Source organism: Ceratotherium simum, chromosome X (genome assembly GCF_057802395.1).
Source record: "Ceratotherium simum simum isolate JZ-2026a chromosome X, ASM5780239v1, whole genome shotgun sequence".
Classification (NCBI taxonomy): Eukaryota; Metazoa; Chordata; class Mammalia; order Perissodactyla; family Rhinocerotidae; genus Ceratotherium; species Ceratotherium simum.
This window is the reverse complement of record NC_141940.1, coordinates 86358538-86430118: the sequence shown is the minus strand read 5'-3', so window position 1 is coordinate 86430118 and position 71581 is coordinate 86358538. Positions and strand designations below refer to the sequence as shown.

At 46.0% G+C, this 71581-nt stretch overlaps 2 protein-coding genes and 1 non-coding gene across 7 annotated transcripts; all 3 read left to right on the top strand.

Moving 5' to 3' along the window:
- Positions 1 to 19075: 19075 nt before the first annotated feature.
- Positions 19076 to 27335, top strand: MAGED2 (MAGE family member D2). Of its 5 annotated transcripts, none has more exons than XM_087427175.1 (13): positions 19076 to 19163; positions 20672 to 20745; positions 21141 to 21614; positions 22252 to 22560; positions 22681 to 22744; positions 23004 to 23083; positions 23610 to 23704; positions 24411 to 24490; positions 24584 to 24740; positions 24912 to 24974; positions 26114 to 26228; positions 26599 to 27005; positions 27201 to 27335. In XM_087427175.1, exons 2-12 carry the CDS (start codon positions 20701 to 20703, stop codon positions 26995 to 26997), a joined length of 1881 nt encoding a protein of 626 aa, XP_087283301.1. In that variant the 5' UTR covers positions 19076 to 19163; positions 20672 to 20700; the 3' UTR covers positions 26998 to 27005; positions 27201 to 27335. The 5 variants fall into 5 exon arrangements, with proteins under 5 accessions (XP_087283301.1, XP_014652917.1, XP_087283304.1 ...); XM_014797431.2 differs by lacking the exon at positions 19076 to 19163 and adding an exon at positions 19707 to 19786 and having other exon boundaries at positions 24584 to 24626; XM_087427178.1 differs by lacking the exon at positions 19076 to 19163 and adding an exon at positions 19707 to 19786 and having other exon boundaries at positions 24584 to 24704.
- LOC147911922 (small nucleolar RNA SNORA11) lies at positions 25802 to 25939 on the top strand. Its single transcript, XR_015550789.1, has one exon. It is a non-coding gene; the product is annotated as a small nucleolar RNA SNORA11 (small nucleolar RNA).
- Positions 27336 to 35118: 7783 nt separating the features above from the next.
- Positions 35119 to 64302, top strand: ITIH6 (inter-alpha-trypsin inhibitor heavy chain family member 6). The gene is given in 17 exon segments (XM_087426435.1): positions 35119 to 35197; positions 38500 to 38669; positions 43396 to 43484; positions 43486 to 43510; positions 55173 to 55344; positions 56098 to 56794; positions 56796 to 57049; positions 57052 to 57767; positions 57769 to 57852; positions 57855 to 57925; positions 57927 to 58153; positions 60249 to 60341; positions 61411 to 61446; positions 61631 to 61744; positions 62731 to 63108; positions 64030 to 64064; positions 64066 to 64302. Coding segments are annotated over 17 exon segments (3477 nt in total).
- Positions 64303 to 71581: the final 7279 nt, after the last annotated feature.

Genomic DNA, 71581 nt, shown 5'->3' with positions numbered 1-71581 from the left:
CCCCTGCTGCCACCTGCTGGCAGGGTACCCTCAGCTCCTATTCTGAGAGCGTGAATTATTTTTATTCCTCCTACACAACAGACTGTGCCATACCTCTCTGCCTCTGCACATGTTGTTCCCCCTCTCTCTGCATGCATTTCCCTTCACCCTATTGGCCCAGGGAGAGGCAGAGTCTAATCATTTTTCCCATGCTAATTTAAAGGCCAGCTCCTTTAGGCAGGCTTTCCTGAACCTCCTCAGTGGTATCCTCACATAACCCATTACAGATTTATACACAGCACTTAGAACATTTTATGACTGCTATGGCTCTATGTATCTGACTCCTTCAGGACTGGCACATGCCGGAGGGAAATTAGGGGCTGTGCTCAACTCATTTCTGAGTTCTCAGAGTCAACGAGGACAGGACTGGGCTAGCGTTACTCTGCTCAGTGGAGATGTATCCACGTACGAATGAATGAATGAATAAGTGCACGAGGAGAGGTGCAACCAAAGCGCTGTATTAGCTCAGAGCAGAGAGAAGAATTCTGAGTTGGGTGAGATCACCAGGGAGGTGGCATTTGAACAAGGTCTTTAAGGACGAGGAGGACACTGACCAGTGGAGAAAGGAGGGAGAAGACATTCCCAGGACAGCAGAGAGTATGAACGAATGCTCAGACACGGATGAGTGGCAGGTTTAGGTGTTTTGGGAGAAAGGTGTGTGTTGTGGTATGTTGTGGTGTAGGGCAGCCGGAGGGTGTTTTGTGTGGCTCGAGGTGGTGAGAGGTGTGGCGGGAAAGGCAGACTGGGACCAGACATCTCAGGCTGCTGTGCAATCACTGCCGTCAAGCCAAGGGTCTTGGACCAGTGCTCTACCTGGCCCCCCCGCCCCCGGTACCGCATGGGACCCCTCCAAGTTCTTCATGAGTGTGTGAGCTCAGAACTTAAGGGCTCCCTGTTTAGGCAGATGGTTCAATGAGGCAAAAAGAATTTTTAAAACTTAGAGACAGCAAGAAATTCCAAGAGAACGTGAGAGTACAGAGCTGCTGAAAGTGTGAGGGCCCATGAGTGTGAGGGGCCAATTACTGGTCAATGGTTCACTTTCCAAAAGGACTGGTTAAGAGTGGGCTATGACTGGATTCAATTAGGAATGGATTCATTTGGAGCCTGATTCAATTTATAGAGTTCCAGGTCTCCAACCCTTTGAGGGAGCACATGTGCCTCCAAAGGTGTGAAGTCACATCATCCTGTCCATGTTCACTAGTTATCACTGATCCCTAGGGAGAACCAAATGAGCAACTTGTGGAGGCCAGGTTATTGCCCAGGCCTGTCTGACTCCAGAGTCCATGCTCTTTCCATTCCCCTAGCCCCCTCACCGGCACATCTCCAATGATGTCCTCCATGACTACATCATACTGGACCATGAAATCGGCCATGATGCCTGAGCTGGAGAAGGCAGACTGGTCTTGCAGTGTCGGGCAGAAAGTGATTTGGACACAGCTCTCTCCTCTCTCAATCCTGGTGGATGGGGGCAAGTCAGCCTCACCTGTATGGGTGGGGAGGGTTGAGGTGGGGTGGCATGGAGGGTTCACCAGGCAGAAAGCCAGGTAAAGGGACCTCAAAAGGGGCAATATCTGGGGAGGGTGAGAAGTAACCCCCGCACCATCTGCTGCTCCTCCTGCCCACGATGCCCTTCCACTTGCCCAAATGCCGTGCTCCTCTTGAAATCCTACAGCCAGCTCCTCCTGCTCTGCCTCTTCCAGCAAGCCCAGCCTGACAGACCCAGCCGTCCCCTCAGCTCCCAGGCTCTGGCAGTCTGACCCTCACTCACAACCTCACCCTGGCTCACTTGCCATCCATCCTGGGGCCCAGTCTCCGGAGTAGTGTCACGTCCCCAGGTAGACCAGGAGCCTGGGTCTCCCCCCAGAGAGGCCATGTGGTATGTGTTGTGGAGAGATCCAGACATGCAGACAGGGCCTAGGTCTCCTCCCATGCCCCCTTACTGCTGTGGGAAATTGCAGTCTAGCAAGGTTCCTCTCTGGGATAGAATTTCATGTCTTCTCTTCCCCATCTGCCTTCTGATTCTCAGAATCACGTGTGGGAATAAGCCTTTTAGCGCCTCACAAAATCACAGATGAATTTCTAGTCCCGGATGTTTGCTGGGCTGGCCACAAGATCAACTCCTCTGGAATTTCAGTCCAAGACAAATGTCCATTTAGACATGTCTCTGTGCCTCCTTTTTTCAAGAAAATGGAAACTTGGGAACTCTGCTCCCCCTCCCCTTCCTGCTACAGCTGTCAGGAAGCTTAGGGGCAAACTGAGCCCCCATACTCTCTGAGGCGCCTGCTTACATACATTCCCTTGGCTTCCTTCCTTTCAGAGGTCTTTGTTCTGTTTTATCCCCACAGGATTGGCTGTACCCTCTGTTTTAACCTTTAATGAGAAGGGGGAGGGAGCTGCCATTTATAGCTTAGTGCTAAAGAATGCAGGCTCCAAGGACTCAGATGCTGCCTGAGGGCCCCTGGACAAGTTAGTCACACTCTCTAAGCCTCAGTCTCCTCATCTGCAGCACAGAGATGATAATAGCTCCTATTTCATAGACAGCACTTGTGGGGATTAAAGGAGACCATTCATGTAAAGCATTTGGAACCATACTTGGATCTTAGTAAGTGCTCGATAATGCTAATGATTACAGTTATCATCAAATCTTCATTACTCTGTACCAGTGATTTGCAGGGAGGAATTTTCTCAAATTCTCACAGTGGTCCTCAGCCATAGATGGCATCTCCCCATCGTACAGATGGGAAAAGTGAAGCAGAGCAACTGAGTGATTTGCCTGTGTTCCCACCTTAGGGGAAGGTCAAAGCTGGGATTTGAACCCAGGTCTGTGTGCCTGTTTCTCTCCTCTACGTGCACCACATGTAGGGGTCAGCAGGGTCAAATTAGGCAGAATCTGAAAAGCTAAACTGTTTGGCGTGGGTGGCCACATGACGTGAGTGATTTCTCTGTGCCTGTCCACTCATCTCTCAGAGGAGGTGGCTAGGCCAGCTCAGTGGTTCTCCAACCTGGCTGAACATCAAGTTCACCTGCAAATTTGTCAGAAACAGATTCTTGGGCCCCTCCCCAAGGTACTGAACCAGACTCCAGAAGGGTCGGGTCCAGGAATCTATATTTCTAACAGCTCACATAGTGATTCTGATGTAGCCAGCCTGGCCTTTAAACACCTCTAGAAGAAATTTGAAGCATGGCTGGCAGTCAGGACATCTCTCTGGCCCGCAGGGTCTGAGATGGTATCCTCCAGGGCTGCCTGCACTTCACACTGTCCTCCCATTGCCCTTCCGTTCTCAGTGGTGATTCCAGAGGAAAGCAAGATTTGGCCATTGCAGCTTCTCCAACCCTCAACATTGTTAACACATGATTTCATGGAGCTTCTCCAGCAACTCCTCCCCACGTCTTTGCTTTTTCAAGAGGGGAATCACGACTCTGGGGAGTTACTGAACCACTGGTTTCATACAGTTTGCAAAGATCAGAACAAGTTTGCAACCCAAATATCTTCAACTCCAAACATGCCCTCTTTTCATTGTTTGAATGGGGAAGGATCTTGGCAGTGAGCACAGGTCAGAAGTAGTACTAGAGGGAAGCCTAGGGAAAATCGGTAGGTTTCCATTCAGGGAAGCCCGGTTTCATCGTTCACCCATAGTGCTGCCCACATACTTGTACGGACGTTGGTACGCAGGCGGCTGGTTCTCACAGGTGGTATGTGAACATAGCCAATGCCCGTCCTTTATGACACTGTGACCTCTACACTCTGCCTTGTCTCCAACTGGCCAGGCCTCAGGCTCCCCACCAGCTGATACGAGCCCTGGTGCCACTGCAGCAGCTCCTCATAGGCCAGGGAAAATGTCACCTCTGTGCCTGCTGCCAGGCTGGTGGAGATGCGGAACTTCTCCGATTTCTGGTCCCCGGGCATGAAAGGGAGGAGTGTGGGAAGGGGATAGGATCTTATGAAGGGAAGGGGAGCTGATAGGTGACCTAGTTCTGCCCACTCCTACCCTGGCCCCAGCAGACCTGACCACGCTTCTAGTTCAACTAAGTCTCTCACCCACAGTTAGTCATCCACTCATCCACTAATTAATCTGTCTCTCTTCCTCTTTCACCCTCCTAAATATTCTGCCTGAGAAACTCTATTACAGGCAGCTTACTCATAAGCAATCTCTGTTGGTGAAAATCTGAATCTAGAATAGAACAATAAGAGGCTAATGATTTGTTTTACAAAAAGAGTTTTCAATTTACACATAATGCCTCTTCCCCTTCAAATAACCCCTCACACCCACCCCTACCCCATGCTTTAGACTAAACTTGTTTATATGGCATTAATCCTTCAGTATGCGGTAGCCAAACCTAAAGTTTATGTGTTTAATGAAACTCTTGGAAGCTGGGAGAAAACACTGAAGGAAGACAATACATTTCTGCCAGCAGAATGGAACTCAGGTAGGAAACAAGATTTGATTTAGAAAAATCTCCCTTGAACATAACCTTACCGGAAGGTACCAATTCTTAAATAAGCTACATCCTGCTAGGAGAAGGAAAGTGTAAATGGGGAAGTAAACTCCCATTTGTTGAACACCTACTCTCTAACAGGGTTTGATATTCATTAACTCACATCATCTTCATGTAACCCTATGAAGTAGAGATCATTGTCCTCACTTTACAGAGGTAGGGACTGAGGCCCAGAGAGAACAATGTGTAAGCCACTGATCACACAGCTAAAATGAACTTGTCATGTTTCAAACTGGATGGAGCCTTACCTGATGCCTACATGAGCAGCTGTCTTTCCCTGCTGATGGGCTTCCTCATAGATTTTCTTTGCTTGGTGCTTCTCTTTGACTTCTGCAATGTAGACTTTATTGTTGATGGTCCTAATGGAACAGGAAAAAGGAAAGACACAGACAGCGAAAGAAAAAATATAATCAGAGACATAGAGAGAAAGAGACATACAAAGAAGACAGAGGAAGAGGATAGGGGATGGGGAGAAAGAGCAAAATGGTATCATAAAGCCAGAGTGAAAGAAGGAACAACAGAAGAGAGGAGAGGTGAGGGAGATAAAACCAGGTGAAACAGTTATCATTATCTCCATTTGTCAGATGGGGAGACAGAGACCACATAATTGGCATATGGTGGACCTGGTGTTAGGAATCCATGTTTCCCAAGTGTTGAATGAATTCCATGTTTTATAATATAAAATAACTTTAGGTGGAACACAACTGAACATTTTTATTATAACTGTTACATATTTACTGTAATGTGTATTAAAAATATAACTAGCACATTGAACCCATTAGCTCACAGATATTGTTGCTTAGGATAAGACTAACTTAGGTAATCTTAAAAAGCGTATCTATCTAAAGAAACTATATTAAGTAAATAATATGGTGAGTGGTACAGGCAATAAAATTGTGAAAATGGAATGCAAAAGGCATCTGGTCCTGACTAGGAGAGGGCCTTGACCTCAGAGAGCTCAGAGACTGATGGGATGCTAACTCAGACTTGCTAACTCCCATTTTCCCATTGCTCTAAGGAAGGTAATAAAGTGTAAAGGAGTTCAAAGAAGGGAGGGAGCACTTTTGCCCAAGTCTTCAGGAAAGGGTCCTAGAAGAGGCAGCTTTGGTGCTGGGCCTGAAAGCCAGGGAGGATTTGGATAGATGATCCTTACTGGTCAGATGATCTTCACTCTCCTTCCCTTCCTGACTTGCAAATTTGAGGCACTCCGAGGCTCTGTTCTCGACCTCCCTTTCTCCTCCTCTCTGCAGTCACTCCCTAGGTGAGGTCATCTAGCCACATGGATTTAAATATCATTTATATACATATCATTATATACATATGAGGCCCAAATCTGTATCTCCAGTGTGAACCTGTCCCTTGAACTCCAGGCCTATATATCCAATTGCTTACTTGACATTTCCACTAGAATACCCACTAGGGCATCTAAAGCTTAACTTACCCAAAAGTGAGTTCCTGGTAGCTCCCCAATCTGCTCCTTCCCCTGTCTTCCTTATCTCAGAGTAAAAGCCAAAGTCCTCACCAGGGCCCCCATGGCCCTATACAATCTGGCTCACTGTCACCTCTTTAACCCCATCTCCTACTCTTCCCCCATTCATTCTGCTCCAGCCACACTAACTTCCTTGCTGTTTCTTGAATTTGTTCAGCACACTTCTGTCTCAGAGCCTTTGCAATTACTGCTTCCTTTGCCTGGAACACTCTTCCTTCAGATCTTTGCAAGTCTTATACCCTCTCTTCTTTCAGGTCTTTGTTCAAATGTCATTTCCTCAGAGAGACATCCTTGATCACTCTAAATAGCAGCTGCCCACTCGCTTTCTATCTCCCTTGCTCTACTTTCTATTTTTTTGTGGTACTTCTTATCCACAAACTGACATATACTTCCTTGTTTGTTTTTTCTTTGTCTGTCTTCTCCAATGGACTGTGAGCTCCTTGAGGGCAGGGATTTTGTCTGTCTTATTTGCTGCTGTATCTCCAGTGCCTGGAATATGGCCTGGAACACAGCAGGCACTCAAGAATTATTTGTGGAATGGGCGTTCCAGACACACAGCAGGAAAACACAGAATGTGTTTCTGGAAACAGCGAGTAGTTAGTTAGATTGAGCTGGAGCAGAAGGGCAGGGAAAGGAGGTATGGAGACAAGTTTGGAGTGGTTGGGTAGGCCTAGAGAATAAAGGGCCTTGAACACCGGACTCAATGAGCTCATATAGTAGTGAAGACTTTTGCTATGGAGAATGGGGAGTCATGGATAAATCTTGAAAAGTGCAGGGATGGGTCAGAGCTGGCCTTTGAGGGGTGATAATTCAGTGTCTTAGGGGACAGTAGTGCAACTCTGTAAGAGGCAGAAACAGCAGTCTTTATTTTACAAATTGAGAAACTGAGGCACAGATATGGGGGGAAGGGAGTTACTGGGCCAAAGCAGCCGCTTCCAGGAACACTTGAGGAGGACATGCAGCCTGTAGAAGAGACCACTCAGGTGGAAGTGTTTCTAGGCAGCTGAAACAGGCTATTGCTGTGGCTGGGCTAGTGTGGGGGTGGGCTGAGCTGGCACTGCCCCAAGGTCTCTTAGGGGGTGTGGGGGTGTAGGGTGGAGCTGGTCTGGCATCAGCACACTGGGGCCTCTGTGTGTGTGCTGCCTCCAGCCAGCATACTTTCCACAGAGTCTGCCCAAGAACATTTCCTCCAGCCTGCTTTGCTTAATTTTTTTTAAAAATTTCTTTTGGTGTTCTTTCTATTGAAGCAAAAATCCAAATTCTGCCTGACTGCTTGGCCCTTGCATCATTTGACCAACAACCTCTCTGGTTAGCCCCTATACTCCAAACTGATGCCTGCTTTTTTTGCCTTTGGTGCCCCTGGGTTCCCCACATGTAGTGGTCCTGGTCCCTTCAAAACTTACCCATATGGAAATCCTGCTTCCAGGAAGCCCTCCTTGACTACCCCAGCACCTCTGCCCTGAACTCCTTGGCCAGGGGCACGCCTGTCACCTCCTCCAACCTTTCCTCTTTCCAGGGGAGTGCCATCTTCCCATCAAGGCCAGAAGATTCCTGATGACAAAGCCCACACCCCAGGGCTGCTCTTCCAAGGCTTAGAGGTTCTTTACAGCACAAAACTCCACTCCAGTGAGGGGGTCTGATCAAGAGCTGAAACTGCCTGTGCCAGCCTCACTCATCTGCTAAATCTGAGTTTCTCTCCCTTAAGCTAGGGATGTTTTTCTAACTCTGACTAAGGTGTTACATGGTCTAATGAGGCCCCCTGCTAAGCTTCCCCTTGTCTTCTCCTCCTCCTATGTTCACCATCTCAAAGAAGGCCTGTCAGGGGCCGCCTGGTGGCATAGTGGTTAAGTTCATGTGCACCGCTTTGGCGGCCGGGGGTTCACAAGTTCGAATCTGGGTGCAGACATATGAACTGCTCATCAAGCCATGCTGTGGTGGCGTCCCACATACAGAATAAAGGAAGATGGGCACAGATGTTAGCTCAGCAACAATCTTCCTCAGCAAAAAGAGGATGATTGGCAATAGATGTTAGCTAAGGGCCAGTCTTCCTCACCAAAAAAAAGAAGAAGGCCTGTCATCTACCAGGTCAGACAAGCCTTGATGGCACCCTCCACATTTACTTACTCCCCACGCCCCTCCTTATGGTCTCTCAAATCCCCCACCAGTGCACTGCTCCAGCCCTCAGCATCCCTCATGTGGACACTGCCCCAGGTTCCTTACTGCTCTTTCTGCTTCCTGGCTGGCCCTTTCAGCCCACCTCCACTTCACTATGTCACTCCTTGCTTAAAACCTTGCCATGTCTCCTCATTATGGGCCACAGTTATTTCTAAAGTAAAGTGCACATGCTCCAGGGGGTGCTGGAGACAAATCCTGAGGGAGTCTGAAAAGAATATTAGCACTCTACTTACAGGGTGTTTTTCCTTATCCTTTATTTATATTTTTGCATATGCTTCATAATGTACCTATGTTTGCTCAGTAGTATATTTATATAATTTATAAATTAATAAATATTTTGGGAGTATATGATCAAGTTTTTCCTGATGGGTGTGCAAACCCATAAGATGATTTGGAAACCATCAAGTAAGGGCCAGGTTGGCGGCCTGGCTTTGGCAGCCCTCTACTTCCTAGTCTTTCCCTACCTCTCCAGTCTCATTTCTGACCACTCTTCTACCGCTGCTTGTGCCTTACACTCCAGTGACACTGAAGTACCTGCAGTTCCCCTCATGAGGGAACATTTACTCCTGTACTCCTTTTGTCTGGATTCCCCAGCCCTGCCCTCATCCTGCTTGCCTGGTGAACATCTCATATTTCAATCTAGGTGTCATCACTGCGAGGTTTTCTCCAACTGCCTAGTGGTGGGGAACTGACCACTGTCTCCTGGCAGGCCTCACCATTCCCACCATCCCACATCCCCCTTCTCTTTCCTCCCAGTGTACTTTTTAAAAATTATCTGTTTCCTTTTTTATGTCCCCCATTAGACTGGGAACTCTTTGGGAGTAGGGACATTGTGCAATTCATCTTCCTCTTTCCATAGTACCCAGCACAGTGTAAGTCACACAGTCAGCATCAGGAAATGTTTGTTAAAGAAATAATCAAACTAATATTATCAAGGACTTACTATGTGCCTGGCACCGATTTTAGCATATATCTTCACATATAGTAACTCATTTAATCCATGCAGATGGGTTCTAATTTTATCCCCAGTTTACAGATGTGTAAAATGAGACTGAGAAGTGAAGTGACTTGTCCTGAGTCCCACACCTGGCAGAGCCAGGTTTCAAACTCAAGAATTCTGATCTCAGAGTGCATGCTCTTCATCACGATGCTCTGTTGAAAGAAGAAACAAAAGAATGAATGAATGTATGCATGAATGAATGAAGCAGTGAGTTTGGAAGCAGACTTACACAGTGAAATTGGAGACAAAGGCAAGGCGAGGCAGATCCAGGTCAAAGATGGCTTCATGGACCTCAGCATGTGGATTGAACAGGACAGAGGTGACTGAGGTGTGGGCATAGCAGGAAACCACAATAGAACGCATAGAATAGCTTGTCATTAACAGCTGAGAGAGAAGATAGGGAGGTGGGTTAGGTAGACTCTATCCTTGGCTTAGATGGACTAGTACTTGGAAACCCAGGACTCCTGGACAGGCCTCAGGGTACAGGTGGAGAAACTGAGGCCCAGAGAGGGAAAATGGCCTCTGCCATCCATTTTGTGGATCTGCCTAACATTTTAGTGAGTTTCACCAAGTCTCAGAACCAAAGACTCACAGAAGATCACAAATCAAGGAAACTCTGGACAAGTGCTTCTCAAACTTTAATGTGCACATGAATCTCCTGGAGATCTTATTAAAATGCAGATTCTGATTCTGCAAGTCTGGGGTGGGGCCTGAGATCATGCCTTTCTAACAAGCTCCCAGGTGATGCTGATGCTGCTGGTCCACAGATTTTACTTTGAACAGCAAGGCTTTAGAATATAACAGAGTGGCTATCATTCATTGAGCCCTACTTTGTGCAAGGCACTGTGATAAATATATATAATTTTTCCTCTTTAGGATCTCAAGTGTAAAGAATTGCACCTGATAAGTGTAATCATGCACTGAAAGCATAGTAAGCATTTGAGATCCATGATCTTATTTAATCCTCACCTTGGCTCTATGAGCTGGATACTATTATTGTCCACATTTTATGGATGTGTTAACTGGGCCCAGAGACTAAGGCCACACAGCAAGTAAGATATCGATCTTTTCCTCAACTTTCCTGAAGCCATGATCCCTCCATCTACCCACACATAGTGTACATCTAGTTTATTCTCAGTGTAGGGCATTGGGAAATGAGGGCGTTTGGGATCAGATGGACCTAGGTTCAAATTCTGGTTCTGCCACTTAATTGTGTCTTAACCTCTGAGCCTCTGTTTCCTCCTCTATGTGATGGGGATAATAATAGAGCCTAGCTCACAGGGATGCTGTGAGGACTAAATGAAATAATAACTCCAAAATCACTGGTGCAGCACCTGACACGTGCTCAGTAAATAGTAACTCTTCTCTTTGGCCCTAGCTTCTCAGTCATGGGACTGAGGAAATAGACAGAATAACCTTCCCCTATTCCCCCCAAGGAGCTATTTTTTTCACAAATCCCAGAGCTTTGTTCCCTCATCCCAGAACTGACCTTTGTGCTTGATGAGGGGGGCCCAGGAGGTCCCTGGTATGTCAGTTCAAGGAGAATGGTCAGCAAAAAGCTGACACGGATGAGGCACCTCCACCCAGATGTGATGCCACCTCTGGCCTGGGTCTGTTGTTCACATCCAGAAGTTCTGAGCCCGATCTTTGAACTCTTGCTCTTTTAAACCTCCAGGTAGTCATTCTCTTGAGAGGGAAAGACTATCCTGAAGGGTGGAGAAGACTCTGAATGTGAGGCCCATTGAGGCCCACACAAGCCAGAATTTTCCAAGAGCTGGGGCTGGCATCTTGCCTGGAGAGGGGCCAGTTCCATGCCTCCTTTTTTCCCCTCATCCAGCTGTAAGATGAATGGAAACTAAACATACTAGAGTGCTGGGTCTGTCTGTTTGTTATGTTGGCTCAGGGTGGGGTTTTTCTTTCCTATAAACATCCACATGAGCCCAGTAACTGAGGCCAAAGAAAGATCACTTAGTATTGATCATCTTAAAAAGGTAGCATATGTGAGAGAGGGGTTGGTGGGACAGGGTCCCAATCCTGGTCCTCTCTGGCACTGACTTTAGCCTTGAGACAGGAGGGACTTACTTAGGGTTCCATAACAAATTAGGAGTCCCACAGACATGAGACTTATAATCTCCAAAATAGTCAGAGGCCAAGACAGGCTAAGGCAGGACTGAAAATATAACATAGTGGTTCAAAATAGAACTACTGGATTCAGACCATCTGGGTTTGAATCTCAGTTCTGCCACTTACTGAGAGTGTAATGTTGAGCAAGTTAATTAATTGCCCTGTAGCCTCAGTTTCCTCATCTACAAAATGAATAATAATAGCACCTACTTCATAAAGTTGTTATGAAGATTAAGTGAAGTTGTACTATTGGAATGCCTGGCACATGGTGAGCATTCAGTAAATATTAGCTACTAGGACTAGAGTGGGATGAGGCCTGACTGAGATCAAAAGTATGGGAAGCTCCCTGTCCCTCCAGAGACATAAGTGGGGGAGGAGTGGAGAGATGCCAAGTTGATGGGTGTCAGTCTGTCTGTGGGTACCCGGAGATGCTCTGGACTGTGTCTGCAGGTACTGTGGAGGGTGAAAGTAAGGAGTGGAGCTGAGAAAAAGGAAATTACTTGAAGGTCTGCACATGGGACATCAGCGTCAATCAGAACACCTATCTCTCTGTCCTTTTCACCCACGTAGAACACATGCAGCTCCAGCACTTACCTTCAGGCAAAATCTCTAATGGCATTTTACAAACTGTGTAGGGAACACTTAGACTTGTCATATGGCATTTGGTACCGCAGAACAAAGCCTCCTGAGTCTGGTATTTAGGCAACCCATAGCCTGTCAGTTGCCACCTCCCCTAAGCCCACACAAAGTTTCTTTTCAGAATTTCCTCATGGGGGAGAGCCCTAGCTAGAAAACAGCCCTGCTTATATAATAACAGTGAAGCCCACATCAGCTACTAGTCCTTTTCCGTTAACTAGGAATGGATAACCAAGGATCCTCAAGCAAATTAAGGGAAACTGCAGCATGAAAAGAAAAAAACTAAAATAAACAAAGAGAACAATTGACCCCAAAGCAATTTGGAAATTTTGGAAACAAAATAGAATTTCAGAAAAAAAATAATATTCTCAGTAAAATTCAAGAAGATATAACATGAGTAAAACAAGAACTAGATGCCACAAAACAGGAACAATCAGAGAAAAGAAAGACTCCTTAGAAATGGAAAATAAGTTGCCAAAATTAAAAAAAAAGAAAATCAACAGGAGGACTGGGAAATAAAATTGAGGAAATTTCTCAGAATGTAAGGCAAAAAAAACAAAGAAACACAAAGTATGAGAGAGAATTTAAGAGATGGAGATTAATCCAGCAGGTTCAACATCTGAATAATAAGAGTCCTAGATAGAAAGAACAGAAAACAATGAAGAAAAATTTGTCGAAAACATATTAGAAGTTAATTTTCCAAAGCTGAAGAAAGATGCCCAGAACAGTGAACCCAGGAAATAGTGAATCCAACTCAAGCGATTACTGCAGCAGCCTCCTCACTGGTCCTCCTGCTTCCCCCTTTATCGTCCCCACCTCTACCCCCCATCAGTTTATTTTACAGCCAGATGGATCCTTTTAAAACACAAGTCAGATCCTCTCCCACCTCTGCTGAAAACCCACCTGTGGATCCCACTGTAGCTTACAGAGCCCTATAAGATCAGGCCCCCGTTACCTATCTGATCTCATCTCCTATTACTTCCCTCCCCGCCTTCCTCCACCATGCTGGCAACACTGACCTTTATGTTCTTCAAAAACGGATGCATGAGAAAAAAAAATGCCAGGCATGGTCCTGCTCCAGAGCCCTTGCACTGACTGTTCTTTCTGTTTGAAATGTTCTTTCCCAGGTATCCACTTGGCTAGCTCTCTCACCTCATTGCAAGTCTTTGCTCACATGCTACCTTTTCAGTGAGTCTTTTGCTGACCAACCTATTTAAAACTGCAATAACCTCCCACCCTCAATGGCATTCCCCACCTCTTTTACCCTGATTTATTTTTCTCCATAGCACTCATCATTTTAACTTGTTATATATTTTATTTTTTTATCTGTTTATTTTCTCTCTCTCCCTCGTTAGAATATCAGCTCCATGGAGGCAAGGATGTCTGTCTTCATCACTGCTGTATCCTCAGCTTCTAGAACAGTGCCTGGCACATAGTAGACACTCAATAAATATTTGTTGAACAAATGAATACAATAAAGACAAATAATTCAAGGAAAAAAGAAAAGCTATTAGAAACTCTGTGTGTGTGCGTGTGTGTGTAACTGTTCAAGAAAATTATGGTCCAAATATAAAGCAAAAATAAAATATAACATGATGACAAGCAACTGATGGAATATAAGAGAGACTCTTTTTGACCTTGATGATGGAAACATTCTCCTTTGAGAGTCCCAAAGATTGTGACATTGGACTTGTACAGAAGGAAGTGTACTCCTGGCTCACTACTTGGCTGGGTTTTGAAAAATATTTATATTGTCATGATAATGTAAACGCTGTTTACTGGTTTTCAGGTTTTAGAGTCAAGCTGGGGACAAAGCAGGGAAGACCTGGTTGTGGCTGCAGGACAGAATGTAAATGTTAATAACCTGGACAATGTAAAGGAATGATGAAACTGACAATCTGGATTATTGAATGGGCAGAGGGAGGGTAGTAGCCCTAATATCCTTGTCCTGAAAAATTGGCTGTCAAAAGTATCTGTCAAAAATGGATGGAATAAGGAGTGGAGGCTTGAGTACATTTTTTTCAAGTTACAAAATTAACCAAGAAGAAAAAAGAAATATCAATGTTAAACATTGCAGAGGAGTGAAGGGAAAAGTGAGGCAATGTACATAAACAAAATCCTCATTGCCATACTGGGGAGTCAATAGGATATTGTCTAAATTTAAAAAACCAAGAAACAGAGTATATACTTATTATCTAGAGTTGTGAAGGGAACCACAAGCAGAACTAAAACCAAAAACTGTTAAAAGATTGCTTCCAGGGGGTGAGATGGAGATGGAGAGGGTCGAGGCAGGTGACTATTGGCTTTTATCATATGCTGTTCTGTTCTGTTTGATTTGTTGCCATGTACACACATTACTTAAATGAAATAAAATCCTAAAATCTTTATGTTGATCTCACAACAATGAAATAATTATATTTCCTATGACAATATTAAAATGGGTGTATAGATGTCCAGTTCGACTTGCCTCCACAGAAGAAAATCATCATATGTTTATGAAGAGAGTTGGAAAGGATTTTCTGGGACTTCAAACATCGGCGGTAGTAGAGCATAGTGGTGAAGGCTCTGGTATTTGGCATTGCACTGACCTGGATTCAAGTCCTCTCTCTGTCATTTGCTAGTTGCTTTGCTATAGGCAAGTTACCTCCCTCAGTCCCAATTTGGTCTTCTGTAAAATGAGGTTAATGTTCATACAGTAGAAATGTAAGCCCGTGAAGAGCAAGGACCACCTCTGTAGAGGTGCCTAATACGTAGTTGGTGCTCAATATCTGTTGACTGGCCCGAACCTGCCTCACAGGCATGTGCTGAGGAAGGACTCAATGTGCAAAGAGCAGGGGAGAAGGAGTGTTAGCCCAAAAGTGGGTAGCCAGTTTCCTCATCTATGGGAAATTTGCCTTTGGTTTAACAAAATGTAGCCATTTTGGTTGTGGAAAGATAGCCCTCAGGGTTTAGAGTGATACAAAATGAATTAATTGTCCTGCACATAAAAGGAAGAGAAAAAATGATATTCCACCAGCAACTCAAGAGAGAGGATATAGGAGCCTGGAAATGGAAAGGAGGGGAGGTGCCCCGTCCGTATTTTGGGGGACAGAAAGGGCCCAACTACAATGGGGAGTGGGGCCCAGGAGAAGGGACAGTTATTAGGCCTTTCCCAGTGGTGGGAATGGCTGAGGAAATGCGAAGAACAGGAAAGTCTGATGTCCAATTTTAAGTTGATTGCTATGGTGTGCTGTATGACTTAGACGACTACAGAAGTGATAGGTAGCTTTGGGAGGAAACTTTTGCCACCTACTCCAAGCTTTACCTCTGTATATTCCAAAATTTTCAGAATTTTGGAAAATTCAGAGGTACTGATTTTGTATAGTTTAGAGGAAGGAAAATGTGTTAGGAGAAGATTGGTGGCGGGTATATTCTGGGCTTCCCATTTAAGCTTCAGGGGTCTGAAATCTTGGATGTTCTGGGATTAGGCAACTTTATCCCCTGACATTCTACACTAAGCAATCTTTAGCCTGCTTTTCCTCATCTTCTTAACAGAGATGCCTGATGATAACTCAGCTTTTCATCTTTGCCCTTAGTTGATATGCAGGATCTATATGATCTCAGGTATTTACCTGTTGATCTATGAATGTTGGAAAGTGATCTGGGACCCAGTGACCTAAGTTCTTCAGAGTTTATGGGTAGATGCTGAAGATCAAAAGATTCCAGGAGTTCAAAAGGAGAAGGTGAGAGGAAATCTCTTTGGTAAAAGGGTGAAGATTATGAATGAATTTGTCTTTTCTCTCTTGATAAGGTTTTCTCTTGTCCTCTGATCCCCAGGTCATAAGATAAGGGTAGTTATGGTATTGTGTTATGAAGGTGGTGGTATTGAGAAGGGACTGGGAAGGTTGGCTTTGAAAATCTGTGGGAATACCTCTCTGATGGACTTGGACTGAGAGTTTTCCCGAGTCCCTTGAATCTCCTAAGGTTCTGACTCTGTATTCCTTTAAAGTTACTCCAGGATCCCAAAGGCCACAACTGGGACTTAAAACGCTATAGAATTTAAAATGGTGGATGTTGTAACAGAGGGTAGATGTAACAGAGGGTGTTCCATGGGGAAGAAATCGTATGAGCAAAGGCTCCTAAGCAAGAGAAGGCAGGGTACATCTGGTAATAGCAAAGTGTTTTGTTTTGTTGGAAAACAGGCAGTGCTCAGAAAAACAGAAAGAAAAAGGCTGGAAAAGGAATCAGAACTAAATTTTGGGAGAGCCTTGAAATCAGGCTCAGGCATTTCTTGAAAGAGCTGTCATCACGCACTCATTGTCATGAATACTTCACCTGCCACTCACATCTCAACTCACTACAATCATGAAACTGCTGCATGGCATAGACTTCCAAATAACAATGGTTTAAATAAGACATACCTGTGTTTATCTCACCTAAAAGAAATCCAGAGGTATGCAATCCAAAGTTGGTATGGTGGCACTATGATATTATTAGAGATCCAGGTTCTTTTTAGTTTACTGCTGCACTATTCTTAGGGTGTGACTCTTGTCCTTATGACGTTTATCCCAGGAGGCTATGTGTTCAGCTAAAAATCAGATGTTCTATTACTAAGGAAGAAGAAGAGAATGGATATACTGGTATAAGCAGTTAGCAATCTATGCCACAAATGTCTGTACTGAAATTATTCCCTCTGAGGTCACCAGGGACCAGACCACCACCTGATTATTAAAATCCCTAGATATTTTTTCAGGACTGTTCTTGACCTCTTGGTAACATTCAACACTATTGACCCCTTCCTCCTTTTGAAACATTCTCTTCCCTTGTTTTTGTGACACTACTTTCTTCTGCTTTTCTCCCTATCTCCTTGGTCACTACTTACCCATCTCTCTCATGGGCTCCTTTTCCTCCACCTATGCCCGGAGTCGGTGGTCTCCAGGGTTATTCCTTGGGCCCCATCTCTTCTAAGACTGCACACTCTTCCCAGGTGCTCTTGCCCTTTCCCACGGATTAAAGAACCATTTACATACTGATGACTCCTGGATCTATAACCTTAGCCCAGACCACATTCCTGAGCTTCAGATATCTATATCCAACTGCCTGTGAGACATTTCCACTTGGATGTCCCACAGGTACCTCAAAATTGATACTCAGTTCCCCTCCGTTAGTATTCCATATCTCAGTGAAAGGGGTCCACACATTTTATCTCTCAAATCAGATCCCCAAGAGTTTCCTTTGACACTTCCCTCCTCCTCACCCCTTCCCTTACCTGGATGACTACTCTCTCTTTCCAGGAAGACAACTAATCCATACTCCTTATGGTTTAGGCAGCTAGGGTGTTCTTTCTAAAACACAAATCTATGTCTTATCCAAGCCTAGAACCCTTCAATAACCTCTCAGTGCTCTCAGGATCAAGACCAAAGTCCTTACCTCGGCATTCGAGGCTTGCCATGATTTGGAAGGGATGGGAACTTGGGGCACTAGAACTGGAAGAAAAGGAGTGGCTGTGTCTAGTATGAAATAAAGCCCTGTGCCCGGGAGAGAGAACCTAGGAGGCAAGAAAGTAGTGAGCTATATCACACACTTGGAGGAGGCAACAATTCAGGGAAAGAGAGGAGTCAGGAGAAAAGAAACTCACTTTGAATATCTGGGAAGTGTGTGTGTGTGTGTGTGCAGGCATGCGTTGAATTATCCATAGAACATAGGGATTCATGATATTTTATTTGCTTAGTAAAGGAAAAGGTGACCTCATAAAGCAGAAGGTTTATGACCATTTGAATTACTTTTGGATGTAGGAAAGGTATTGAATATTATTTCTGTAACTGACCACTGTGCTAAATTTTATTATGATTTCTAATAATTTTTTACTTGATGCTCTCAGGTTGTCCAGGTCTGCATTAATACACTCTGTAACTAATGACAATTTTTTCTACTTTCCATTATTTATACATCTTATTTTGTTCTCTTTAATAGACCCAGTTACTTATGTGAATTTATTATGATAAAAGTGCCATTTCAAATCAGTGGGGGAAAAGATTGATTAATTTGCATATGGTGTAGGGATAAGACACTATGATTTTGGAAAATAACTAAGCTGAATCCTTATACAAAACAAATTTTGGAATGATCAGACATTTAAATGTAAATGATAAAGCCATAAAAGTGCTTGGGAAAAAGACAGGGATTGTTATAATATAGCAGTGTGGAAAGGATCTCTAAGCATGAAGCAAAATCCAGTCATGATAAAGGAAAACCTGATACATTTCACTACATAATAACTAAATCATTTTGTATAGCAAAGATTACCATAAATAACATGAAAAATACTTGTAATATATGTGACATAAATGTTTGAGAGACGTTGTTGGTGGGAAAGTTATTCCATATACCTTTTGAGAGTAAGTTGACAAATTTTATATCAAAATGGAAAACATTTTTGTAGCACTTGAGTCAGCAAAAAATACCATAAATAACAATAAAAAGAAGCCCAATACAGAGACAAGGATGTTCCTTGTAGTATTATTTGGACAGTAATAGTAAAAAAAACAAAAAGAAAAGAAAAGGAAACAATGCTAAATAGCCATGTATCCTGGTCTGATTGAATAAATTATGGGACATCTATACAAGAAAAGATGATGCAGCTGTTCAGAAAAATGCGCACTATAGAAAGCTGTTTAGAACACATAACTGGAAAAAAACTAGGTCACAGAACTGTAGGTATAGCGTACCACTTGTGGGGAGAAAACCCAAATAATTAGTTTATGAATAGAAAAAACTCTGGGAGGAATATATATCAAAATGTTAATATTTCTGGGGGATGAGATATGGGTGGTATGTTACATACCAATGAAACACACCTTTCATTGGTATGATACATATTCCTGCATTATTTGAATTTTCACAACGACAACACATTAGCTTTGTAATACGAAAAAATAAAGATATAAAAATAAACACATTCAACGTATGAATCGCTTTGAGGGGGTGGTTTTGGTTGGAAGGGCTTCATACCGAGTCTGGTACAGTGGCATAAACACGGGCTTTGGCGTCAGACGGCCCTGAACCGGGCCCCATTGCCCCACCCCCGAGGAAGGAGGGGGGTGGCAGGGGGCTGCGGAAAGGGGCTGGGCTGGGCTGGGCTGGCTGCAGCTCTAGTCCAGGAGGCTGAGACTTCCAGAGGGACTGAGAGAGGGCAGACGCATCCCGGACTCGCTCGAAGACAAGGTGAGGGGCGTTAAGATTGGGGCTTCCTGGCAGCCAGACAGTGGTTCCAGCCCCCTCGAACCTATAGCCAGGCAAGTGGGCAATTCTTACTGCACCACTGCTGCTAAGGGAGAGGTGACCTGGAATGGGATGTAGGCAACAAGGACGACCGAGAGACTACTGGGGAGCAGAGACTAGTGGAGGAGGAGGGGGAAACAAACGGGGAACTGGGCATGTTGGGTGGCAGACGAAGAATATGAGGAGGAAGAGGAATACTGAGGGAAGTGGAAATCCAGAGAAGAAAATAGAGGATGCAAAGAAGGGTTAAGGAATATTGGAGGAGGGGGTGCAGAGGTNACACGGAGGAGGATGTAAAGAATGGGAATGGGGAATTCGGTGGGGTAAATAGGAAATGCGATGGGGGAATAGGGAGCAGGGAGCAAGGCAGAGGGAATACGGGTAAGGGGGGCGGGATAAAGAATGAGGAGCACGGAGCGGGGGAAGGGCAGACTGGCTGGGACGGAGGCCCCCTAGGGAGGCGGAAAGGGGCGGGACCACTTCCGGCCTGGACGGGGGAGGGTAGTCTCTGAGTTTCGGAGGGGCTTGGAGAGAGTGAACGCACTCGGGAATTGCGGACGGACGAGGTGAGCAAGCAGGGCCCTGCTCTGGATCAGAGCCCCGTTAGGGGTCGGCCCCACCCTCTGGGATCTGGAGAAAACCTGCTGTAAGGACCGGATCGTACCGGATCCATCCGGCTGGGAAGGGAGGGGACTGGACCCGGTTTGGCTGGGCCCAAGATGGAATCGGTAGCTCAATACTGATTTGAGGAGGGGGTGTATTAGGAAATGGGCGGAACTAAGAGGCGCTTTGCCCCAGTTTGGAGGGGGGCGTGTTATGAAAAGGGGCGGGACCGGGTGAGTACTGTGGATTTGGTGGGGTGGGTGTGAATAGCGGAGGGGCCGGGACCACCAGACACTGCGACAATTTGAGAGGGAGGCTTGCTGGGGAGGGGGCGGGACCCAATGGTACTGCAGACCTGGAGAGAGGCGTGTGTTGGGACAGCAGGCTGGGCTGCGTCCCTGATCATTGCGCATGCGTACTATGGATCGCTAGAAGGGGGCGTGTAGAGAAGGGCAAGCAGAGACGGGCCAGCTGCCGAATGCGCATGTGCACGGTGGACAGCAAAGAAAGGGCTTGTGCTGAGAAAGCAGGCGGGGCTGACATGGGCCCCTGCAGCGGACGCGCATGCGCACTCTAGACCTGCTCCTGGGGGCGGCGGTGCACTGGGAAAAGGGGCGGGGTCCTCAGAGCTGCCGCGCTGGCACATCTTCCTGGAGAAGGGGAGGGTGCGGCTGCAGAGAATTGAGACTTAGACGCTCTGGATTACTGAATCTGTGAACGAAGTCGTTGGGGGTGGGGGAGGGGTTTGGGATTGGGGTCCTGGGGAAGGTGAGGATCAGCCTCCAGGCAGAACAGAAGAGAGAACGTTCAGTGGGCCCTTTCATTGACCCAGGCCTTCTCTCCTTCAGGTTCAGCGCTTGCCAGGCCAACTTGAGATATGTCTGATACAAGCGAGAGTGGTATGGGCCCAACCCGCTTACAGGTAAGGCCTCCTTCTGTCCTCTCCCTAGCTGCCTTTCCTCTCCAACCCCTGTTGCTGCCCCAAATCCGTTGGCATCTCCCCTCCCATTCTTCCCCTTCTCCACCCACTTCCTTGCCTGGGTGCCCCCTACCCCAGTAGAGAGAGAGAGAAAGGGAGAGAGAGAGGAAGGAAAGAGGGAGGGAGGAAGGAAGGTGGGAGGAAGGGAGGGCAGGCCCGCCCCTCTTTTGCCATCAGTTCCTGCTCAGAGGAAGGGGAGGCCTTGTTGGGCTGAGGTGGTCAGAGCACACTGCAAGGGGTTAGTATAGGTCAGAAAAGTGAGGCCCTGGAATTTTGGAGCCATTTGCCTAGTTGGGGGTAGGGAGAATGTCTGTGAGCTTCCCTGTTTCCTCTTGTAGGTTGATGCTTCAGAAGAGGACAGTGGCTTGAAGATGCAGACCCTATTGACAGTGACCCAGAACTTGGAGGTCTCAGAGACACCGAAGGCCTCAAAGGCACCAGAAGTCTCAGAGGCTGTGAAGGTTTCGAATGCTGCAGCCGTGTCAAAGGCCCCAGAGGCTGAGGAGGCAGCTGCCACTCAGGCCTCACCTACCACTAAGCTGACTGATACCCAGGTTCTGGCAGCTGAAAAGACGAGTCCAGCAGCTGACACCAAGATGCAGAATGCTGACCCTCAGGCTGTGACAATGCCTGCCACTGAGACCAAAAAGGGCAGCTGTGTGGCTGATGCCAAGGTCAATACAAAGGCTCTGGAGACTGAGGCTGTTGCCTCTCAGGCTCTGGCAGATGAACCTGAGCCTGAGGGTGCAGCTGCCCAGGCTCGGGAGAATCAGGATACTCGGCCCAAGATCAAGGCCAAGAAAGCCCGAAAGGTAAGACCTCTGCAATCATCACCCTTACCTTTCCACTTCTCTCTTCTTAGTTGGTTCATTTGTTCTGCAAACGTTTAGAAAGTTCCTTGTGCTCATCAAGGCTGTGGGAGACACTAAGAGGACTATGATATAATTATATGATTCCTGTCTTCAGAGAGCCCACAGATTGGTGGGGAGATGAGACAGGAATATGCACAGCTTCAATCTGAATGTAATGCGGTTTACATTTACATAGTAGCTACCATGTGTTAGGCCTTGGGCTAGGCACATTCACACAGGTTATCTTATTAAATCCTGAAAGTTATCCAGTTTTATAGAGAAGGAAGCTGAGTCCCAGAGAAGTGAAGTGACTTGAGTGATTGGTCCAGAGTGGTATGATCAGAGCCAGTGGTGGACATAGGAAGAGGAGAAGCCTCTGGCCCTACCCTTGGGTTGCTCCTGGCCTGGTGGGGAGATGAAACTCCTACTAGGAAACCAGTGAAAGACAAACCCAAGACTCAACATGGCCAATGTGTAGTGAGTCAGGCTATTACTACAGGGGTGGGATTAGAGGGGGTTTCCTTGAAGACATAGGATGAGGAAAAAAGGATCATTTACTTCATCTGGCGATGCTGCACTTCTCTCTCTGTTGATGCAGGTGAAGCATCTGAATGGGGAAGAGGATGGGAGCAGTGATCAGAGTCAGGCTTCTGGAACAACAGGTGGCCGAAGGGTCTCAAAGGCCCTAATGGCCTCAATGGCCCGCAGGGCTTCAAGGGGCCCCATAGCCTTTTGGGCCCGCAGGGCATCAAGGACTCGGTTGGCTGCTTGGGCCCGGAGAGCTTTGCTCTCCCTGAGGTCACCTAAGGCCCGTAGGGGCAAGGCTCGCCGCAGAGCCGCCAAGCTCCAGTCATCCCAAGAGCCTGAAGCACCACCACCTCGGGATGTGGCCCTTTTGCAAGGGAGGGTAAGAACACTCTCCTCTCTAATCTGCCTTATCCACTCCCTTGCCTGCCTTTTTCTCTGCCATCCTCTCAAGTCTTCTGCAAATGTATTTTGAGCTTTCCATCTTTTCTTCCTCTCCCAGGCAAATGATTTGGTGAAGTACCTGTTGGTTAAAGACCAGACGAAGATTCCCATCAAACGCTCAGGTAGAGTCCTACTAACCCTCCCTCCCCGTAGCTCTGCCCTCCATTGCCTTCTCCCCTATGTGCTGGGGACATTCCTTGCTCTTATGCTCCTACCTCTGTCCTCCCAAAGTTCTAATCTGGCAGTGCTAGCATCTCTATTCATTAGCTCAGAACTTGTTTGTGCCACCCATAGCAGGGTTGGCAAAGGGTAGATAGCTTGGGTATGGGGGCCACCTGGCTTCACTTCAGACCACGTGCTTGCAACACTCTCCCCTTGCAGACATGCTGAAGGACATCATCAAAGAATACACTGATGTGTACCCAGAGATCATTGAACGAGCAGGCTATTCCTTGGAGAAGGTGAAGGGGCAGCACTGGGGGATGGGTGCAACGGGGAAGCCTTGAATTGAACAAAGGTGTACATGTCCCTTCTTGGGACCACAGAGACTCGGCTAATTCAGCCCCATCACTGCGCAGATGGGCAGATAGTAACCCAGGGAGGGGCACAGACTAGCCCAGGGTCAAACAGCAAGTGAGTGGTAAAAGTATAGCTTGGACCCAAGCCATCCAGCTTAGTCCTGGCTTCTGTCCGCTGCTGGACAAGTCCGGTAATGTATTTCAGATGCTCACCTCTCCCTTCCATTCCCCATTCTCTGTCTCCCTAGATTGCCACTAATCACAAAGATGATGTTGATAACAGTAGTACTCTTGTTACGTCTTTGCTGTATGCTGGCCACTTAGCTAAGTGCTTTACGTGCATTATGTCACTGATTTCACACACACATATACACCACACACACACACAAAACCCTAGGTACATGGGGAACTGTGGAATGCTCAGGAAGCTGAATTTTGTGATCTCACAAGCTGTTCTCCCCATCCACAGGTATTTGGGATCCAGTTGAAGGAAATTGATAAGAATGACCACTTGTACATTCTTCTTAGCACCTTAGAGCCCACTGATGCAGGCATACTGGGAACGTAAGCTGGGAAAGGGCTGGTATGGGAAGGAGGCTTCTGCACTTGTCCGTGGTACTACGCCATCCTTGTCCTCTCTCCCCACATCTCCTTAGAGAGCCAGGAAAGACAGGGCCTACAAAGCTCCTGTTGCAGCTCTTGCATGTAGTTGGAGCCCTGCACACAGCAGTGGTACCTGATTATGATTGACTGAAGGGTGTAGAAGCCAGGGTGGGGCATTCCTACTGTCAGGTTTTCTGTTTCTCCAGAAGCTTCCCAGGAAAGCAGACCTGTTGTTTGTCTCTTCGTGCTAGCCTTGGTAGAGTGGTTCTCAAGGGAGGGCTTCCTGGTGTGGGTGGATCGTGGTGCTCAAAGGGCAGGAGCATCAGTGGGGCTGTGCCTAGAATTCTCTCAGAGCTGAGGAATCTGGGAGAGAAAGAAGGGAGTCACATTGACTGAGTGCCTGAGTTGTACCAGGTTGAGAGAATTCTTCCATTCTCTCGGCAACCCCGGGGCCAGAAGATGTGGTTTTTCCATTTTACTGAATAGGAGACTGAGGCTCAAGAGTCTAAGTGCCTTGCCCTGGGTCACATAGAGCTTGAAGCATAGACTGGGCAGAATTCTCCCATATCTGAGGAATCTGGAGAGGCTAGCCTGGTGAGCTGGCTGGTGTATTTTTTGCAGATAGCTACTGGACATAAACCTTCTTTGTGTCCTATTGTTCCCCTAGGACCAAGGACTCACCAAAGCTGGGTCTCCTCATGGTGCTTCTTAGCATCATCTTCATGAATGGAAATCGGTCCAGTGAGGGTGAGTGGCTGGGCGTGCAGCTGAATGGGTAGCCGTGGTCTGAATTCCATGTGTTCATTTTCTGTCCCTGTCTCCTCTTGCCTCCCCTTGCAGCTGTCATCTGGGAAGTGCTGCGCAAGTTGGGGCTGCGCCCTGGGTATGATTGGCTCTCTCAGCGCTTGCTGTCCATGTTGTCCTTTGGCAAGAGAGGATGGTCCCAGGATTGCATCAGCCTGTTGGTCTGGTGGAGTGGCCGGGGGTGCTGGACTGGGTAGAGGGCCCAGGGTTCTGACTAGGTGGATGGGGAAGTGGTCCTAAACTCTCTGCTCCCTGTTATGGTCTCATGGGCTTCTATGGAGCTTCCTTCTTGTGCTGGAAACCTCTTATCCATGTTCGAAATACCTCTGCCCATATTTATTTATTTTTCTTTCTCTGCTGTCAGGATACATCACTCACTTTTTGGGGATGTGAAGAAGCTCATTACTGATGAGTTTGTGAAGCAGAAGTAAGTGTCTGTCTGGTGTTGATGTGTTCCATGCATTTTGCCTGTTTCATAACTGAGTTATAAACCTATGATATATGTGTGCGTGCTTGTGCGTGTGTATGTATGTGTATGCAGGTGGTAGCTTATTCCTGAGGTAGTGGCAGGGAACAGGAGCACACATCTCCTGACCTATTACATGTAGTCTCACATTTACCTTCAGAACAATTCTGCAAGGGAGGGATTGTCATTACCAGCATTGTACATGTGAGGAAACTGAGTCTCAGAGAGGTGAAGTCATTTGCTCAGGGTTACACAGGTAGCAAATGGAAGAGTCATGTTTAGATGCTGGCCCCAGTGCCTTTTTTTTGCTAACAAGGTCTTCATAGAAATTCATTTCCATAAAGAAATGCCCTAGAAAGGTAGCTTTAGGTAGCCAGGTACCATGCTAGGGACTTGACTTGTACATCTAATTTCATTTTCATAACTACCCTGCAGGTTAGGTGCTGTCATCCCATCCCCATTCTCAGTTGAGGAACCTGGGGCTCAGAGAGTAGAAGCCTGAGCATGGCCCCAGCTGGTAAGGGGCACATTCGGGCCTGGAGCCCAGCCCTCCTGACTTTCTGGCCAAGGCCCACCCTATCCTTAGTCCTTGGAGAACACATGTGCACTCACACAGGTGCACCAGCATGTGCACGTGCGTGCACACGCACACACACACACACACACACACACAGTTGGGAGTATGCATGGAGAACGCTGCTCTTGGTTGACTGTGTCTTCCCTTGACAGTCGTTTTCTATGGTGGACTGTCCCAGGATTCAGCCAGGCCACTGCCAAGACCCTGCGGTGGGGTGTGCTCAGAGCAGGAGAGCAGGGGGCCTGAAGAAATGGCTCCTCTGTTTACAACACACCCAACAGGAATCTGGGTTCATTGTGACAAGGGGCACAAAACCTGTGGCCGTCCTATGAGCAAATACCATACATGTGTCCCCTCTGCACCTCCACGTGGCTGCTGGGCAGGACCAGTGGGACAGGACTCAATATTGGAAGAAAAGCTGCAGAATTTGGTGGGGGAGGTTGCCGCCTAGAGTCTGTCCAGTTCATGCATGGGTGGGCCAGGGGTGTCTTAGACATAAAGGCTTTGAACCTCTCTTTTCAAGGTATCTGGACTATGCCAGAGTCCCTAATAGCAATCCCCCTGAGTATGAGTTCTTCTGGGGCCTGCGCTCCTACTATGAGACCAGCAAGATGAAAGTCCTCAAGTTTGCCTGCAAGGTAATTGGAGAGCTGTCCAAACTGGACATATCAAGATAATGGGATACTACTGGCTGGGGTAGGCTGGTGTGCAGAGCAGCCTGCAGCTTATATGTGAATATTTTGAAGCCTCTGTTAATGTGCCAAACACTTTTATCTGAATCATTTAATCCTTACAACTAACATGTCATTGCCCTACTGCAGATGAGAAAACTCAGGGTCACGGAGCTAGTAAGTTTGAGAGCAGGGATGGAATATTAGGTGCATGGATTACTAGTAGTATTTATTGTATTACTACTATTGTATACAGCATGTAGCATGGTGCCTAGCATACGATAGGTGCTCCGTCTTCGGATTCTGATCCTTCTGATGGTTATTATTTCCATTTCAGGTACAGAAGAAGGATCCCAAGGAATGGGCAGCTCAGTACCGAGAGGCAATGGAAGCAGATATGAAGGCTGCGGCCGAGGCTGCAGCTGAAGCCAAGGCGAAGGCTGAGATTAGAGCTCGAATGGGCATTGGGCTCGGCTCTGAGAATGCTGCTGGGCCCTGCAACTGGGATGAAGCTGATATTGGACCCTGGGCCAAAGCCCGGATCCAGGCGGGAGCTGAAGCTAAAGCCAAAGCCCAAGAGAGTGGTGGTGCCAGTGCTGGTGCCAGTGCCAGTGGTGGCTTTGGTGCCAGTGCCAGCCTGACTGCCACCCTCACGTTTGGGCTCTTCGCAGGTCTTGATGGAGCTGGTGCCAGTGCTAGTGGCAGCTCTGGTGCTTGTGGTTTCTCCTACAAGTGAGATTTCAGGTATCTACTTGGATTTGGTGGGGGCAGCCAGGGCTCTTGGGATGAGATGAGGAGCTGGGTGGTTATAAGAAGGCCAAGGTTGGAGGTTGGAGGATCATACAGAGAATGTGGGGAAACACTGCTTTTGACATTTTATTCCTTCCTGTTTGGTTGATATCATTTGACTTTTTGATTTTCTTTTACTTGTGTTTTCAGATATTGCTAAACCCAGCAGTCTTTCTCTTCAAGCCAGAGTGCATCCTCAGAAACCTACTCAACACAGCACTCTAGGCAGCCACTATCAATCAATTGAAGTTGACACTCTACATTAAATCTATTTGCCGTTTCTGAGTTTATTGATTTTTTTGGTGGGCTCTCACATTTTGGTATCACATTTAACACTGGATTGGGAAAGTTTCCACCTCAGTCTATGTTTAGTTTGAGGTAACATTGTTGGATTCAGAGAAGTGAGATTAACATGCCTCTCTGGGATAGGTTGGGCCCTATCTCTAGCATACAGAGCAGGTAGAATTGCAGTGGGGTGTGAAGTCATGGGGATTGTAGGCACAGAGGACACACTTTGAAGAAGAGCCCTGAGGTGGGCAAGTCTGGAGCAGAAAGCAGAGGTAGAGGAGACTAGACATCAAGTATAGACTATCCATTTGAGAAATTTGGATGAGACAAGAAGGAGAGAGAGGTAGCTAAAGGGAGATACAGGAACAAGTGAGGCTTTTCTTGAGAAAGAAGAGAGAGGCTTGAGCAGGCAGCAGCCAATAGAGAAGGAGACTTGGAAGATTGACTCATGCATCCCAGTCCCTGAGGAAGTGGGAGGGGAAGGCCTAGGACAAGGAACTGTCCAAAAAGGACTTGGAGAGGGGACTGTGGAAGGATGTCAGGCAGTGAGGAGGCCCCAATAGATGATGGAGTCCATGAGTTTTGGGAGACCCCTTCGCCATGGCAAGGTGCTCAGTAATCTTGTCAGAATCAAAACGAGCATTAGTTTATTCCAAGGTTTTTGTTCTGGAATAAGGACACAAGACCAAGGGCAGTGATTGTATGAGTCTGTATCTTCATTACTGTGTCCACAGTGCCTGACACATAGTAGGTACACAGAGTGGTGGAAGAGACAGACCATGGGACCCAGGCAGGCTTGGGGTAGAAGATGAGATTGTGTGACAGTTTGGGAGACAGTGTAGGGGTTTGTGCACAGGAGTCTCAGTGAAGTCTAAGGGCAGAATGTTAAGTGAATATACCAAGTATGTGCTATATGTGTGGCAGTGTTCTAGGTAATAGGGAAGGGGTGTTGAGAGAACTGGAAGGATGAACTGGGGGACTAGTCAGATGGTCAGATAGTAGGATGATTGTACTTAAGAAAACAGCAGAGAGAGCTCTGGGTGATGGTAAGGTCCAAGGAATGGGTGATTAAAGGGGAGTGAAAATGACAGTTCCTGGAGATGAGGGATCAATGGCCTGGGAGGCCAAGGTGTTGGTTGGATTATCCACGTGGACAGTGAAATGACTCAGGATGGTGGCAGGAGTTGGGGTAGAAAGGAGCACTATGAGTCAGGTGCCGAAGTCCTCCCATGTGATTGAAGGTGTCCTCCCAGCTACACTGCCCACTAAGGCACAAGGGTCCTCAGGCAGTCAGAGATCCACCCTCATCCTGTTTGGGGGAGTATTTCCCTGGACCTGTATGAGACCCCTAATCACTGGGAGGGTGTCTTATGGTTGAGACCCTAGTAATGGCTGCCTCTCCCCTCCTGTGCACTCTATAAGCAATAAAGGAACAATGTTTATTGCTTAGGGAACAGAATCTAAAGAAGAAAAAATTTCCATCCAGAGCAAGGCAGTTCCTTGCCTATGGCCATGAATCAATACCTGCTTTGCCTGCTGAGGTGTTCTTTGCTGGAAGCAGTTCTGTTGATTCCATAGGCCGTGGTCTCCTCAGGAGCTAGGTAGTACCTGGGAGAGGTAGACAAGGGCAGAGGCAGCCTAGGCCTAGGAAGGACTCCCTAGTGAGTGGGTACTGTGTCCAGGGCCTCTTCAGATTCCCAGGCGATGTCCATCTGAAAATGGAACAGATGGGAGATGCTGGGGGCGTTGGCAAGGAACTTGGGGACTGTGATTCTAAAAAAATTGAATTCGAAGTGCTTGATAGAGATAAGGGTGAAGCATAAACATGAAGAACTCTGCCGTTCCCATTTATCTTCCCTATGGAAACCACTGGGCTTGCAGGGATCCCCACCTCTTCTTCCTTTCCTACAAGGCCTAGAATTTGACAGGACAAGGGATTAGCTTTTCCTTACTCCGCAAGTGTAAGGACTTGGAGGCAGGTAGGGCAGGAAAGAAGAGATAAGTCTGGCTCCAGGCAAGTGGGGAGTGGCCAGAGCCAGGAACAGGGAGTGGCAGAGGAAATGGCAGACTGGTTCATGATTTTGCCACCTTTACCAGCTTGGAGGCCACTACTATAATGAATGAACTCCCACAATTTTCAGTCTCTCCTTCAATAGATCATTAATTAAATTCCAGATAATTCTAGATTATATCATTTATCTTCCCCTGGCTAGGAGTGGGAAGAGCCCCTAGAGCAGTTTCTCCACCTATTTTTCATTGTCACCCCCTAAGAAGCCTTTTTAGACATTTTTGTCCTAATTATTCCCTCCCATGAAATTTAAATACCACGGATATACTGTATATCCATTTAATAACTATATGTATCTGTGCTTTGTACATAAAAAGATTTTTTTATTCAATACAGGGTTAATAATGACTAAAATGTTTAAGTTTAAAGTTTAAAAATTTAAATACCGTATGATTTCCTTCATTAAGTAGTAGATAATAACAACAATAAACAAACACATAGGGACAGAGATTGGATTGGTGGTTACCAGAGGGGAAGGGGGGAGGGAGGAGGGTGAAAGGGATAATTCAGTACATGTGTGGTGATGGGTTGTAATTAGTATTTTGGTGGTGAACATGATGTAGTCCATGCAGAAATTGAAGTACAATGATGTACACCTGAAATTTTTACAATGTTATAAACCAATGTTACTGCAATAAACAAAAAATTTATAAAGTTTAAAAATTTAAAAAGCTATTAACATTTAACTTTATAACTCTTTGATGAGCAACTTTAAATGTAATTTATTTACATTGTAATATATCAAATTACATATGAAAATTAGCATTTTATAGAAATACGTGATGATAGTGTAATCAAATTTTTAAAAAATTATTCAAAACCTATTGTTTTAGCAAAAGTAAGGCACTTGAAAATTTAAATTAATTTCTTAAATATTTTTTAGTGGACTTAATTTTTGCTTGATATGAAAAAATGATTTTTAGCTTAACTAGCTGCTTGATATTCATTCAGGTATTTTCAATACTTTTTCTTTTCAGTACTTGAGATAATCAATGATGGATTGAATAACTTTTGTAGAATTAAATAGAAGCTTCTTTAATTTAATTCTCAAAGCACAAATAACACACAAAGGCACTGAGGATCAAATATAAAGGCAGTCAGTGGCAGCTAATAGGCACACGCAGACCACTTCTCGCAATGTGACTGGGAATGAGTGATGGATCAAAAGTCCTCCAAACACAGCCATCTATTTACCATGGTTTTATAGCACTGATCTTGCATACATTTTGTGTTTCTCCCATGACCTCATCATCATTGCTGCTCATGTGATACCCAAGAAAAACCCAGTAAGAGAAATAAAAAACTAAGAAATAAGATTTTCTTGGGTAAAGTTGAGCCTTAGAGGGCCACAAACTATTGGAATAGCTGATGTTTTTGCTCCCTAACGACCAATTTTTACCCCCTTGGGAGTGATTACCCACCACCGCATCCACCCCACACCTCCACATTGAGAATGTAAGTCCTAGAGTAACATTTCACTTGGACTGAATAAAACAAGGTAGAATGAATGCTGGGTAGCCAGGAAAGAAAGAAAGAGACAGAGAAAGAGAGACAGAGACAGAGAGACAGAGAGAGAACAAGAAATATCTACTAGAGACCAACCATTTGTGAGAACAAAATGAATAACAAGCTTTTCCCGAACTTACACTTTCAAAAATGCCTTGGTCCAACATAATGCTACTAATGCAAGTATAGCCACTATTCATCCCTTCTCCAAAAGGAGATTCCCCAAATCTTATCCCCTACTGTCTCTAGCTCTAAGTCCAGGAATTTTGGGGTGATATCCTTTACTCTTCTAGTTACCTTGCAATCCGTTATAGATATGCTATAATCTATGAACTAAATTGTACATTGAACCACTACTCACACACTATATTCTACAATGGGGTGAAGACGAAGAAAGAGGATGGAAATAAATTACACACACACACACACACACACACACACACACACAGCAACGAAGGAAATAAGGAGAATGGTTATTGAGTCCTGGTTACTGAAACTAGTCCAGAGGCCATAGCTGGCATTTCTGACTTCCCTTCCTCTGTTTTGAATCCATGTGTGCCCCTTGCCTTTAACAAGCACCTTAGCTGCTCACGGTTATTTGCTTGGTGGTGTGAGGCCCTTGGTGGTCCTGCGTGTGTACGGCTACTGTATTCTTTGGCTAACCTTTATCACTGGACATGATGTGGATAAAATCATCCAGAGGATTTCCTGGGACTCATACATAGAAGGTAGATTCAGCCCTGCTCCAGGGCCCCAGCAATCCTGAGCATGCCTGTAGGAGCAAGTTGTGCATTATGCTCCTAAGGGTGCCTGCACAATGATTGTGTGGAATCTGAGTTCTCAGAGGTCCTATCTCTATTGGTTTTCTGTAATCTGCCTTGAACTTTTGCTACTGGACATGGCAGTGCTAGAGTCATGCGTTGAATCTCCTGGGCTCTTCCCTACCCCATTGTGCAGCAGACTCTCTGTTTCCCCTTGATAATTAGGATCACTCATCCCAGCCTTTTTGCCTGTTGGTTCAATGTCAGAGGAGCTCCAAATGGCCAGGCAGAAGTCTTAACTTCCTCTGAATCAAATTTTTGGAAGAGTTTCACTAAGTGAAGTGATGAGAGGTGTCACTCCCATTTCCACCCTTTGGATCCTAGACCTATGTATTCTGTTTATGGGAGAAAGAGCATCACATATTGGTTGTTGATTCAGAGAATACACTGAATTCTGTAGGACGGCCCTCAGACCTCGCAAAGTGTTGTTTCCTAACTGTCACGGGAACTACATCTTCCATAGGCCATCCCACCCTTCTTGTAAGGGCAGTTGTTTATGAGTGATGGTGTATGTGATAAGAACAGGGAAGCCCATAGTCATTAGACTATTGTCTTACCTCTTTCACTGTGAAATGTGTTCCCTGACCAGACAAAATATTGTATGGGATATTTCAATGGTGTATAAAGTAATTAGAAAATCCAAGGATGATAGTGCTGGTAAAAGCACTACAAGCAGGGAAGGCAAATCCATTCCAGAACATGTGATTATTTCAGTAGGGATAAATTGATGCCCACTCCATGATGGAAGGGGTCCAATGTAATCCCTCTGTCACCCAAGGACATGTTGGTCCCCCCAGGGAATGGTGACATATTGGGGTTTCTGCTGTTGAGAAACTGGGCACTCAACAGTGTTGATAGCCAAGTCAGCCTACGTGAAGGCAAATGCATGTTGAACCCCTGCATAACATCCATCCCTTCTACGATGGCAGTTTTTTTCATTGGCTCATCAAAGAAGCACTGGGATGTCTGGAGAAAAAAGTAGACAGATTTCCAGAGGCTGGATCATCATGCTCCTTTTGGTAGGTATTCACATGGGACACAAATATTCTCACACTCAGTGCATTCTGAGAGATCTGTTCACTTATTCCTCATATATACGTAGGCAAAGTAATTAGACTGTGCCTTGCACATAATAAGCACTCTCTAAATATTTTGTTGCATTATTGTTATTGCTATCAGTTCTCCAATCTTGTTCCTTCCCAATCTCTGACCATCTGGCCAGACTGTTAATCGGTACTGATCAATGCCCCTGGCCAGGTCACTTTCTGGATAAAGAGATCAACCAGATGCATAGCTCTGAGTTTTGCCTCCTAGGAGGATTTCCCCTCCTTACTTCTCATCAGGGTCACGCCTGAGTGGGGCTGCAACACTACAGCTGTCAACTTCCAGCTAGTTCCTGCTTGTCATGCAACGTCATCTGCAAACCATGCTCCCGGCGTTTTTCCTTCTTCAGTAAGCTGGTAATTGGGAACTGCCCGCAAGGACCTGGATGTGAGCTGAGGGAGAGCAAGCAATGCAGCAGGGGTAGGTGCTACGGGAGTGTGAGTTCGTGTAACTCACTTGTGCTTTCAGGACCTGCTCCAGGCTGCCCCAGTTTATACCACTGCCCTTTGGTGATGGAGTGTTGTTATTGCCTGCCCAACTTCATGGCTTGGTGGATCAGATGGCACAAAGCCCCGGATGGACAGCTCAGGTTGCATGGTCACTTGGGGTTGCATGGTTAGGCATGCCAACTCTACCAGGGCCAGTGATTAACTTTGTTAAATTAATCATCGGGTGCCAGGAGCTGTTTCTTAAAAGGAGAGTACTTATTTGACAAAAAGCATGGCTTTTGCTCCAAAACTCTAGAGGCTTGTGCTTTGATTGTCCAGTTGGGGCTTGTCAGAGGCTCCACACAGCATCCCAATTTGTCACGGATGTTCACTCAACTCATTCAGACATTTACTTGTTCATTCAGCAAACAGGTATTAGTGACTAAAGTGTTCATGGCCCCATGCTGGGTACTGGGGTGTCCTGTTCTCAAGACACAGCCAGTCCAGTGAGGGAAATAATGACAGCACCAAGAGGAACCACGAAGGGATGGGGGAGCCCAGATGAGCAAGTGATTCGCTGTTCTTCTGCATATAGATATGTTATTAATCACAGATTGTGTGTTGTGTGAGGAACATCTACACAAATGTATAGCTATAGGCACACAATTTTATGTACAAATACAGGCATTTTTAACACACATTATAATTATGGATTATGAGTCAGTGTGAGCACCAGTTATAATGAGCACCAGTGCTCTGGTGGAAGGAGCCCTTGACTGGGAGGTAGATAACAGGGGTTAAACTGCCCCTGCTCCTTTACACGGTCCCCTTGTGTCCCAGGACGCATCCCTGCCCCTCTCTGGCCTCATATCTCCTGCCTGTAAGATGTGAACAGCATTAGCTCACCCAGCCTGGTCTCAGTGAGTGTCATGTCAGCTAGTAGAAGCAGAGCACCCAGAGCCCCACCTGGTACAAACTAGGTGAGAGCTACTGTGATTGATTGTGGGTTACAGTCAATGTGAAAGTGCTTTGTAAACCATGCATGGGGCACTGTGCCCATGAGTGTGAAGATTGAGAATAGGCGTGTGTGTTTACAAGCTCACAGTTGTGTGCAAGGGAGGCATGCTGTGTGGAGATGGCCACGTGTTCAAAGTGGGTGCTGAGCTGTGAGGGCAGGGCTGTGGCCAGCCCCAACTGGGAGATCCTTGGCTGCAGGTGGGGCCCTGGGGAGGGGGTCACACCTCCAGTGGCCTCTGACTCTGCTCTGAGGAGCAAGAGAGGTCAGAGTCTACCTGGAGAGGAGGTTGCCAGTCTGAAGGTAACAGAAAGGGAGCCACAAGAACCGGGCCTTCCAGTGTGGTGCCTTGCTGGGACTCTGCCACCTCTGCAGTGGGGGATGCTGAGGGGCATCAGGAAGGCCTGGTTTTCAGCCCTGGCTCTGTCCTTTACCAGTTGTGTGACCTGGGGCCACTCTCTGCTCCGGACTGGGCTCAGCTTCTTCATCCATAAACTGGTGACGGTAGTGCCCATCCCTCAGAGCTGTTGTGAGGATTAAATGAGGCCACACATGTGGAAGCAAATGGCGCCATGATTGTGCACAGGTGTCCAATAAATGAGGGCTCTCCCTCCCTCCTGCACCCCATTTCCCACTTCTCCCACCCCACCCATCCTCCTAGCAAGAACAATACCTGTGCTAACAAGCCTAGGCCCAGGACCAAATGCAGGGGAAAATGTGTCCCTTTATTTAGCCAGCACCAATAATGTGCAGGTCACTATGTTCAGGTGGACAGAAGAGACTCATGCTGTAGAGTCAGAGATGGACCAGAACTGGGAGAGATGGAGCCCAGGGCATGATGACCTGCTTGAGAGGGCAGGAGAGGACAGGGGAGGGCTTCCTGGACCAGACCATGGAGCAGGAGCTGGGCCCTGGAAGTGGGTGGGGCAGGGAGGGCAGGAAAGAACTCGTAACTGGTGGGGGACAAGTGCTGACACTGTGATGACCTGCAGTGGTGGGAGGGGGTGTAGCATCAGCCCTGAGTAAAGGAGGAGAAGGTGGATTCAAGGGTGAGGCACTTCAAGGCAGCTGTCTGTGCAAGTGATGCTCACCAGCTGACAGAAGACAACAGACTAGGTGGGGGAAGCTGCACAAGCTAAGGCACAGAGTTGTAAGAAAGATGAAGGGACGAGTCAGGCAGGGGCAAAGGGTACTCAGTGTAACGGGGCTGAAGGAGCAGCCAGATCTGGGCAGGCCTGGAGTGCCAGGACCAAGCTATCGGACTTGGAGATGCAGTCGGCACACGGGAGCCATCCAAGGATGGGTGAAGCCTGAGTGGCTGACAAGGTGGAAGGGTGAGAGTGACCAGAACCTGCTCTTACCCTGTTACTGAGTCCCCCCATCCTCAGGACCCAAGCAGTAGCCACCCACCCACCCGCGGTCCACCTGGGCCAGCTCCACCCTCTGGGTGCGTGGGGCCCTCCCTACCTGTTTGCCTCTAGCTGAGAGGCCAGAGTCACCTCTGATGCAGCCTCTCAGGCTGAGTTCACTCTCACAGTGCCAACATAGGTAGATGGAGCGAGGTGTGACATAGACGTTCATGAGATAGTAGACTGTGCGACTCTGGATGTGGTCCTGCACTAGGTTCACCATGTAGCGCATACCCACATCAAAGATCTTGATGTAGGACAGGTGGCTGGGCCAGCCCAAGCAGGAGCCAGGGCAGCTCAGGGGCTGACGGTAGGGAGCTCTCTTCATTATTCCCCATTTGCTCTTCTAGACCCATGTCCATCCCACTGTGTGCCCCAACATTGACTTTTGTTGATTGCATCTTCTGGGCTTCCTTGTTCTGCAAACAAGAGGCATTGGCGTGAGATGGAGGGTGGTCAGAGGGCGAGTTTGGGGTATTTATTCCCATGCCTCCCTATCCACTGGGTTGTGCTCTGGCCATGTCTAAAGACCCCTAACCATGGCCATAAGCTCCTATGAGCAGCCCCTCTTCCATGGCTATAAATCTCACCACTTTCTTATGACTGCTACCTCCCCTTGACGCTTCCATTCCTGGGGTGGTAATGGCTTTTGGCTGATACAGTCCTCAACTAGCTAACCATCACTTGTGGGTTCCCTTAACCCTGCCGACACCTCTGAAAATTACATCTTCACTAATTTATCTTCAGTTTACACATTGAGTGTGCCATCTGTTTTTTGACAGCATTCTGATTGACACAGACAGTGAATGTGAGTGAAAAAGAGAATGAGTAAATATGTGAGTAAAGGAAAGAGTGGGTGAATGTAATGGGAGTAAATGCATGAATGAATCAGTAAATAAGTGTGAATGAAGGAATGACTGAATGAGTTGACCTGTAAACTTCCTCTATTTATTCCAGTAAGGGTTACAGAAGCTGCAATGGCCAAATCTTGCTTTCCTCTGGAATCACCACTGAGAACGGAAGGGCAATGGGAGGACAGTGTGAAGTGCAGGCAGCCCTGGAGGATATCATCTCAGGCCCTGCAGGCCAGAGAGATGTCCTGACTGCCAGCCATGCTTCAAATTTCTTCTAGAGGTGTTTAAAGGCCAGGCTGGCTACATCAGAATCACTATGTGAGCTGTTAGAAATATAGATTCCTGGACCCGACCCTTCTGGAGTCTGGTTCAGTACCTTGGGGAGGGGCCCAAGAATCTGTTTCTGACAAATTTGCAGGTGAACTTGATGTTCAGCCAGGTTGGAGAACCACTGAGCTGGCCTAGCCACCTCCTCTGAGAGACGAGTGGACAGGCACAGAGAAATCACTCACGTCATGTGGCCACCCACGCCAAACAGTTTAGCTTTTCAGATTCTGCCTAATTTGACCCTGCTGACCCCTACATGTGGTGCACGTAGAGGAGAGAAACAGGCACACAGACCTGGGTTCAAATCCCAGCTTTGACCTTCCCCTAAGGTGGGAACACAGGCAAATCACTCAGTTGCTCTGCTTCACTTTTCCCATCTGTACGATGGGGAGATGCCATCTATGGCTGAGGACCACTGTGAGAATTTGAGAAAATTCCTCCCTGCAAATCACTGGTACAGAGTAATGAAGATTTGATGATAACTGTAATCATTAGCATTATCGAGCACTTACTAAGATCCAAGTATGGTTCCAAATGCTTTACATGAATGGTCTCCTTTAATCCCCACAAGTGCTGTCTATGAAATAGGAGCTATTATCATCTCTGTGCTGCAGATGAGGAGACTGAGGCTTAGAGAGTGTGACTAACTTGTCCAGGGGCCCTCAGGCAGCATCTGAGTCCTTGGAGCCTGCATTCTTTAGCGCTAAGCTATAAATGGCAGCTCCCTCCCCCTTCTCATTAAAGGTTAAAACAGAGGGTACAGCCAATCCTGTGGGGATAAAACAGAACAAAGACCTCTGAAAGGAAGGAAGCCAAGGGAATGTATGTAAGCAGGCGCCTCCAGAGAGTATGGGGCTCAGTTTGCCCCTAAGCTTCCTGACAGCTGTAGCAGGAAGGGAGGGGAGCAGAGTTCCCAAGTTTCCATTTTCTTGAAAAAAGGAGGCACAGAGACATGTCTAAATGGACATTTGTCTTGGACTGAAATTCCAGAGGAGTTGATCTTGTGGCCAGCCCAGCAAACATCCGGGACTAGAAATTCATCTGTGATTTTGTGAGGCGCTAAAAGGCTTATTCCCACACGTGATTCTGAGAATCAGAAGGCAGATGGGGAAGAGAAGACATGAAATTCTATCCCAGAGAGGAACCTTGCTAGACTGCAATTTCCCACAGCAGTAAGGGGGCATGGGAGGAGACCTAGGCCCTGTCTGCATGTCTGGATCTCTCCACAACACATACCACATGGCCTCTCTGGGGGGAGACCCAGGCTCCTGGTCTACCTGGGGACGTGACACTACTCCGGAGACTGGGCCCCAGGATGGATGGCAAGTGAGCCAGGGTGAGGTTGTGAGTGAGGGTCAGACTGCCAGAGCCTGGGAGCTGAGGGGACGGCTGGGTCTGTCAGGCTGGGCTTGCTGGAAGAGGCAGAGCAGGAGGAGCTGGCTGTAGGATTTCAAGAGGAGCACGGCATTTGGGCAAGTGGAAGGGCATCGTGGGCAGGAGGAGCAGCAGATGGTGCGGGGGTTACTTCTCACCCTCCCCAGATATTGCCCCTTTTGAGGTCCCTTTACCTGGCTTTCTGCCTGGTGAACCCTCCATGCCACCCCACCTCAACCCTCCCCACCCATACAGGTGAGGCTGACTTGCCCCCATCCACCAGGATTGAGAGAGGAGAGAGCTGTGTCCAAATCACTTTCTGCCCGACACTGCAAGACCAGTCTGCCTTCTCCAGCTCAGGCATCATGGCAGACTTCATGGTCCAGTATGATGTAGTCATGGAGGACATCATTGGAGATGTGCCGGTGAGGGGGCTAGGGGAATGGAAAGAGCATGGACTCTGGAGTCAGACAGGCCTGGGCAATAACCTGGCCTCCACAAGTTGCTCATTTGGTTCTCCCTAGGGATCAGTGATAACTAGTGAACATGGACAGGATGATGTGACTTCACACCTTTGGAGGCACATGTGCTCCCTCAAAGGGTTGGAGACCTGGAACTCTATAAATTGAATCAGGCTCCAAATGAATCCATTCCTAATTGAATCCAGTCATAGCCCACTCTTAACCAGTCCTTTTGGAAAGTGAACCATTGACCAGTAATTGGCCCCTCACACTCATGGGCCCTCACACTTTCAGCAGCTCTGTACTCTCACGTTCTCTTGGAATTTCTTGCTGTCTCTAAGTTTTAAAAATTCTTTTTGCCTCATTGAACCATCTGCCTAAACAGGGAGCCCTTAAGTTCTGAGCTCACACACTCATGAAGAACTTGGAGGGGTCCCATGCGGTACCGAGGCGGGGGGCCAGGTAGAGCACTGGTCCAAGACCCTTGGCTTGACGGCAGTGATTGCACAGCAGCCTGAGATGTCTGGTCCCAGTCTGCCTTTCCCGCCACACCTCTCACCACCTCGAGCCACACAAAACACCCTCCGGCTGCCCTACACCACAACATACCACAACACACACCTTTCTCCCAAAACACCTAAACCTGCCACTCATCCGTGTCTGAGCATTCGCTCATACTCTCTGCTGTCCTGGGAATGTCTTCTCCCTCCTTTCTCCACTGGTCAGTGTCCTCCTCGTCCTTAAAGACCTTGTTCAAATGCCACCTCCCTGGTGATCTCACCCAACTCAGAATTCTTCTCTCTGCTCTGAGCTAATACAGCGCTTTGGTTGCACCTCTCCTCGTGCACTTATTCATTCATTCATTCGTACGTGGATACATCTCCACTGAGCAGAGTAACGCTAGCCCAGTCCTGTCCTCGTTGACTCTGAGAACTCAGAAATGAGTTGAGCACAGCCCCTAATTTCCCTCCGGCATGTGCCAGTCCTGAAGGAGTCAGATACATAGAGCCATAGCAGTCATAAAATGTTCTAAGTGCTGTGTATAAATCTGTAATGGGTTATGTGAGGATACCACTGAGGAGGTTCAGGAAAGCCTGCCTAAAGGAGCCGGCCTTTAAATTAGCATGGGAAAAATGATTAGACTCTGCCTCTCCCTGGGCCAATAGGGTGAAGGGAAATGCATGCAGAGAGAGGGGGAACAGCATGTGCAGAGGCAGAGAGGTATGGCACAGTCTGTTGTGTAGGAGGAATAAAAATAATTCACGCTCTCAGAATAGGAGCTGAGGGTACCCTGCCAGCAGGTGGCAGCAGGGGCCTTAACCTAGTGTTGTGTCATGTGTGTTTGTTAATTGAGGTATTTGTCTGCTTGTCCATTTTTTTTACCTACCCTACCATTGCCTGGAGTAGAAATACAGATAGAACAGATGGAATTAGGCATTAAATAGTATGACCGATGATAATCCCATCCACTGTGTGCACTGCCTCCTGTGTCCCCCACCAAGAACCCCTCAATTCACCTCCCATTCCTACTGAGTATGCCCATCTTTCAAAGCCCAGCACATTTACCCCTTCATTCACTCAGTCAGGACTCCCTGGGCACCTAACCTGTGTCAAGCCCAGTGCTGGCTGACGTCGGGAACCCTGAAGCGAATCACACACAGATTTTATTCACTGTCTCTGGGTGAAACAGAGAGAGACAATATTGACACAAGATGAGAAGTGCTCTTTCAGTGACAGCACAAAGTATGATGGAAGCCATCATGAAGGGAAAGGAACTCAGGGAAGACTCCCTGGAGGAAGTAAAGACTGACCTAGGTGTTAAAGAATGCAAAGAAGTATACCAAGTTAGGAGGGGGGCTGTGAGAAGGGAAAGGTATTCTAGCAAACTGGGGGCTGCATGACACAAGGCATGGAGGCTGGAAATATCCAGGGGTGTCTAGGGAACTACAAGTGGGTTGGAGTTCCTGGAGCATTAATTTGAGGCACAAGAAATGATGAGAGGTGAGTCTGAAGGCAGGGAGTGCTGCAGGGGCATGATAAGGAACATGAAATTTGTCTTGAAGGTGACCAGGGAGCCACGAGGAGGAATGATATTATGCGGTTAGTGTTTAGAAAGACCAGACTGAGCAGCTGCTGCAAAGATGCATGAATGGGAGGGGCCACAATAGAAGCAGGGAAACGAGAGAGAAAGAAGTCCCTGATTTGGGCTTTGTTAGTTTGGGATGGAAAAGACGGGTGGACCTGAGACATATCCAGCAGATAAAACCAGCAGGAATTTGTGGCTGATTGGATGTGGGGAGTGAGGGGTACAGGAGGATTCAAGGGTGACACTCAGGTTTGTATCCAGAGTGACCATGTGGATGATGGTACCTCTAAATGACAAAGGCGCACAAGGGCAGGATGGGGGGAAGATAATGAATTTATTGTTTGGGCAAGATACATTGGAGGCATCTTCAGACATCCAAGGGAACAGGTCCAACGGTGGGTGGGTATGCAGTTGTGGAGGGGGAAGAGTGGAGAGCATTGCACCGGACAAAGAGATGTGGAGTCATCAGTGGAGATTCATGGGTTGAAACCAAGAGAGCTAGGTGGGTGACCCAGGGACAATGTGTACAGCCAGAAGAGCAGATCCAGGATGGCAGTTGCTAAGGCAGAGCTTCCCAGTCCAGGAGCTATAGCTCCTCAGCCTTCAGGGTGTCCCACCCCACCAACTGCCAACAGCCTGCTCAGAGCTCTAAATCGCCACCACTTCCCTCCATTGTGCTACAAAAAGATGATCATTTTCTTTGCATGCTGTGACTGAAAAATATTGGGAAGCACTGCTTAAAGGACAGGGGGAGAAAATGGAGCCCAGGAAAGCAACTGCATCAGGCAGGCCAGAGAGCTGGTAGGAGAATAAGGAGAGTTCTCTATCCCAGAATCCCAGGGGAAAAGATTTTCTGGGGACCAGAAGTGACCACCAATTGTGAAACACATCAGGAAGGTGCAGTCCGATGAGATTCAAAATACCCTCATGGAGTTTGGAAACCAACTAGTCATTGTTGCCTTTAGTGAGAGAAGTGTCAGTACGTGGTGGGGGGGGGGCAGTTTGTGGTGGGCAGAGGAGTGAACTGAAGGTGAGAAGACCACTGCAGGTGCTGATTTCATTACTTTAGCCTGCTACAGGGAGGAGAGAAGCTGGTTTGAGGTTTGGGCGGGGTTGGGATCAATGGGGGCTGTCTTAGTGGATGGAAAAGACACAAACATTCTTATATTCTAAGGAAGTCCCGGTAGGGTGTGTGGGGTGGGTTGGAGAGAAGGGGCCTGACTGGTGGAGGAGGTGCTGGAGGCTCAGAGTGCATGGGGTCTGGGGCAGGACTGTTTTGTCCTTAAGTAGAGGAAGAGGTGTATGGGGATGTAGACCCTGTGCAAGGGGTGGGGCAGGCAGTCCAAGAAACATGGCCTGGTGCCCTTAATTTTCTTCATGAAGAAGGAAGGGAGACATTTCCTGAGAGTAGGGTGTCACGACAGCTGAGGGAGTGTGAGAGGTTGATGACCTGGGTCATGCCTCTGGCTTATAGGATACGAGGTGTGGGGTCACCAGTGAGAGGAAGGGACCATGGAGAGGTAGGCATGTCATTTTCCCAAGAAACTCTCACCTACCCAGGTATGGGAGGAACAGAGGGGGACAGCTGGACTCTGCCTTTGGCTTGGGCAGTGGCAGGATGCTCAACCCAACCCTTTGGGAAATGCTGTAGAATGCCAGGAGAAAGTGGAGATAGAGGCTGCATCTGCACTTGTGAATTAATTTAAAGGCTGAGGTCGAGAGGAATAGAAAGATGCCCTCCCATCTCCTCCTTCTCCCACCGAGAGAGGAGGAGAAGTGTGTACAGCCTTGTGATCAGAGACTGCCTGAATGGCAGAGAGGAGAATAAGCTGGTTATCCCAGGGCAGAGCCTGCTTTAGGCTACTGGGCAGCACAGACCCTCAGCAAACCCATACTTCCCCAGGCTGAGCTGACTCTGGTCCTGGGGGCCCTCCCAGCTTCCCTCCCTGCCCTTCCCTCAGCTGTCCCAGCCCCCAGGCTCTGCAGAGGGTGAGATGGAGTGGGGGAAGGGGGTCAGCAGCCAATCACACCCCCGACAGCCCAAGGCATCTGCACCTGGTCTGACCAATCCTCTCTGAACAAACAGCTCACTCAGCCTCTGCTCCCTCCTCCCCTCCCTGCTCTGCCCAGCAACAGCAGAGAGGAGGTTTAAGGAGGAAAGGGAGGCCCTGCAAACTCCCAGCCCCTGGCAGCAATGGAGCCGGGCCCCAGGCTCACTCTATAGAGGGAGGTTAAAACAATACTTGCAGTTCCTGGAGCCCAGGCAAAAATGTCCCTAGGGACCCTCAAGACTGTGCAAGCCCAGCTCTCACAGACAGGAACTCACATATTACAGAGATCCTGATCCTTGGAGCCTTGGGCCACAGCCAGTCTCGTTCACTCCACAGCTCTGGGGCAGGCCCTGGGCTGACAGCCTGAACAGCAGAGATACAGTTCTGGTGGAGGAGATGGACATGGAACAAACAATCGCACAAATGCCTACTTAACTGGAAACAGTGATAGATAAAGCCTAGAAAGGAAAAGAGCAGGGTGTTATGCGGAAGAATAAGAGACTCCTGATTTAGACTGGCTTTCACGGTTCTTAGTTTCACTTCCTTTGTCCAGATTTACGATGGCTATTTTATGCATTACTTTGCTCCCAGAGGCCTCCCACCTGTCGAGAAAAATGTGGTGTTAGTTATTGACGTGGCGGCTCATGTTCGGTACCAAGATGAAACAGGTAACAAGGACCTTTGGGACCTTTCATAGCTCTGTTTTTTAGAAGGCTCAAAAAGCAGAAAGTGCCGGAACAGTGGTTCCCTGGGGCCAGAGACCCTACCATCCCATCACCCTTGGATCTTACAGGCCTGGGCCTACCTTAGAGTCCTGGTACCTTACATATCAGGAGCCATGTAGACCTGGAGCCACAGAATCCTGGGAACATTGAAATGTTGAATTATGGAGCCTGAAACCATTGAGACCCTCAGCCACAAAACTCCAGGTCTCATAAGGGCCCAGAGTCATAGAACCTTTGAGCTAGAGTACTCTGGTATCATAAAACTTGAGTCAAAAAAATAAAACCTTAGTCATTTTAGACTCTGAACCTCTCAGAGGCCATGGGTTTTTGTTTTTGTTTTACTTCAAAGCCAAAAAAATACAGGGCATTGGCATTGTAGTGCTTAGAAACCATAGAGTCCTGGGTCCATCTAGATTTAAATCTTGTGGCCCTTCTACCAGAGCAGCCTTGAAACAGAATACTGGAGCCATAGGCCAAAGAGATTTTGACTTTAGAGCCTGAATCCATAAAGTTCTGGAAGCAGCATTTTCAAACCATAGTACTCTGGGGCTCTAGAATTATAAGGTTCAAGTGTCCTGGGACAGTGTAGCCTTTGTACCTTGAAGTTCTGAACCACAGAGCCCATGGGCCCTAAGGCTCACTGACTTTGTTTTCCCAGAATGTAACCTAACTGGGGGAAGGGAAATATTGAAAACTGTCTTCCTCTAGCCTTCAGTGTAGGGGAAGGCATATACTTAACTCCAATTTTTTCTATCCTTCTCTGCTCATCTAATGCGAGAAAAAAGCTGAGGAGCACTCATGAAGGTCATATTCGAGGGGCACAAGTACCCTAAGCCTGAGGCCCTTTATAGGACTACAGAATGCTTCCCCTCCCCCACCACATTACCACCACATCAACTGCCCTCCTGTACAACAACAGGAGGTTACAGCTGACAGAACTGGAAGCCTAGACTCTATTTAAGAAAGTGTCTCTAGGGAAACCCAAGACAACAGAGGAAAGAAAAACATGGACCCTAGAAGAAATTTAACTTCTGACACCTGCAACTGCAGCAGCCAGCAAACACAACCTAACTCCTAGCCAGATAAATATAAAACCTGACACTAAAAGCCCATTTACCTCACTTTTACCTGATACATCACATCTGTCTTTCAACAAAAATTTACAAGGCATGCTAAAAGGAAAAATCACAGTCTGAAGAGATAAATCAAGCATCAGAACCAGACTTATATGGTAGAGATGTTGGAAATATCAGACTAGGAATTTAAAATAACCATGACTAATATGCTAAGGGCTCTAATGGGAAAAGTGGACAACATGCAAGAACAGATAGGTAATATAAGCAAAGATGGATGTCCTAAGAAAATCAAAAGCAAATTCTAGAAATATAAAACACTACAATAGGAATGAAGAATGCCTTTCATGAGCTCATTAGGACACTAAACATGGCCAAAGAATCAATGAGCTTGAAGATATGTCAATAGAAGTTTCATAAACTGAAAAGCAAAGAGAAAAAGAGAATAAAAAAAAGAGAGAGAGAGAGAGAACAAGAATTGTATACAAGAACTGTATACAATTACGAAAATGTAATATATGTGTAATAGGAATACCAGAAGGAGAAGAAAGAGAAAGTAACAGAAGACATATTTGAAGGAATAATGGATACAAATTTTCCAAAATAAATGACAGCCACCAAACCACAGATCCAGGTAGTTCAGAGAATACTAAGCAGGAAAAATACCAAAAAATCTACACATAGTCATATCCTATTCAAACTGCAGAAAATCAAAGACAAAGAGAAAATCCTAAAAAAAAAAAAAGCCAATAGAAAATAACACCTTACTTATGGAGGAACAGAGATAAGAGTTACATCAGACTTTTCTTGAGACACAATGCAATTAAAAAGAGAGTGGAATTAAATTTTTAGAGTTTTGAAGGAAAAAAACACCAGCCTAGAATTCTGTATACCAAAATTGTCCTTCCAAAGTGACAGAGAAATAGACCTTATTAGCCAAACAAAAATTGAAAGACTTGTCATCAGTAGACTTGCCTTGAACATGTAAATGTTAAAAGAAGTTCTTCAGAGAGAAGGAGAATGATATAGCTCAGGTACTTGGATCTACATAAAGAAAGGAAGAGTGTATAAATGAAGGTAATAAAATATTTTATTTTTTTAATTACTTTATCTAACAGATAATTTGTTCAAAATAGTAATAGCAACAATGTATTCAGTGAAAATAGCTTGACCAGTGAAATTAATGACAGCAATGTTATAAGGGACAGCAGAGAGAAATTGGGATATTCTGTTATAAGGTATTTGTACTATGGATGAAGCTGTATAGTGTTATTTGAAAGTGGACTTGGATTAGTTGTAAAAGCATATTGCAAACTCTAGGGCAACCACTAAGAAAATTTTTTTAAACAAAATGGATATGCTAAGAGATGAGGGAAAATGGGATCACATAAAACACTCGATCGAAACCAGAGAAGGCAGATAAAGAGTGGAAGATGAAAAAAAAAAGAACAAGGGCACAAATAGAAAACAGTTAAATATGGCAAATATTAATCTAACTAAATTAGTAGTCACTTTAACCATGAATGGTCTAAATACACCAGTTAAAACACAGAGACTGTCAGTGTTGACTAAAACAAAACAAAAACAAGACCCAACAGTATGTGGTCTACAAGAAGCCCATTTTAAGTAAAAGACACAGATAGATTAAAAGCAATAGGATGTAAAAAAGATGTTCCATGCTAACACTAATCAAAAGAAAGTTGGAGCAGCTATATTAATTTCAGACAAAGTAGACATCAGAGGAAGTAAATTATCAAGGATAAAGAGGTGCATTATATAATGATAAAGGGGTCAATTCTCCAAGAAGACATAACAATCCTTAATGTGTATACACCTAACAATAGAGTGGCAAAATACATGAGGCAAAAACTAATAGAATTGCAAGGAGAAATAGATGAATATACTATTACAGTTAGAGACTTCAACTCCCTTCTATCAGAAATGGACATCCGGTGGGCAGAAAATCAGTAAGGACATAGTCTAACTGTACAGCACCATCAATCAATTGGATCTAATTCACTTCTACACAATACTTCATCGAACAACAGAGCAATACACATTCATCTCAAGCTCACATGAAACATTTGCCAATGTAGACTACATCATGGACCATAAAACACATCTTAAGAAATTTAAAAGAATATAAATCATACAAAGTATGTTCTCAGACCAAATAGAATTTTTTTTTAAATTTTTTCTTTATTGCAGTAACATCAGTATATAACAGTGTATAAGTTTCAGGTGTACATCATTATACTTCTATTTCTGCATAGATTACATCATGTTCACCACCAAAATACTAATTACAATCCATCACCTCACACATGTGCCTAATCACCCCTTTTACCATCCCTCCCTCCTTCCCCTCTGGTAACCACCAATCAAATCTCTGTCTCTATGTGTTTGTTTCTTGTTGTTATTATCTACTACTTAATGAAGGAAATCATACGGTATTTGACCTTCTCCCTCTGAATTATTTCGCTTTGCATAATACCCTCAATGTCTATCCATGTTGTCACACATGGCTGGATTTCATCATTGCTTATGGCTGAGTAGTATTCCACTGTGTATATATACCACATCTTCTTTATCCATTCGTCACTTGATGGGCACTTCGGTTGCTTCCAAGTCTTAGCTATTGTGAATAATGCTGCAATGAACACAGTGGTGCATGTATCGTTACACATTGGTGTTTTCAAGTTATTTGGAAAAATACCCAGCAGTGGAATAGCTGGATCATATGGTAGTTCTATCCTTGAATTTTTGAGGAATCTCCATACTGTTTTGCATAGTGGCTGCACCAGTTTGCACTCCCACCAGCAGTGTATGAGAGTTCCCTTCTCTCCACATCCTCTCCAACACTTGTTGTTTCCTGTTTTGTTAATTATAGCCATTCTGATGGGCGAGAGGTGATATCTCATTGTAGTTTTGATTTGCATTTCCCTGATAGTTAATGATGTTGAACATCTTTTCATGTCCCTGTTGGCCATCTGTATATCTTCTTTGGACAAATGTCTGTGCAGGTCTTTTGCCCATTTTTTAATTGGGTTGGTAGTTTTTTTGTTGTTGGGATGCATGAGTTCTTTATATATTTTGGAGATTAAGCCCTTATCAGAAGTATGGTTTGCAAATATCTTCTCCCAATTGTTAGGTTGTCTTTTCGTTTTGTTGATGGTTTCCTTTGCTGTGCAGAAGATTTTTAGTTTGATGTAGTCCCAGTTGTTTATTTTTTCTATTGTTTCTCTTGCCCGGTCAGACATGGTGCTTGAAAATATGTTGCTAAGACCGATGTCGAAGAGCGTACTGCCTATGTTTTCTTCTAGAAGTTTCATAGTTTCATGTCTTACATTCAAGTCTTTAATCCATTTGGAGTTAATTTTTGTGTATGGTGTAAGGTAAGGGTGTACTTTCATTTTTTTGCATGTGGCTATCCAGTTTTCCCAACACCATTTGTTGAAGAGACTTTCTTTTCCCCATTGTATGTTCTTGGCTCCTTTGTCAAAGATTAGCTGTCCATAAATGTGTGGGTTTATTTGTGGGCTTTCGATTCTATTCCATTGATCTGTGTGTCTGTTTTTGTGCCAGTACCATGCTGTTTTGGTTACTATAGCTTTGTAGTATATTTTGAAATCAGGGAGTGTGATACCTCCAGCTTTATTCTTTTTTCTCAGGATTCCTTTAGCTATTCGGGGTCTTTTGTTGTTCCATATAAATTTTAGGATTCTTTGTTCTATTTCTGTGAAAAATGTTGTTGGAACTTTGAGAGGGATTGCATTGAATCTATAGATGGCTTTAGGAAGTATGGACATCTTAACTATGTTAATTCTTCCAATCCAAGAGCACGGAATATCTTTCCATTTCTATGTGTCTTCTTCAATGTCTTTCAGCAATGTTTTATAGTTTTCTGTGTACAGCTCTTTCACCTCTTTGGTTAAGTTTATTCCTAGGTATTTTATTCTTTTTGTTGCAATTGTAAATGGGATGGTATTCTTAATTTCTCTTTCCGCTACTTCGTTGTTAGTGTATAGAAATGCAACTGACTTTTGTATGTTGATTTTGTATCCTGCAACTTTACCATATTCCTTTATTACTTCTAAAAGTTTTCTGGTGGATTCTTTGGTGTTTTCTATATATAAAATCATGTCATCTGCAAATAGTGACAGTTTCACTTCTTCCTTTCCAATTTGGATCCCTTTTATTTCTTTCTCTTGCCTGATTGCTCTGGCTAGGACTTCCAGTACTGTGTTAAATAGGAGTGGTGACAGTGGGCATCCTTGTCTGGTTCCTGTTCTTAGAGGGATAGCTTTCAGTTTTTCACCATTGAGGATGATATTAGCTGTGGGTTTCTCATATATGGTCTTTATTATGTTGAGGTACTTTCCTTCTATACCCATTTTATTCAGAGTTTTTATCATAAATGGGTGCTGGATCTTGTCAAATGTTTTCTCTGCATCTATTGAGATGATCATGTGATTTTTATTCTTCATTTTATTAATGTGGTGTATTACGTTGATTGATTTGCGAATGTTAAACCATCCCTGCGTACCTGGAATGAATCCCACTTGATCATGGTGTATAATCTTTTTAACGTATTGTTGTATGCGATTTGCTAGTATTTTCTTGAGGATTTTTGCATCGATGTTCATCAGTGATATTGGCCTGTAATTTTCTTTTTTTGTGTTGTCCTTGTCTGGTTTTGGTATCAGGGTAATGTCAGCTTCATAGAAGGAGTTAGGGAGCTTCCCCCACTACTCAATTTTTTGGAAGAGTTTGAGAAGGATAAGTATTAAGTCTTCTTTGAATGTTTGGTAGAATTCACCAGGGAAGCCGTCTGGTCCTGGACTTTTATTTTTGGGGAGGTTTGTGATTACTGTTTCGATCTCCTTACTGGTGATTTGTCTATTCAAATTCTCTATTTCTTCTTGATCCAGTTTTGGAAGGTTGTATGATTCTAAGAATTGATCCATTTCTTCCAGATTGTCGAATTGGTTGGCATATAGCTTTTCATAGTATTCTCTTATAATCTTTTGTATTTCTGAGGTGTCTGTTGTAATTTCTCCTCTTTCATTTCTGATTTTAGTTATTTGTGCCTTCTCTCTTCTTTTCTTGGTGAGTCTAGCTAAAGGGTTGTCCATTTTGTTTATCTTTTCAAAGAACCAGCTCTTGGTTTTATTAATTTTTTCTATTGTTTTTTTTAGTCTCTATTTCATTTATTTCTGCTCTCGTTTTTATTATTTCCCTTGTTCAACTGATTTTGGGCTTTGTTTGTTCTTCTTTTCCCAGTTCCTTTAGGTGCATTGTTAGATTGTTTATTTGAGATTTTTCTTATTTGTTGAGATAGGCCTGTATTGCTATAAACTTCCCTCTTAGAACAGCTTTTCCCATGCCCCATAAATTCTGGCATGTCGTATTTTCATTTTCATTTGTCTCCTGGCATTTTTTGATTTCTTCTTTGACTTCTTCAGTGACCCAGTCGTTGTTCAGTAGCATTTTGTTTAATCTCCATGTATTTGTGTCTTTTATGATTTTCCTCCTATAGTTGATTTCTAGTTTCATACCGTGTGGTCAGAAAAGATGCTTGGTATTATTTCAATCTTCTTAAATTTATGGAGACTTGTTTTGTGGCCTAATATGTGGTCAATCCTGGAGAATATTCCATGTGCATTTGAAAAGAACGTGTATTCTTGGGTTTTGGGATGGAATGCTCTGTATATATCTACTAGGTCCATGTGTTCTAGTGTATCATTTAAGGCCAATGTTTCCTTATTGATCTTCTGTTTGGATGATCTATCCATTGGTGTAAGTTGAGTGTTAAAGTCCCCTACTATTATTGTGTTACTGTCTATTTCTGTTTTTATGGCTGTTAATAATTGCTTTATATATTTAGGTGTACCTACATTGGGTGTGTAGATATTTACAAGTGTTATATCCTCTTGTTGGAATGTTCCCTTGATCATTATGTAATGCCCTTCTTTGTCTCTTTTACAGTTTTTGTTTTAAAGTCTATTTTGTCTGATATGAGTACTGCTACCCCAGCTTTCTTTTCATTGGCATTTGCATGGAGTATCTTTTTCCATCCCTTCACTTTCAGTTTGTGAGTGTCTTTAGGTCTAAACTGTGTCTCTTGTATGCAGCATATATATGGGTCTTGTTTTTTTATCCAGTCATCCACCCTATGCCTTTTACTTGCAGCATTAATCCATTGACGTTTAAAGTAGCTATTGATAAGTATGTACTTAGTGCCATTTTTTAACTTTTTTTTCCTCAGTGTTTTAGTAGTCCTTCTCTGTTCCTGTCTTCTTCTATACAGAATTGATGGTCTCTTTAGTTTGACCCCTGTCTGAAAGCTTTACTCTTTAATTCCCCTCCCTCCTCCTTTTATGTTTTTGATAGCATATCTAACCTCCTTTTTGTGCATTTGTATCCATTACGTTCTTATCATGGAAATAGATAATTTTTTCTATTTGCGGTCTTCTCTTTTCCCCTTAAATCAGTCCCTTTAACATTTCTTGTAGCACTGGTTTCTTGGTGACAAACTCCTTTAATTTTTGCTTGTCTGGGAAATGATCTCTCCTTCCATTTTGAATGATAACCTTGCTGGGTAGAGTATTCTTGGCTGTAAGTTTTTTCCTTTTAGCACTTTAAATATATCATGCCACTCTCTTCTAGCCTGTAAGGTTTCTGCTGAGAAGTCAGCTGATGGCCTTATGGGATTTCCTTTGTATGTAACTTGACTTTCTCTTGCAGCTTTTAGGATTCTCTCTTTATCTTTAATTCTGGACATTTTGATTATGATGTGTCTTGGTGTGGTCCTCTTTGGGTTTACCTTGTTTGGGGCTCCCTGTGCTTCCCGTACCTGGATGTCTGTTTCCTTCCTTAGGTTAGAGAAGTTTTCATCTATTATTTCTTGAAATAGATTCTCTGCCCCTTTGTCTCGCTCTTCTCCTTCCAGGATACATATAACATGGATGTTAGTGTGCTTGATTTTGTCTCAGAGGTCCCTTAGACTGTCCTCACTCTTTTTAATTCTTTTCTCTTTTAGCTGTTCAGCTAGTGTAATTTCTTCTAGTCTTTCATCCAGCTCACAGATCCATTCTTCTGTATCCTCTACTCTGCTTTTGAGTCCCTTTAGTGAATTTTTCATTTCCAGTATTGTATTCTTCATTTCCGATTGGTTCTTTTTTATATCTTCCATTTCTTTTTTGACTTTCTCACTGAGTTCATCTATTCTTCTCCCCAGATCAGTGAGCATCCTTAACACTCTTAGTTTGAACTCTCTGTCAGGTAGGTTGCTCATTTCTGTTTCACTTAGTTCCTTTTCTGGGGTTTTGTCCTGTTCCCTTACTTGGAATGTATTCCTTTGCCTCCTCATTTTGCCTCTTTCCCTGTGCTTGTGTCTACGTATTAGGTAGGTCAGCTACTTCTCCTGCTCTTGGATAGGTGACCTTATGTAAGTGATGGCTTAGGAGGCCTGCAGTGTGCTTCTCTCAGTTCTCAAGGTTCCAGGGGTGATCCCTATGTGGGCTACGTGTGTCCTTCTGTTGTGGTCTGTTTGCTCTCCCTGTAGGTGCCCAGTAAGGGCGAGTTATGCTCCTGGCCAGCTGTTGTAATGCTCAGCTGCTTGTAGTTGTTGTGGGCCCTTCAGTCTCTTTATCAGGTGTGGGGAGCCCCAGCACAGTTGGCTGCAAGTTCTAATACCACATTTGTGTTGCAGTATTTCTTTTAAGTGAGTAGGTCCCCAGCATGGCAGGTTGTTAGGCTCAGGGGCTTACAATTGCTATAAGCCTCCAGCCTTTAGGTCTCTTGTCAGCTCTCTGAGGATTGCAGCTGGGTGGGGCTGGCCTCAGGCACAGGGGAACCCAATTGTTTCAGGCTTTGGAAGGTGGGGCAAACCCCTTATGTGGGTCTTTGAGAAGCACAAGTCTTCTGCAGCTGACAAGCCCTACCACCCACAGGTCCACACACACAGTCAACACAGTCCTGTCCCATGTGCACGCCCCGACCTCCCAAAGCAGACGCAGTCTCTCCACGGCAGGAGCCCCACACACTCCACCACTGCCCCACACTCTCCACCTGCTCCTTGTGCATGCCCTGCCCCACTGAATTCGGCTCAGTTGCCAGGCTGCAGAGAATCCAGTCCCCAAACTTTGCAGGCCCACAAGTTGCCTGAGGGTTTGTTGTTGGGTGGGGCCAGTCTCTATGGTGGGCTGCCTGCCCTGGCTGAGCTGGATTAAATCGGTGCTCTAGCGGTTGGGGCAGACCCTGGGCTAGGAGGCCTCAGGGAGAACTCCAATGACGTCTGTGTCAGCACGCCCACACCAGGCCACAAGAATGGCTGCCGCCACTGTCCCAGTCCCTGGAAAGGTCTCACCTCTCACCGAGATGCACACAGGGCCTGTTAGGTGAGTCTCTTTTCACCAAAGCACTGTGCACCTTTCTTTCTGGTGATTTTAGGTTGCTTTCTGAAACAGCTGAGTTTGCGCCTGGACCCTTTAAGAGCCAGTTTTAATTTCTTTGTGAACCAGCTTTTCTGGGAGTATTCCCCAAAGTTTTAGTAGCAGGCAAAGTCAGATATTATGCCACTCGTCTCGATTGTGCTTGGTCCACAAAATGCCCACAACGGAGGCACTCCCGGCTCAGGGCCCTGCGCCTCCAGCGAGGGCTGCGTACCTGTGGGCTGCTCCCAGGCGGCTGTGAAGCTGGCGGCTTGTGAAGGTGGCGTTTTTCCTCTCCAGAAGGGAGTTTCTGCCTCTTGTACCTCAGTTAGGATTGTCCATTGTTGCAGGAGTTCCTCTTATCCAGTTTTCAATTCTGTCTCGGGGTAATTTTTCCACGAGTAGTTGTAAATTGGCTGTGTCCACAGGAGGAGGTGAGTTCAGCATCTGCCCACGCCGCCATCTTGACTTCTCTTCCCTCAGACCAAATAGAATTAAACTAGAAGTCAGTAACAGCAAGATACCTGGAAAATCTCAAAATAATAGAAGATTAAACAACACACTTCTGAAAACATAATCTGTCCCTGGTTAACAGGAGGTACTCAGGAAAGGTCATCCTCTATGTCTCAGCCCTGTCAATGGAAACAAAAATATGGTGCTTAGCTCCCTATCCCAGAATGTCTGACCTATCCCCGAGTTCATCCTATGGCTGGAAAGACTCTGATCCACTTAGAAGCATTCAAGGCATCTTCTGTCAGTTTAAGATGTAGAGAAAGGCAGGCCACAAGTGCCCTTCCTGTGGTTTCTGGAATCTATACCTATAAAAAAGTTTGAAGGTATAATATTGTGCTTAAAATCACTGGATTTAACACCTCTAAAATATGGATTTGTGTCCCTGGACCATCAATGACTAGCTGTGTGACCTTGAGCAAGTCACTCCACCTCTCTAAGACTCAGTGTCATCACCTATAAAATGGGGATAATATTAGTACCTTCTTCATTGTGTTGCTGTGAGGATTAAATGAGCTGATGCATCTAAAGTATTTATCACAGTGCCTGGAATATAGCAAGTGTCCTATAAATAATGTCCTAATACTAGAACATATGTACCCTATTCCATGAACCTCCTAGGTGCCTGGCCCTATGCTAAGTATTGCCATGGAGGAGGGAGCCAAGAGGAAGAAGCTTTCTAAGCCCTGTTCTCATAGGGCTCAATATCTGGATGGAGAATGAAAATATTCCATATGAGACAGTCAGTGAACAGCCTGGGACAGGGAATGTCTGGGCGCCAAGGGCATGGGTCAGAGTAGGCAATCAAGAAGGGCCTGTCCAGAGAAGGAGCAACTGGAGGAACAGTGAAGATATGAATAAGTAAAGAGGAAGTGGGAAGGTCTGCTATCTAAAGGACACAACAATAGCATAGTTGTAGAGATGAAGTGGAATCTGGTTTATCTGGGGGCTGGTGAGAAGACCAGCCTGGAAGAAACTTAGGGTGAGTAGAAGAACAGATTAGATAGAACAGAACCAATGCATGCAAAGTCATTGAAAGGCAGCTATAAAGATCTGGAATCATAAAGCTCTTAAACTTTTGGGTCTTAGATTCATTGAATCCTGAGTCATGGATTCCAAGAACCACAGAACACATAGATCCTAGTGCTCTGAAAGCATAGAGCTTGAATCTTCTAGACCACCACTGTCTGAGAGAACTTTCTTGATGATGGAAATGTTCTAAAATTCTGAGGTATCCAATACAGTAGCCATTGGCCACATGCGCTAATTGAGCACTTGAAATGTGGCTACTGTAAGTGAAGAAACAGAATTTTAAAAATTTTCTTTAATTTTAACTAACTTACATTAACATTTAAATAGCTACATGTGGTTAGCAGCTACCATTGGACAGTGCAGTTCTAGGCTTTGGGCCATAGAGCCTATAGAGCATTTTGGTCTAAGAATCCTAGATGTATAGAGTGCTGGAGTCAGAGAGTCTTAAAATCATACAACACTTAGACCTTAGTACCCTGTATATAAAGAGCCTTTCGGTCTTGAGCAAGACCTCAAGTCTTGGTCCATCTCCTTCACTTCATCCATAACCCACAGACTAAAAAGGCCATGAATATGATCCTTGGTGACCTGCAGGCCAACGACTACTTCAACACCATCTCCTTTTCTGACACGGTTAGTGTCTGGAAAGCTGAAGGCTCTATCCAGGCCACCATCCAGAACGTTTATGATGCCAAGGACTACCTGGGCCACATGGAAGCTGATGGCTGTAAGTGTTAGACCCACTCACACAAATGGGCAGGCTGTGGTGATGTGGGCAATTCTTGAAAGGCTCACTTCGTTCCCCCATCCACCTCATCTCTCAGAATGCCTGAAATATCACTATTACATTTTATACAAATATGTCCCTTTATTCTCTGTGTTCCTTTTCCTAGTGGAAAGAACACAGATGATTTTCCACGTATTTTAGGGCATGTTTCTCTTTGGGCCTGAGTTTCCTCCTCTTTAAAGCACATACTCAGAAGAATTCACTAAGACTTTTTTTAAAATCAGTAATCTAGATATGTATTTCCAAGATTTATTTCCTAGATATTTATTTATTTGAGCAAGCTGCTGCCTTGATTCTGGATTTTGATCAATCTTCTCTCAGACAATTACTAAAGTCTCCCCCACCCACCACCTCCTGTCAACTCATCCCTTTCTTCCCCTGTAGCATGGACATGGGGGTGCTATCCTTGGGGAGCTGTCCATCTGACTACAGAATGAGACATCCCCCCAGGAAACAGGCAAAGCACAATCTGAGACAGGGAGTGATAAAAGCTGAGGACATGTAGGCCCCACTGTCAGAACTCAGGGAGCCTGTGTGGGGGTGGAGGAGTTGGGAAGGATAAGCAGTGGAAATAGTCTAAGCAAAGATGAGGAGATATGACTGAGCCTGGGAGGTTGGTGAGGTGCCCAGTGTGTCTGCAATGGGGATAGAAGTAACTAGAAAAGATGGTCTCACAGTCTGCTCCCCAATTAGGGACTGACATCAATGCAGCTCTGCTGGCAGCTGCTTCAGTGCTAAACCATAGCAACCAGGAGCCTGGGAGGGGCCCCAGTGTGGGAAGAATCTCTCTTATCATCTTCCTGACGGATGAGGAGCCCATGGCTGGCATGATGACCCCAAGTGTGATCCTCTCCAACGTTCATCAGGCGTTGGACAACAGGGTGTCCCTTTTCAGCTTGGCTTTTGGGGATGATGCTGACTTCCCACTGCTACGTCGTCTGTCCCTGGAGAACCAGGGAGCAGCCTGGCACATATATGAAGACACTGATGCAGCCCTACAGCTGGAGGGCCTCTATGAGGAGATTTCCATGCCTCTGCTGGCAGACGCGCGTCTGGACTACCTGGGCAGCTTGGTTGGGGCCTCCCCTTGGGCCCTTTTCCCCAACTACTCTGGTGGCTCAGAGCTGGTGGTGGCAGGACAGGTGCAGCCAGGCGAGCAGAAACTGGACATCCACCTGGCAGCCGATGGCCCCAAGGGTCAGCGTCTCGTGGTCTGCCACAGTGAGGTGGTGACCAACAGCAGCAAGAAGGCCTTTGTTTGCCAAGGGGAGCCAGTCCCCAATGTAACCCACTTCATCCGCCGCCTCTGGGGCTACGTCACCATTGGAAAACTGCTGGAGGCACACTTCCAAGCCCATGACACCACCACTTGCCACCTGTTGGCTGCCAAAGTCCCTTGAATACAACTTTGTCACACTTCTGACTTCACTGGTCATGGTGCAGCCCAAGGAGGCCAGTGAGGAGGGCGGGAGACAGACTCCCACCACAGCTGGACCAGGCACCATCATGCCCTCATCCACCAGCAGGCATGGCCTAGGGGCAGGCACAGCCCTACTAGCTTTGGTTCCTAAGTTCTCTTCCAAATCAAGGCTTGTGAAACCAAAGTTTTACTTATCCTCAACTACTCCTGCCTCTACAAAGAAGATGCCAGTTCCAAGGAGTTGGAGCCAATGGGTCAGAACCCTAATACCCTATCCACTCCAGCACACCCAAAGCCCAAAATTCCAACACAACAGAATTCTGGCACCTTGGCCCAGCCAACTCTCAGGACGAAACCTGCTGCCCTTGTGCCCTCAAATTCTGGTGCCCTATTGCTTCTGAAGCCCAGCACACCACCACACCAGAATCCTGGTACACTACTACCCATGAATTCTAAGATACAAGTCCTACCTCTGAATTCTGGCACTCCATCCCAACCCAAAGCTGGCATTATGAAACATGTTACTCCACTGCATTCCAAACCTGGTGCTCCATCATAACCTAAACTGGATGCCCCAACACACCCCCAATCTGGGGTATTCACATCACAGTCACCCAAAAGACTGCGACAGCCCAGGCCTGGAGTCTCCACACTTCAGATCCCCAAATACCCACCACACACCAAACCAAGAGTTCCTCCTTCCAAGAACCCAAATAACCTGCTGCACTCTAGACCAGGGATCCTCTTACTCAAGACCTCTAAAATCCCATCACCTCTTAAATCTAGTGCCCCACCTCACCAAACTTCCCTCAGCTTATCACTTTCCAAACCTAGGACCCCAATCCCTAATAAACCCAAAACCCCATTACCCACTAGACCTACCAGATCCAGGCCTCTACCTCCTCAGTGCCTAAGCACATTCCCAAGCACAATCTTTAAGTCCTACAAATCCCAGCAGTACCATGACCACCTCTGTCCTTGCAGAACCCCTCCCTACCCCCCTTCACCCCACTCTGCCCTCTCTGCTGCCCCTGGAAGGCTCTGGCATCAACATGACGTGCTGCCAGGGCCCCAAAGCACCAGGAAAATTCTGGGACCATCTGTCAGGAGTCCCAACAATGGGCCTACCCAACAGCTCCAGTCCTATGCCAGAAGGCAGCTCCCCAAACCTGCCAGCCTTGCTGCCTTCTAGCACCCTCCCTGAGGCAGTCAGCCTGCTTCTTCTCCCTGAGGAGCTAGAGCTGCTGTCTGAGTCAATGGTGGAATCCAAGTTCGTGGAGTCCTTGAACCCATCCGCTTTCTATATCTTCCTCACTCCTGACGAAGATGGTGAGTGCCATGGGCAAGAGATTAAGCCATGAGGGGGAGGTATGAATGGAGAGCATCAGGAACTGGGAGTGTACAAGGCTTGTGCAGATTCTATTGATAGTACAGCTGCTTGCTTACTTGCTTTGAGACTTTTTTTTTTTTTGGTGAGGAAGATCAGCCCTGAGCTAACATCTGTTGCCAATCCTCCTCTTTTTGCTGAGGAAGATTGGCCCTGGGCTAACATCTGTGCCTATCTTCCTCTACTTCATACGTGGGACACCTGCCACAGCATGGTTTTATAAGTGGTGCATTGGTCCATGCCCAGGATCCAAACTTGTGAACCCTAGGCCGCCAAAGTGGAGCGCGTGAACTTAACCACTACGCCACTGGGCAGGCCCCTGCTTTGAGACTTTAAACCAGCTACTTAACTTCTCTGGTCCTCAGTACATAGGCACAGAATTAGAGGCCCTGGGAGAGGAGGGCTGTTAAGACTGGGAAGGCCGAACAGATACGACCTGGCCAAGCTGTGGCTTTGACATTTGTTTTGTTGGACAAGAGAATTACTTGTGCTTCCCAAACAGGGGAGGGATGTGGGGTTATAAATGGGGGCATCACTGGGCAAGGCAAGTTTGATGGATTCTTTTGTGCTCTATGAACAGCCCTGCTTAATGAGAGGAGTATAAAAATTGGGGAAGATGATGACAGTCATCTTTAAATTTCCCAAAGACTGAAATAACAATAGTTAACATTTTTCAGCTCTTCCTATGTGCAGGAACTGCTCTATATATTGTACTTGTAGTCCCTCATTTAATGCTCACAAGAAACTCTTAATATCTGCATTTTACACATGGGGAAACTGAAGCACAGAGAGGTGAAGTAACTTTTTCCATGTCACACAGCTAGTAAGAGATTTGAATCTACATAATCTGGTCCCAGACTGAATGTGCTTCACCACTCCATATTCTGCCTTCCTGAAAGGAGTGACATTTCTTGGGTGACCTTATAGGGCAAGATTAGAACCAGTTGGCAGTGGCAGTAAGTCACAGGGATACAAATTTGGGCATGACATCCTCGACATGCCCTTCTCCTTCACCACCTCCCCTCCCAATATCGCATCCCTCTTTAATTCCTGACAATGTTACCTCTAATATATTTGCCAAATGCACCCACTTCTCACCACCCCAACTGTTATCATCCTAGGGCAGACTACCATTGTGTCTCACCTAGAAAACTGTTCCAGCCTCCTCCCTGGTCTCCCTGCTTCCTCTCTTAAGAGATTCTCTTGACCATTCTCCCCCAGCCGCCAAAGGGATCATTTAAAAACATAGATCACTTCGTGTCCTTTCCCTACTTAAGCATCCTTAAGGGCTTCCCTTCATACCTAGAATGAAGTCCCAAGTCCTCTTTATGGCTTATCTTCTATCCCATACCTCTCTGACCTCACCTTCTCCCACTCGCTCTCTGAACTCTAGCCCCACTGGCCTCTTCTCTGTTCTTACAGTAGGCCCTGCCCCCATCACCACTTCCACTCAGGGACATCCATCAAGCTTTTCTCTCTGCTTGATAATTGCTCTGACCTGCCTTGCTCTGCCCCCTTCCTACCACCCTCATCTCTTCCATTACCACTGAAACTCCAGCTCAGGCCTTAGATCTCAGCTCAGTTGTCCTTCCTACCTTCCCCCTACACCATCCCAGATTACCTCAAGTATCTGTAACTCCCTCAGTCACTCTATTATTTTGTCTTATAGCATTTATCACCATTGGTAATTATGATATCATTCATGTCTGCCTCCCTGACTAAAATATGAGCAACATCAGGTCAGAAATCATCACTGCCATTTTCACCACCATATCCCAGATGTCTAAACAGTGCCTGAATGAATGGACAGATGAATGCATGCATAAATGCTATGAGGAAGAATTTTGAACATAACTGAGCTTGAAAGACTAAGATGCTGTGGAGAGCATAAGGTCCCAGTCTTGGCAATGTGCAGGTTAGATTGGGAAGCCAAAGAGAACTCTCCTGGTCAGAAGGAAGGTGTGCCCTTTGGTGGGCCCAGGGCATCTTTGCCCTGGGAGTGTGAAGGATTTTTCTTATTTCTTTTGTGCTTGGCAGGAAATCCACACTGGGATGGAAATTCTGAGGAGATCCTGGGAGAAGCTAGAGATAGGATGGACTCTCAGGGAAGTTCTGCAGGACTGGAAAATGGTGAGCAAGGAGCTCCCCTGACAAAGATCCCTAAGTTTTCATTTCCATTCAATTAGAATTCTCATAGGCAGTGTGTGAACCCAGAGGAGTGGCAATGTATTAGTTTTCCATTGCTGCATAACAAATTACCACGAACTTAGTAGCTTAAAACGACACCCCTTAATTATCTCACAGTTCCGTAGATCAGAAGTCTAAGCACAGGTTAATTAGGTTCTCTGCTCAGAGTTTCACAAGACTGAAATCAAGGTGTCTGTCAGACTGAGTTCTCGTCCTCTTCCACACTCACTCAGGTTGTTGGAAGAGTTCAGTTCTTTCTGTTTGTAGGACTGAAATCCCTGTTTCCTTGATGGATATTGGCTGGCAGTCACTTTTAGCTTCTAGAGGCCATCTGGGCCACTTTCAGGTCCTAAGCGGTTTCTTGCATTCCTTGCCACCTGGCCCCTTCTGTCTTCAAAGACAGCCATAGAGAATCTCCCTCATGTCAAATCCTTCTCACACTTCAAATGTCTCTGACTTCCTTGTCTCTGACCTCTAGACCCAGATTTAAAGGGCTCATGTGATTAGGTCAGTCCCACCTGGATAATCTTCCTATTTTAAGGTCAACTGCACCATATAACATAACTTATTTATGGGAGTGATATCTCATCATATCATAGTCCTGGGGATTTTACAGGGTGTGTACACCAGGGAATCATGGGAGCTTTCTTAGAATTCTACCTACCACAGGCAGAGAGCAAGAGAAAGAAGCATTTGAGTTGGCCCCAAAGGATAACTAGAAATTGATCTTTGGTAGATAAGGGAAAGGAAAACATTCTAGGTGGCAGGAAAAGCTGAAGCAAAGGGTCACTAGCAAGAGAAGGCAGGGCATTCATAAGAATAGTCAGTTCACTTGCATGAAGAGAAGACCAGAGAGCTAGGCAGGGACTAGATTTCAGAAAACACCTAAATGCTAAGCTCAGGAATTTGGTCTTTATTTGGGAGGAGGTGACTCAGAGGCTAGGGAGTCCCAGAGTTCCTAGGAATGTGATAAATTAGTCACTTACCAACACACTCTCCCTCTCCTTTGCAGGCATGTTGCCAAGCGTCTTCACCTTCTCATCCTCGGGTAAGCTGGCCACTCTCACTGTCCTGTTTGAATATAGGACAGCTTTTGCATGGGGACTGGGGCTGGGCTCTCCCTCTGGGGAAGTAGACATGGCCTCCTACTTTCACCTTCTCTCTCCTTCCCTCTCCTCCTCTCCTATGACTTCTAGGGCCATAACTTCAGAGTTGCATCTCTTGCCTTGCAGTGGATGGGGACCCACACTTTGTAATCCACATCCCACACTCAGAAGAGAGGATCTGCTTCACACTGGATGGGCTCCCAGGGGACCTGCTACAGCTCATAGACGACCCGAAGGCAGGTGAGAGCCCCAAGGACTCCACCCCATATGACACCACAGCCTGATATACTCATGTCAACACCCCCAGACATTTGTGGACTAATACTTTACAAACATACAGCAGTGGCCCTCACTAACACAAAAGTACACACCCAGACACGTGAAAACACACATGAATACACTGCAACACCAAGACACTCACAGATATGCACACACACATGCACGAGAGCATACAGTAAACTCACACAAATACACACCTAGGCACACATATTTTGAGACTCTCCACACCCACACACAGTAACATACAAATATGCACCCAGATACACAGTGACACACAATACATGCCCAGATATACACAATGACACATACATCAACACACTCAGACATACATGCACAGATACCTCCAGATTCATGCCAATACCCAGTAATTCAACACACACAGGCACACATACTCTGCTCCTCTAGACATACAAAACACACCAATGCACTCATACTTACCATGACACACACTCAGATGGATGCACACTGACAACCCAGATACACATTAATATGTACCAACACACAACCAGACACACACAACATAAACTATTCATCAAGACATATAACACCAACATATCCAGAGACACATATAAACATACAACCAAAAAAATACACTAACATAGCAACTTCCACAAATATGCAGATGCACTGATATGCCCAGAGATACTCATATGAACATAGTCAAACACACACATTTACACACTCAGAGGCAAACATGTACATGCAAATAGCCCCACTGGGGTGAGCATGCACGCACATACACACATGCCCACACACTGCACAGAAAGGAGCAGCTGGATGGGCTGTGGTAGAAGCACTTTCCTCAGGAGCTAGCTCTCTAACCACAAATCTGCACTACTTCATCTGGACCTCGAGCCCTGAGACCTCACCCCTGTCAGTGCTATGGGTGACCATGTGAATAACCATGTGAAAGCCTGTGCTCCAGGCATGCACTCTCCTCCCTCCAGGGTTGCATATATGCGGACAGCTGCTTGGGGCACCACCAAGGCCAGGCCACAAGGACCAGACCCGTACCTACTTCCACATCATCACAGTTACTGCAGACAAACCCCGGGCCTACACTATGACCATCACCCGCAGTTCCATATCTGTGCAAGGTGAGGGTACCTTGCTCCTGTCCTGGGACCAGCCTGCCCTGCTGAGGAGGCCCCAGCTAGAGCTCCATGTGGCTGCTGCAGCCTGCCTCACCCTCAGCCTTGGGCTCCACCGTAAGTTCCTAGTCCTCCAGCACTGCTACAGGCACCCTGGCACCTTGCAACTACCCTACCTGGGGTTCTATGTGGTCAATGGCTCAGGTCTCACCCCCTTGGCCCATGGCCTGTTGGGTAAGTGCTGCTGAGGGTGACAGGGGTCAGAGAGCACCAATCCCAAGAGAGACCCTGCCAGAGTGAAAAGCCAGTGAACCTCCAGCACCCTGACCCCCAAACCACAAAGAGGAATCAGAAGCAACCTCTGCCCTTAGGAAGTTCCTGGTCTGGGAAGATGATAGACCCAGACATGGATAGTGATCACAAGAAGTTATCAGTGCTAGACAGAAAGTAGCCCAGGGAGCTGGAGGAACCCAGGATGGGGCATCTCACCCAGCCTTGAAGCTCAAGAAAGATCTCCCAGAGGTGAGAGATACACACTGAGTCTAGAAGACTGAGAAAAGTGTAGAGGAAAGGAATGAAGATTGAAGGAGATGGAGCTGGAGTGGTCAGAGTGGAATTCCAGGATGAAGAATTTGGCTTCATCCTGAGGACAATGGGGAGTCATGAAAGGTTATAAGCAGGGGAAAGACACAGTCAGATCTGGGTATTAAAAAGATCCCTCTGGAAGCTGCTGTAAAGGGGGATTGCAGGAAGCCAGACCATAGGTCAGGAGATACTGGCAGAACTCGAGGCACAGGCCTACACCAAGGAGTTTGGGCAGTGATAGTGCATTGGACAGATATTTTTACTTCCTCTGGGCCTCCACACTCCTCTCCTCTCCTTCCCTCCAATCTTCCCTGTCATCTCCTCCAAGCCTGATTGTCCTCCTTCTGCTGCCGTCTCATCTACCTTGGCTCTCTACTTCCATACTACACTCCTGTCCCATCTGGCTTCTCCATATTTTGTACAATGTCCAGTCTCTTCCCTCCTCCAGGCCTTTGCTGCCGCTCCTCCCTTTCACTTTTTCTTCTAGGTTTCCTGATTTAGGCTCCTCTCAGAGCTCTCAGTGGGGACTCATGCCACTGCCCTGACTGGCACTGCATCTTTCTCCCTCAGGGCAGTTCCAGCACACAGACATCCAGCTGGTGGCCGGGTCCAACGGGACCAAGTCTGTGGAGGCATCAAGGCCCAGATGTGCCTGTGGTTCTAGGCAAGATGTTGCTGCAGGATTCACCAAGGCTGCTGCCCCACTGGGTTTCCTGCTGGCTGGTGAAGCGCTCTCATGTACAGCTGCTGCTGGGCCACCTATGTCCTGTGATAGTCCCTGAACCCCAGAGCCAGGAGACCTCAGTTTGGGAGACCCAGAGGCCAGGGCATGAGGTGAGCTAGGAGCAAAGACCTAAGGACATGGAGACACACACTCTCAAACATGCACTAAGTGACACATACACAAGGGCACACAAACACACACAAACGTGCAGACCTAGAGGCTTAGGGACTCCACCTCCTCACAGTCCTTCCTGTCTCCAGTCTCCACTCTCTTCAATCCATACTCCACACCAGCCTTAGAAGTGACTTTCTTAAAACAAAAAACTGACTGAGCCACCAGTCATGCTCACCACCTTCTCTGGCCCCCATGGTGTATTTAAGGCTCTTGGAGTTCCTTTAACAAACCGTGCTCTCTCCCACTGCTGGGCCTTTGCATGTGCTTTTCCTTCTACATGGACTCCTTTCCTTGGTATCATGTAGGTAGATTTTATACATCCTTCAAGTCTTAGTTCTCACTTCCTCTAGAAGGCCTTCCTTGACCCCTCTCCTAGATTGAGTTCAGTCTCCTCTGTGTTCCCATAGCCCACCCCACTCCATCCAAGCTCACAGCACTTATCATACTGTGTAGTAATGATCTATTTACTTTTCTGGATCCCTGACTTAGTTGTGAGTCCTTTGAGGGCAAGGACTTTTACTGAATCATTTATCTATCCCCAGTACCTGGCATATAGTAGGTCCTTAGTAAATATTTGCTGAATGAATGCACTCATTTTTGTTCATTCAGTGAATGAACAAAAAAAGGAACAGCACATATACATATTTACAACCAAAGACACAAGATCATACACAGAAAGACAGCAACAAGGACACAGATATGGACAGGGAAATAGAGCAACAGAGACATATGGAAACACAAGGCACAGGGTTCTTAAAACAAAGAGAATGGGTGTAGGGACACATAGACATACAAAGAGGGGGATAGCGAGCCAGAGTGACAGCATCAGGGACATAAACCCAGGGAAACAGATGCTCTCTTGCTAGGCTTCTGTATCTCCATTTTGAGGTAATGTCCCTGTCACAAAGAATCAGAGAGACAAAAACAAGGTCACCCAGAGACAGTCACACTATGACTAATGTGAAGACACTGAGACATAACAACATACAAACTAAGAGATAGATATGTGCAGAGGTTCAGATACAGGAGCAGAGGGGTCAAGACACACATAGACACATAGAGACACAGGGACACAGAGGTAACCAGGGAGATATCAGTCAAGACCACAGTCCAAGACACCAAGGACAGAGAGGTAGAAACACAGAGACACGCTCACATGCTGACTTGCAGACATTGAGTGGGAGATGAGAGGAGAACACAGAGACACAGGGCCAGAGACCTATGAGGATGTACAAACATAGACATTACACAGACCCAGACTTGGTGACAAAGACCCAAGGACACAAGCACATGCAGAGGAACACACTAAGAGTGAGACAGGAGCACAGGCTTATATATTCAGAGATCCAGTGACAAAGACATGGGGATGTAGACACCTAAACAGTGACAAACACCAGCAAAGAAATAGGGTTCAGGCCAGGTAACAGAGACATAAGGACAGGCAAGATAGAGGCCCAGGTATAGTGGGGACATTGTGACACAATGACAAGGACACAGGAATTCAGAGACAGAGATCCTAGAACAAGTAGACAGGGGGATATGAACCCACAAATACAGTCATATAGATACAGGCTAGACATAGGGACAGAAACACAGGGACACATCTGGAAGGATTAAGGTAGGAACAAAGAAACTTAGACACATAGAAACAGACACACGCAGCACATAAGCAAATGGGCAGAGACACAGTCACAAGGAAATCTATCCAGAGAGGCAGGGATGAAAAACCACAGAATCAAGATACACCTGGGGACACAAAAATAGGCAACCAAAGCCACACAAACAGGCAACCAAGACCACAAATGAAGCGAATCAGACCCAGGGACACAGAGATAGTGGCTCAAAAATAAAAAGACATGGATCCAAACACCAGACACAAACAGAGAGACAGGGACACAGAGGTGGTGAGTCAGATCCAAATAAAACCAGGGACAGAGAAAGACAGAAAGAGAAACAGATGCAGAGAGACACCCTGACAAGCAGACCCATAAAAACAAGAACACAGTCATGGGGACCCAGAGAAAAAGACCCAGGGACTGAGGAAAAGAGTTATTGAGTCACAGAACAACTTATGACATAGCCACAGCCACATTAAGAAACAATAAAATAGAGACATTGGCAAAAGCTGAGGAAAATAAATGGAGAAGTAGGATAAATACCAATACTCACCAACAAAGGGCACATGGAAGGAGGCATATGCAGATTCATGAGCACAGACACTAGAACACAGAGACAGCCAGACATATGGAATACAGAGACTCTGGGACATGCTTAAAATGGATCACAGAGGTTCACGGATATGCCAAGACTTGGGGATGCACAGAGATAGGAACACACAGACACTGAAACACAGAAGCTAATGGGCACTGAGATACAGAAATGAACAGACACTAGATCACATGAAAAGACTCAAGGACAAGTAAAGATTCAGGGACACACAGACTCAGAGATGCACAATGACTCAAGGACACATAAAAACCAGGAACATGCAAGGATTCAGGGATACGTAAAGAATCAGGAACACACAAAAACTCAGCAATGCACAGAAAAAGGGATGCACAAACGCTTAAACAGAGAGGCTCATTGGATGCCCAGACGCTGAAACATGGAGATCCACGGGCACACAGAGGCAGGAAGACACAGACACTAGATTGCCCAAAAAAACTAGGGCACACAGACTAGAATACAGACACTGAGGCACACAGAAACACTGAGACTGAGATACACAACCAACATGCTGACACTGTGACACACAGACTCTGGGGGCACACAGACACTAATGCACTCATTTACAGAGATAAAGAGAAATTGGTATACACAGACGTTGTAAATAGACACTGAGACACATAGACGTTAAGACACACAGACACTTGGATATACGGAGATATGGAAACATACAGGGATTGAGACACTCAGACACTGGGACACATAGATACTGGTGCACAGTCACTAGGACACACAGACACTGAGATATACAGGCACTGGAACACATAGGTATTGGTGCACACACACGGGGTACACAGACATTGAGATACACCAACACTGGGACATTAACAGACTATGTGACATACAGACACTAGGAAACACAAGTATTGGGGCACAAACACTACAAGGGCATCCAGACATGGGGACACATAGACAGTAAGACACATAAACACTGGGATGTACAGACACTGAGATATACAGGCACTGGGACAGAGAAACTGAGACACACACACAGGGACTTACAGAGACATCAAGACACACAGACACTGAGATATACAATCATCAGGAAATACACAACATTGGAACATATAGACAATAGGATGCACAGACACTGGGAAATAGGCATTAGTATATACAGACAATAGGACACATTGGGATGCACAAACAAAAGCACACTTGGTCAATGGGACACACAGAAACATTGTAACACACATAGACACTGGGACTCACAGACACTAGAGCACACAGACTGGGACAAACAGTCATTAGAACATATACCCAGACCCTGCAACGCTAAGAAACAGACATTGAGATGTACAGCCACTAAGACATATTGAAACTGAAAAAACAAAGATGCTGAGATATACACAGATACTAAGACTCACAAACACTGTTCAATACAGTCGTTGGGACATGTACAGACAGTGGAACATAGAAACACTGGCACCTACACATAGGAGGAAATACCAACACAAGGAAATACAGATACTGGGATATACAAACACTGACCTTAAGACACATAGACACTTGGGCATAGAGAAAAGCCAAGATGTACAGTCACTGGGACACTCAAACTCTGGAACACAAAAACACTAGGACATAAAGACATTAGGACACACAGAAGCTGAAACATATTGACACTTGGGCACACTATCACAGGGATAGACACAAACACTGTGACACTCAGACATTGGTACACAAAGACACCGGGACACACAAACAATGGGACACATAGACAGTAGAATACACAGACAATGGGACATAAAGAATCTGAGGTGCTCTTGATGCCAGGTCTTGCAGGACCAGTGTGCTTTACCATTGGCAAAGAGGAGAAAAGGAGAGAATAGGGGACAGAGGGGCCTTGTCCTGAGTCTTGAGACAGGGGTAAGCACGAGAGTGCTCTATGTGAGGAGAGTACTGACTGGAGAGAAGGTGGATGGCAAGGAAAACAAGTGAAGTGAAAAGAGGGAGTGTGGATGAGAAATGTGAGCTTTCTCCCAGGGCCGATAGAACCAGTACAGCCTGGGGCAAGAGGTGGAGGTGTTTGGAGCCAGACTTGAGGAACTGGGTGTGATAGGGTGGGAGGAGAGTAAAGGGGAGAAGAACAGGCCTTGCTGAGGTGTTAGTGAGTGGGAATGAACAAACACAAAGGCTCCATCCTTGGCACACATTCACACTCTTCATTCATTCATTAAACAAACATTTTACCACAGGCTTCCTCTGTGCTGGGCCCTAGGAATAAAACAGATAATGTGACCTAGGCCCTGTCTTTCAGGAATACTGGGCCTGGTTGGGGATACAGATGCTGAAGCAGACAATGATGACACAATGTGAATAGTGCTAGGAGAGAGGTGAACACAGGGGTCTGTGGGAACCCGAGAAGCTCAGAGAATCCAGCCTGGGAGTCAGAACAGGCTTCCAGAGGGGGCAATACCCAGGCCTAGTCTAGAAGTACAAAGAAGAATTAGTCAAAGAGGTGGAAGTGCTGAAGAAGAACATTGCAGACAGAGGGGTTATCTTGAGCAAAGGCTGAAAGATTCATTCTTTTATTCATTCATTAATTCCACTAACAATATTGATCACCTAGTATACACCCAGCACTATGTTAGGTGTTGGGAATTCATAAGTAAACAACTGGACATAGTTTATGCATTCATGGAGCTTGCCTTCTACAAGGAAAAAGAAGAAACTACCAAATTTATGCAGGGAACAGTTCAACAGAGAGATCAAGGGGGGAAGAGGAGCATCAGATGAGATGTGAGAGGGAGGCGGGAGCCAGATCATGGAGATTCTTGTGGGCCATGGTATTTGGACTAGGACAGTGGCAATGCGTTGGAGATATGAGGGCAGATTGCAAAGATAATAAAGAGGTAGAAGGGAGAAATTATAACGACTTATTTGGTTGGAGGTGAGAGAGAGAAAGGAGTCTAGCATGACTTTCATGTTTATTTCTAGCTTGAGTGATGGAGCCATTTCCTAAGATAGAGGAACATCGAAGAAATAGGCCTTGGTGGGGAGCCTACATTAGTTCAAGGTGTCTGTGGGCCTCCCAAAACATTTAGTCATTAATTAATCTCACCTCTTTCTCCAAAAGTCTTGAGATTTCATGCATCTCTTTGTTGGGATGATTTTGGTTGCAAGCAATAGAAAATCCAACTCAAACTGCCTTAATAAAGGGAATTTTTTGGCTCATGTAACTGAAAAAAATTCAGAAGTAGGGTGGGTTTCAGATGAATGCTGAACCAGTTCACCTGCTCAATGATGTCAACACGGTGACATCCAGCTTCTTTCTATCTCTCCACTCTGTCTTCCACAGAGCTGCTCTGTCCTAAGCTTGGCTCCCCTAATCACAGGGTGACTTCCAGCAGCAACAACCACTGAAACAAAACTCCTGAGCTTCACTCTAACTTGGGTACATGCCCACTTATAAGCAATTATTGTGTCCTGGGATATAGAGTTGTGCTCACCAGCTTAGGCCAAATCTGGACCCATTATTGGATGTAAGGGTTGGGTCAGCCCCACCTGAGTACATGGCTGCTACATATTGGGTGAGGGGTGAAATGTATGCTGGATAGACCACCAAGCATGTCACTACATTAGAATAACTGGTTTGGTTATAATAAACACTGTAAACCAGGTCAAAGAAATAAGTACCCAGTAATGATGGAGTAGTAATTGTACCAGAAGACCCAGGCAAGATAAAGCTCCTGCAATGCAGTCAAAAAGCTTGAGCTTCCTAGAAGCTATGGCACAAAATGACAACACAGTGATGAGCTCTGAAGGTGATCTTCCTGTAGCTGTTTCTTCATAGTAGCAAATGACTGCTGCCATAACAGTCACAACCCCCTCTATCTTCTATGTAAGTTGAGTAGAATCTACAATTTGGCAATGTTGCTATTAACAGAGGATAAAAGTGAGGCCAGGAGAGTGTGCATGATTTACTTTGGAAGACAAAGCAAGTCAATGGCAAAGCCAGGACTGAAACCTTCAATGTGTCTTAGCTGTAAGCAATAGAAATAAACTCTGTCTGATTTAAGTAGAAAGGAATTTGTTAAACAAGTATTATATAGCTCATGGAGTCTAGGAGAGCTGGGAAAACGAGATCCAGAGACAACATAGTCAGGAATGATGCCTAGAATCCCACCTCAGAATTTTCCCAGAGGAGACATGACACCACTGGAAACTAGATGCCACCATTTGCAGTTCCCACCCACCGACACTTCCACTGCCTCTGGAAACCAGATATAGCTGCTGCAGCTGCATTCACCCATCACCAGAATGGATTCCATGCAGTCCCTGCTTCCTTGAGCATTAACTTCTGATAACAAGTCTAGGGTAAGTTAATCTAATTGGTGGAGTCTAGCCGTGTGCCCAAGCCCTAGTTGCGACGGAGGCTGGGAAAGTGAGTAGGTAGACTTTTCAGCTTCTGTGGTGGCAGGTGGGCTCTGTCTTATAAGGCAGGGGATTACCAATGACAGGAAAGGAATTGGTAACCAAGAATAGTGGTAAATACCCACTATACCTGGCTTATTGCTACCCTACCCATGTCTTCTACAATGAAGCCCCTTATTCTGCAACGAGTTGCTCAAAATTATTTCTGGAGTTTGATAACCTAGCAACACTAGGAGGAAATGTAGGGGGTGGGAGAGAGATGTTTACCCTGTCCTCCTCCCAGGCTGGTTAGAGTGCTCCACTCACACAGGAGCCCTTTGGCAAATAGCACCAAATACTCTTGAACAAGGTTTAAGACTGAGAGGGCTTCCAGAGGAAGTAAGGTTTGGTCTGGACCTTTGAAGATGGGTAGGCTTCAGAGGGGAAAAGAAGAGGAATGTAGCATTGCATCTAGTCTCCACTCTTAACTCCCTCTTTCTTATCTGGTCCTTACCTGGTCACTGGCTATCTGAGTACCTGTTCACTTTGGAGCCAGAAAACCCTTAGGATGCTTAGAGGGTGGTTGAACATCACTGGTGCTTCTGAAGTCCCAGGGCTAGAGTTCAAGGGCCGCTCTGGGGCCAGCAG

Excerpts from the sequence above, each read along its gene's own strand:
- MAGED2 (XM_087427175.1), top strand. The coding sequence starts at position 20,701 with ATGTCTGATACAAGCGAGAGTGGTATGGGCCCAACCCGCTTACAG. Across the intron at positions 23,705-24,410 it reads GATGCAGGCATACTGGGAAC|GACCAAGGACTCACCAAAGC; the intron begins GTAAGCTGGGAA and ends TTGTTCCCCTAG. Across the intron at positions 26,229-26,598 it reads TCCTCAAGTTTGCCTGCAAG|GTACAGAAGAAGGATCCCAA; the intron begins GTAATTGGAGAG and ends TTTCCATTTCAG.